The 70,699-nt window shown below is 49.7% G+C and overlaps 1 protein-coding gene and 2 long non-coding RNA genes across 5 annotated transcripts, besides 1 other annotated feature; 2 read left to right on the forward strand and 1 right to left on the reverse strand.

Annotated features, from left to right (window-relative positions):
- Positions 1–13,955: 13,955 nt before the first annotated feature.
- Positions 13,956–52,986, reverse strand: LRRC38 (leucine rich repeat containing 38). Of its 2 annotated transcripts, none has more exons than NM_001010847.2 (2): positions 51,946–52,986; positions 13,956–15,082 (listed from the first exon to the last, which is right to left on the reverse strand). In NM_001010847.2, exons 1-2 carry the CDS (start codon positions 52,574–52,576, stop codon positions 14,829–14,831), a joined length of 885 nt encoding a protein of 294 aa, NP_001010847.1. In that variant the 5' UTR covers positions 52,577–52,986; the 3' UTR covers positions 13,956–14,828. The 2 variants fall into 2 exon arrangements, with proteins under 2 accessions (NP_001010847.1, XP_047300646.1); XM_047444690.1 differs by lacking the exon at positions 13,956–15,082 and adding an exon at positions 31,314–32,710.
- Positions 26,554–31,855, forward strand: LOC102724856 (uncharacterized). Of its 2 annotated transcripts, none has more exons than XR_426659.4 (3): positions 26,554–26,855; positions 27,722–27,824; positions 31,768–31,855. It is a non-coding gene; the product is annotated as an uncharacterized LOC102724856 (long non-coding RNA). The 2 variants fall into 2 exon arrangements; XR_426658.4 differs by lacking the exon at positions 31,768–31,855 and adding an exon at positions 28,443–28,808 and having other exon boundaries at positions 26,587–26,855.
- LOC107984918 (uncharacterized) lies at positions 52,203–55,247 on the forward strand. Its single transcript, XR_001737896.2, has 3 exons — positions 52,203–52,324; positions 53,274–53,527; positions 55,153–55,247. It is a non-coding gene; the product is annotated as an uncharacterized LOC107984918 (long non-coding RNA).
- Positions 60,512–61,711: an enhancer, noted in NCBI's record as "BRD4-independent group 4 enhancer chr1:13848024-13849223 (GRCh37/hg19 assembly coordinates)". NCBI's record gives its function as "activates an origin of replication core promoter dependent on BRD2, P300/CBP, MED14 and CDK7 cofactors, and independent of BRD4, by STARR-seq in HCT116 cells {active_cell/tissue: HCT116}" and the evidence as "EXISTENCE:reporter gene assay evidence [ECO:0000049][PMID:35650434]".

Genomic DNA, 70,699 nt, shown 5'->3' on the forward strand with positions numbered 1-70,699 from the left:
AGCAGGGAGGGGTAAATGGGATGAAGGGACAAGGAGCCATGCGCCACTTCACACCCCCAGGGTGGCTGGACTCAAAAAGATGGACCATAGCCACTGGGGTTGAAGATGTGGAGAAACTGGAACCCTTGAACATTGCTGGTGACAATGGAAAATGGTGATGTCACTTTGGGAAATAGGCAGTTCCTCAAAGCATTAAACAGAGTTACCGTGTGACCCAGCAATTCCACTCCCACATATACACCCAAGATAAGCGAAAACATATGTTCATAATAACAATATGTACATAAGTGGGCCAGATGGGGTGGCTCCCACCTGTAATCCCAGCACTTTAGGAGGCTGAGGCAGGTGGATCACTTGAGGTCAGGAGTTCAAGACCAGCCTGGACAAAATGGTGAAACCCCGACTCTACCAAACATACAAAAATTAGCAGGGCATGGTGGGGCACACCTGTAATCCCAGCTATTTGGGAGGCTGAGGTGGGAGGATTGCTTGAGCCTGGGAGTTTGGAGCTGCGGTGAGCCGAGACTATGCCACTGCACTTCAGCCTGGGTGACAGAGTGAGACCCTGTCTCAAAAATAAAAATAAATGTATACAAATGTTCACAGCAGCATTATTCACAAACCAAAGAGCAGAAACAATCCAAACGCCCATCAGCTAATGAATGGGCAATCAAAATGGAGTCTATCCACACAGTGGAATATTATTCAGCCATAAGAAGGTAGTGCTGGCCGGGTGCAGTGGTTCACGCCTGTAATCCCAGCACTTTGGGAGGTCGAGGTGGGCAGATGGTTTGAGCCCAGGAGTTCAAGACCAGCCTTGGCAACACGGTGAAACCCCTTTCCTACCAAAAATGCAAAAATTAGCCAGTGTTATAACCCAGTCTCAAAGTAAATAAAAATTTAAAAATAAATTTTTGTTAAAAGGAAGTACTGATCCATGCTGCAACATGGATGAAGCTTGAAAATGTGGTGCTCAGGGAAAGACGCCAGACACCCAAGGCCATGCACTGTATGATTCCATTCATAGATGTCCAGGATAGGCAAGTCCACAGACACAGTGGTTGCCATAGATTAGTGGCTGTCAGAGGCTGGGGTAAGGGGGGAATGGAGGTGACCACTAATGGGTAGGAGTTTCTTTCTGAGGTGATGAAATGTTCTGGAATCAGACAGTGGTGATGGTTGCACAACCTTGTGAATACAAAGAACCACTGATTGTACACTTTAAAAGGACGAACTTTATGGTATGTGAATCATAACTAGATTTGGGTTTGTTTTAGTCTTCCTAGTGCTCCAAAGGAATGGTTTTTGTTTGGTTGGTTGGTTGGTTGAGACACTGTCTTGCTCCATTGCCCAGGCTGGTGTGCAGTGGCACGATCACAGTTCATTGCAGCCTCAACCTCCTGGGCTCAAGCCATCCTCCCACCTTACCCTCCCAAATAGCTGGGACTACAGGCGCATGCCACCATACCCAGCTAATTTTGGTATTTTTTGTAAAGGTGGGGTTTTGCCATGTTACCCAGGCTGGTCTCAAACTCCTGAGCTCAAGCAATCCACCCAGCTCAGCCTCCCAAAGTGCTGGGATTACGCGTGTGACACATCACACCCAGCCTAACTCTGTTTTTAAATGGGGGCTCGGGGAAGGCGTCAGCAGCACCATCGTGGAGGCTGGGACAGCCCCAAAGCAGCCCCTTAGGGAGAAGGCAGGGCAGGCTGAGAGCCAGCTGGGTAGAGCTGATTGGGAAGAGGGAAGGAGGCTGGATGGGTTGGGAGCAGCTCCATTGAGGTCAAAGACTCTTGACACCTCGGTGAGAGGCAGTCACTGGGGATAAAAAGGGCTGGGACGGCCTTGCGCCGCCAGGGTGGACCAAAGACCTCCCCCCCTTTCCGACTCCAGCCTGTCCAAGCCTCTTTTGGCTTCTCCCTTATTCTCTGCTTGGAACATTCTTGCCTGCCCTGCCTCTGTGCCTCATACTCACCCACGAAGCCGGGCTAACTCCTGCTCAGCTTTCCAGCTTCAGACATAATGCCCCTCCCACAGCACCAAAGAGAAACAAAGCCAAGTGCGAGTTAAAGCAGTGAAAACAGATGATATCCAAACAGTCGCCGAAAGGGCCGAGCTCCATCCTGATTTGTGCAGAGGGGACCGGGTGTCCTGAAGGCAGAGGGAGGGAGGGAAAGACAGGCTTAGCAGAGCCTAGAAGCAAAAAAATCACAAAAGGTTGGTTGGTGTGAATGTGACGAGACCAGTGTCTTCAGGCTTGCAATGACTAAAGTCAGGATTCTAATTCCTACAGAGTCTGGGAATTGGAGGTCCCATCCTTCCTGATTACATTTCAAGGAATGGCTGTAAGTCCTGGAGAAAGACACTTCTGAGTTGCAGGAGATACAAATGTATCTCAAAGGGACAGAAGAAGAGTTTCCTATAAGCCCCTTTCAGTAAATGCTCTAAGAAAGGGAGGCCAGGGTCCTATGTCAGTTGTTGGACTGGCAGCCCTGGGCTTTCCTAGGCAGGCATCTCAAGTGGGTGCTGGCGTCGTCATGCTAGAGTCCAGCCATCTCTGAGTGCAGGTGTTTGGACGGAATCGTTATGTGCCAAGAGTTCTGCAGTTCTTGCCAGGGACCCTTTTCCTGACCCCTGACCCTGAGATGGTCCCAGTTCTAGGCTCCCCAGGCAGCCCGTGTTTCCTATTGAAACTCATTACATTTGTTGCAAACCCTTGTTTGTTTGTCTTCTCTGAAAGAAAGCTGCTTGTGGTTAGAGACTGTGTGTCCTGTTTGCTGCTCTGTGACCACTCCCTTGCACGGGTTAATACTTAATAAATCACGAATGAATGAATGAATGAGTCTCAAGTCAGAAGCATCTAGGATAAGGAGGATTTAGTCAGGACAAACGGGGGAAATGGGGGAAAAGTGCAGACTCAAATAACATGGGTGCATATTACACCCTCCCTTGAAGCACTGGAGGGCTGGGAACAGGTACCATGGGCATCAGGTGATGGTTTGAGGGTCGATGGGAGCTGTGGGGTTTTTGTTTTGTTTTGTTTTTTTGAGACAGTCTCACTCTGTTGCCCAGGCTGGAGTACAGCGAGGCAATCTTGGCTCACTGCAATCTCCATCTCCTGGGTTCAGGCAATTCTCCTGTCTCAACCTCCCGAGCGGCACGATGGCGGCTCACTGTAGCCTCCGCCTCCTGGGTTTAAGCGATTCTCCTGCCTCAGCCTCCCAAGTAGCTGGGATTACAGGTGCCTGCCACCATGCCCAGCTAATTTTTATATTTTTAGTAGAGACAGGGTTTCACCATGTTGGCCAGGCTGGTCTCGAACTCCCAACCTCAAGTAATCCACCCGCCTCGGCCTCCCAAAGTGCTGGGATTACAGGCGTGAGCCACCGCACCTGGTAGTGGAAGCTATAGGTTTTTATGCCATGCTTGAACTTCTGCACCGTGGACTGGGTTGCTCCATGCTGGCCCTTCCTTGGATGTAAGAATCAGAGAGGGGACCCCAAAACAACAGAAGTGGTTAATTCCGCACCGCACAGCTGACATGGTGCATCCCCCTCCCTCCCTCTCCTGCTCTCACACTTGTTTCCCCCATCAGGCAATCAGTCACCAGAAGATTCAGGATTAGTGAAAGAATAAGCTCTTCGAGGGAACCCATCAGAATGACAGTCATGGCTCAGAATCTGAGACAGAACAGATCTTTGGGAAATTGAATAACCCACACCACGTACCACCTCCTTCCTCCAGGGACAGGTGGTGGACAAGGACAGATGAAGGACATCCCCTTCCCGCTGTCCCTGGGTTTTAAGCCCTTTTGGCACAGAAAGCCTGTCCAAGTAATTAACAGAAGTAATTAGAGGTCAGATGGTCACAAATGGAAATCACTCAGTGCCCAGCCACCGATGCCAAGGCTGGCAGTGCCAAGGAGGCAGGAGGGCTCAGAGAGGAGAGGGCGGCCTGACCAGACATGGTGATCCAACTGAGGGGCTTATTCTCCCGGCCTCTCACAGGAAAGGCAGGGTGTGAAGTCTGGGGGTTTGCGTCTGTAATCAGCAGCCTGAGGTACAACAGGAATAGGCAACTGCTAAGAAAGGAAACACCACAAACAGCTCCTGCTGTTACTACAGCCTTGGGTTCAGAACTGTGCCCTCAGCAAGATGAAAAAGAGGAATTTGTCTTTAATGAACTCAGTGTGAGTCTTGTAAATCCTTCCTTGGTCATATTTCTTACACATTATGTGTGGCTTTCACATCTTTGGAAAGGATAGGACATTTATGACCCACCTATCTACCCATTCACCCATCCATCTACCCACCCACTCATCCACCCACCCACCCATCCACAGCTCAGCCACCTATCCATCCATCCATTCATCCACGCACCCATCATCCACTTCACAAATATTAATCAGGCTCCTGCCAAGCTCAAGGCAGGTCTAGGCTCTGGGCATACAGGGTAAGCAAGACAGGCATGGACTTTCCTCTTGAGGTTTATAATCTAGCAGAGGAAAACAGTATACAAGCAAGCAATCAAAACCCACGAAGCCCACTCAGTTGTGAATGCTGTAAAGACAAACAGGGTGACAATGCATTAGAGGGTGTATTAGTCAGGGTTCTCCAGAGAAACAGAACCAATTGGATAGATAGGTAAATAGATGATGATGATAGATAGATAGATAGATAGATAGATAGATAGATAGATAGATGATAGATAGATAGATAATAGATGATAGACAATAGATAGATGATAGACAATAGTTAGATGATAGATAATAGATGATGGATGGATGGATACATAGATAATAGATGATGGATTGACAGATAGATAATAGATGATAGAATGATTATAGATAAATAATAGATGACTGACAGATGGGTGGATAGATAGAGAGAAAGAGAGAGAGAGATTTTTAGGAGAACTGGCTCATGGGACTAAAGAGGCTGAGGAGTCCCACAGTAGGCTGTTTTCAGGCTGGAGAGCCAGGCAAGCTGATACTGTGGCTCAGGCCAAGTTCAAAGGCCTGAGAACCTGAGGGTCGCTGGTGCAAGTCCTGGAGTCCAAAGACCAGAGACCTGGAGTTCTGATATCCAAGAGTAGGATAAGAAGGCATCCTAGCGGCCGGGCGCAGTGGCTCATGCCTGTAATCCCAGCACTTTGGGAGGCCAAGACAGGTGGATCACGAGGTCAGGAGATCGAGACCATCCTGGCTAACACGGTGAAACCCCGTCTCTACTAAAAAATACAAAAAATTAGCCGGGCGTGGTGGCGGGCGCCTGTAGTCCCAGCTACTTGGGAGGCTGAGGCAGGAGAATGGCGTGAACCCAGGAGGTAGAGCTTGCAGTGAGCCGAGATCTCGCCACTGCAGTCCAGCCTGGGCGACAGAGTGAGACTCTGTCTCAGAAAAAAAGAAAGCATCTTAGCTCCAGAAGCCAGAGGGAGGAGTGAATTTGCCTTTTCTCTGCCTTTTTGTTCTGTCCCAGCCCTCAATCGATCGGATGGTGCCTGCCCACATTGGGTGAGGGCTGATCTTCCTTACTCAGCCCACTCACTCAAATCCCAGTCTCTCTGGAAACACCCACAGGCACACCCAGAAGTAATGCTTGACCAGCTACCAGGGTATCCCTTAATCCAGCCAAGCTGACACCTAAAATTAACCATTATAGACAGTGGCAACAAATGAGGGTTTCTTTGGCTGGGATGGGCAGGGAAGGCCTCTCCGAGCCAAGACAGTGATCTGGAGGCCTAGAAGGAGCAAAGATCTCAGGGGAAAGCATCCCAGGCAAGGGGACAGCCAGGTGCAAGGACCCTCTGGCTGGAGCAAGCTAGGCCTGGGTCAGAAACCGAAGGAGGACCAAGGGGCTGAAGGACATGAGTTATGGGGACAGGGACAGGGCAGGCTGGCAAAGTCTGGGACCTCTCACGACAGCACTACAGAACCTAAGGGCCAGCTGGGTGGGCAGCGGGCCCAGCTCAGCTGCCCCCTAAATACTCAGGTAGAATGTGAATACTCTGATATTCAGTTCGAATATTTTGTTACTCTGCTATTCTAATACTTGGGTAACACTACTTCCAAATATTCTATTATAACCACTTCAATAGTTGTGGGTTTCTGAAAAGATCAACTGCAATAAACTCTAGTTTGGGCCCTAGCTTGGGCTCTGCCATGCCTCCTCAACCCACCTTGGACTTAACTTCCTTAAGGCAGGCCACACGGTATGGTCCTCTGCAGGTTAGGAGCTGCGTCCGTGTTCCTCAGTTCATGCTACAATCGAGGGTTCCTGTCTGCCAAGCCTGCATCAAGGCTTGGTATTTACTGATGAGTGACACCCATTAGTCATGACCTCATGGAGCTTACAGTCTAGGGCATCTCTGGGGACAGAGGATTCCATGGGGAGGAGGGGAGATGACCCACGGGGCCCCAGGCCCTGAATTTCTCACCGTTTCACGCAGCAGCTCCTAAGGGTGTGTGGAGTCCACGGCTTTCTGGTCACCAGCAGCAAGAACCCCGCAGCTTCCCTGGTGATCAGGAAGGAGCAGAGGTGCAGGCTCACAGCCATGTACTGTCCCACCTGAGCCTGATCTGGAGTTAGGAAGCTGGCCAGCTGCTGTGGCTTCAGGACCTTCCCTGCCCCAGGGAACCTAATTTCTTACATTAATTAACCTGAGTGGAGGAGGCCGATGAAAGGGAGGTTTTGATGTACAGATAAGAGACTGGAGAGATGGGGAAACTGGGGCGATAGGAGGAAATCTGGCCCTGAGGTTGGCCTAGGGAGTAGGTCTGACCTCGCAGAGGGGACACTGTCCCTGTTTCCAGAAGAAACACTGTGGTCCTGTGGGGTGAGTACGAGCCAAAAGGAAGCTCATTCTATGAGGGCACCTCCGGGATTGGCAGTTTGGGATTAAACACCTGGGCAGGGGCCAGGTGCAGTGGCTCACGCCTGTAATCCCAGCACTTTGGGAGGCCAAGGCAGGTGGATCACCTGAGGTCAAGAGTTTGAGAGCAGCCTGGCCAACATGGTGAAACCCTGTCTACTAAAAATATAAAACTAGCCAGGCGTAATGGTGCATGCCTGTAATCCCAGCTACTGGGGAGGCTGAGGCAGGAGAATCACTTGAACCTGGGAGGCAGAGGTTGCAGTGAGCCAAGATCATGCCTTTGCACTGCAGCCTGGGTGACAGAGCGAGACTCGGTCTCAAAAATAAATAAATAAACACCTGGACAGGGTGGACAGTTTGAGGAAGGGGACCCCAAGAGGGCTGGTGGAGGCCATACTGCCCCAGGGTAAGGGTGGGCCCTCAGCAGATACCCTGGACACTCCGTGGTCGCGAGTTAGGCTTCGCTTCAAACCCAAGAAAGCCTCCCCATCCCCAGAAGTCCTTAGTGCCCACGGGCTGGAGCACAGAGCATGGGAAGGCGCACTTTCACTGGGGTGAAATCTTGCATTCAGGTGGTGGGATGACCAGGACAGCATAATTTGGATATTCATGTGGCCTCATTTGTACGCCCAGGTGAGTGGACTCTGGGGATGTGTGGGTCACATGTGACAAGCCGCCTCTGACATTTATGCAGATTCTCAAGCACTGAAGTGCAGCTGGGTCATTAAGTCAACAGCAGGGGGGCCTGGGGACTAATTATGAAACAGTAAAAATGAGAACTAAGGTCTTCAGGCTGCCGGCTGTCCATTCTGTTATCTGACGCTGGGATTTGGGCTCTGATGCTAGGGTCCTCTTGCCACCGCATCCTCTTCCATGCACCTGTGAATTCTCAAGGAGGCACCACCAGGATTCTGAAGGAGGAGAGAAGGGAACCCACGTTTGCGGGGAAGTCCCTCTCGTTACCTCATTGTGCTCTCACTGACTGCCGAGAAGTCAGTGTGACTGTTTCCCAGAGGAGGACCTGTGGCCCTAAGAGAATCCATAGCATGTCCAAGGCCACTCGGCTATAAGGACAGAGGGGACGCTCCATTGAAGGGCTCTGTTGGAGACCAGTTAACAGGCGATTGCTTCCTGCTGTAATTATTCACAATCAGAGACTCAGATAGGGATGAGAGCTCTGTGCTGAGTGTCAAACTCTGAGAGAATGATTCTCGGAAAACCAACTCCCAGCTTGGGTTCCAATGGAACTACAGAGAGCAATGACTACTGGTCCTGAATGTGGGTATAAAGTTTTACCCTAAAAGTACCTTGTATTTTTTTCCAAGGCCAAAATATAACAACTCATTTGCACCCTGGAAAGGTATGTTTATTTAAAAAAAAAGATTGCATTTGCAAACAGTAGAGAACACTGCTCTTTTTTATTTAAAAAAATCTTTACCATGGAAAAACAATAAAGTTTGCGTGTGTGTTTATTGGTCTGGGGACTTAAAGAACAAAGATACCTTGTGGATTGCAGACAAATGAAACCCACAGAGGTTTGCTTTGGGTAGGTTTCACCATACAGGTGTTTCAATAGACCACTTTGCAAATAATAAATTACTTAACACTCAAGGCCGCTAGAGGCCACTAAAAAGGAGTTTATGGCCAAGGCACAGGGCTGGTGGCTGGCTCAGTGAGCGGTGGCAGGATATTAATGAGACTCAGAGCCTGGACGTGCTCTGGATCCAGTTAAATGTAATAGAGTTGGAAAACCACCTGCCCCCAGCCACTGACGGCACCTAGGATTCATGCCTGTAACTTTGACCATCTGAGCCTGTAGGGACATTGGGGAGGAGGGGGAGGGTGAGAGGAGGCAGTGGCAACAGCAGCATGGATGTTCCATGCAAACCCTTCTCTGTCACCAGGGAAAGCAGTCTGAGCACATGAATTTCTTAGCCTCTCTTCCAGGATGAAGCCTAGTTTGAACCAGCACTGCCAGGTTGAAGTGTTACTGCATCCTGCAGCCAGAGCCAGGGCATGTGGCCACCCCCTTGGTCCCTGCTGTGGTACCCAGAGTCACTTGGAACATGTGTGAAGCCAGGATGAGGGTGCATATACCCTCCAGATGCTGATATCTAAATATTTACAAGTCACAAATACAGAGAAACTGTTTTTTTTTTGTTATTGTTGTTGTTGTTTTGAGAAGGAGTCTCGCTCTGTCGCCCAGGCTGGAGTGCAGTAGCGTGATCTCGGCTCAAAGTTCTGCCTCCCGGGTTCACGCCATTCTCCTGCCTCAGCCTCCCAAGTAGCTGGGATTATAGGCATGCACCACCACGCCTAGCAAATTTTGTATTTTTAGTAGAGATGGGGTTTCTCCATGTTGGTCAGGCTGGTCTCAACTCCTGATCTCAGGTGATCTGCCCACCTCAGCCTCCCAAAGTGCTGGGATTACAGGTGTGAGCCACCGCACCCGGCCAACAAAAGTACCTTCTTAATGACTTCGAAGACTAGGTTTAAATGGTAAATTATTAAATTCTTGGAAATCTGCCACAGAATATGGCATTGTGGGGACAGCTGAGCTGATTGAAACCTGCTCCCTTTCTCTTCCCACTCCCAGCTCCATCCTGCACCTTAGGGGTCTATGCACACCTGTGTGGACATCCCACCCTCACATCCAACCTCTATTCACATTCCCCACCACCATCCTGTGTGGCCACTCAGCCTGCTCTAAAGCAGGGATGCTGGGAAGATGCCCACATCCAAGCTTGGAATCGTTTTTGCCAGAAATTGGGGGCCCTAAGTACCCAAAAAATGTTCTAGAAGGGGACATGTTCTGGATGGCCATGGACTCCTTGCTCCCTGGGGAAGAGCACAGCTGGAGGAGGACTGGAGCAAGGCCCCCTAAAGCACTGGACCCAAGATAATGCCCCTCTTGCCCAGGTCCAAGGGCTGTACTAGTGGTACCCGCTGTCATCACAGCATTCATTACTGATGAATTTGATTGTGAAGCTGGAATCCTCTAGTCATAAGGTCTTGAGAGCAAGACAGTAAGACATTTTGGTGGCTTTGACTCTTCACTGGGGGGAATCTGAGATGTTGGATTTGAGGCTTGGAATAAACTCATCTTGGGTGCATATGGCAACTGCAGGCTGCTTTTCCAGAAGCTCAGCATGCAGCCTCAAGAAATGTGTCCCTCCACGCTGTTCTTGCCAGGCCTGCACCTGCTGACCTAAGAAGGGAATGCAGGTGGCTAAGAGAGGCAGTGAATGCAGGGGTCAGAGCACCTGTGGCCAACTCCCGCTCCATCACTGACAGGCTGTGTCCCCCTGGCAAGTTACTCCCAGACCCAAACCAGCTCTCTCAATGGCAAAATGGAAGTGATGGAATTGTAAAGACTAGGTAATAATGGTACCTGCCTCATACAGTTTGAGTGGCTTACAGGAGGAAATCCGCATAAGGGCTTGGTCTAGCATCTCATACAGAGAATGCCTCTAATACACATGAACTATGAGCAGAACCAAGAGCACAGGCTTTAGAGTCCAATAGCCACAAGTCTTTTTGGGGTCAGTTGCTTCCTGTAATCTACCTACTTTCTCTGAGCGTCAGCTTCCTCATCTACAAAACTGGCACGATAGTGGCTCTTACCTGGAGCTGTAAGGATGCCTACATAGACCTCAGGTTTGTGGGGTAGCTAATGTGGCAAACCATTTGTTTGTTCTTTCAACCAATACCTATGCTGGCTGTGCCACTGCTATGTGCTGGGTATGGTTCTTTTTTTTTTTTTTTATTTTTTATTTTTTGAGACATAGTCTCGCTCTGTCACCTGGGCTGGAGTGCAGTGGCACGATCTCGGCTCACTGCAACCTCCACCTCCTGGGTTCAAGCAATTCTCGTGCCTCAGCCTCCTGAGTAGCTGGGATTACAGGCATGCGCCACCACACCCAGCTAATTTTTGTATTTTTAGTAGAGACGGGGTTTCACCATGTTGGCCAGGATGGTCTCAATCTCCTGACCTCATGATCTTCCTGCCTCAGCCTCCCAAAGTGCTGGGATTACAGGCATGAGCCACTGCACCCGGCTGTGCTGGGCATGGTTCTAAATGCTGGGCACATGAGCTGCCCAAGTCTCTGCCCTTGGGGAGCTCAAGTTCTAGTCCAGGAAGGTAAACAATAAACATGCAAACAAACACATAGATCAGATCATGGTATGAGCTGTGCAGAAAATAATATAGGGTGGTGTGATAAGGCTGACACTGAGGAAGTAATGTTTGAGCGGAGACCCAAATGACACCTTTGGAGATGTGGGAGACCCTAAACTGGTATGTAGCATTGTCACTATTAATAATGGCAATAACTTGAGACCCAATCAATGGCAAGTCAGAGAGCTCTAAATCATTGCCTGTTGTTTGTGCAATGTCACGTCTCAAAAGGCATTTCCTCAGTTGAGCTGTGGCTCCTAGTCAGTTTATTTTCTTGGGCCTGACTGCAGATCCTCCCCACCCCCAGGTCCCCCATGTTCTCAATGTTTTATAAAAATTTTATATCCAGGCAGTAAGGGACCATTTTAACTGAACATCTTTTAAAGCTCCTGTTCTTCCCAAGAATCATGTTCACTCCAAAACTCTTTGGTACAGCCAGCAGAAATGACTGCCCCTCCCCTGCTCACTAATTTATTCTGTGAATGAATCCTGGCCCCTGCGCCATGCAGGGCTTGTGCTTTTTTTTTTTTTTTTTTTTTTTTTTTTGAGACAGAGTCTTGCTCTGTCACCCAGGCTGGAGTGGTGCAGTGGCAGGATCTTGGCTCACTGCAAGCTCCACCTCCCGGGTTCATGCCATGCTCCTGCCTCAGCCCCCCGAGTAGCTGGGACTACAGGCGCCCGCCACCATGCCCGGCTAATTTTTTTGTATTTTTAGTAGAGACGGGGTTTCACAGTGTTAGCCAGGATGGCCTCGATCTCTTGACCTCATGATCCACCTGCCTTGGCATCCCAAAGTGCTGGGATTACAGGCGTGAGCCACCATGCCCAGCCTGGCTCATGCCTTCTAAGGAAACAACTGAACCTGCTGACCAGCATGAATCACCTGAGGCAGACAGAAGGAATAAAGCAGACTCATTAAACGGGAATTCACCCACTAGAACCTATTAGAACAAGGGTCTAGTGCTGTTTCCCCAGCTTAGGGTACCATGTCCCCAGGACTCTTGGAGGTACACATTATGACTTTGGTGGAGGCCAAAACCCAGTTGGGTTCATGCCTTTGAGTCTCAGGTAGTGGTGCTCCTGAGGTGGAGAGCGGGCCATGGCAGCAATTCCAACCCCACGTAGTTCTCAGCTGAATCTGGGGCCAGGCTGGGGAGGTGCTGACTTTAGATTGTGTTGTTTTGCACAGGGGGAGCAGTATGTGCACTGAGGGTCAGAGACCATAGATGGGGCTCTCACAGGAGCTGAGGTTGCCATGGAGTCCTGGAAGATGCCACTCACTTCTCCGCTGGCCCAGGGTCTCTGTAAGAAGGTAGCCCTCCTGAGCCAGGGGTCTCCTCCACTGGAGACTGCAATGCTGGGGAGCAGAGGGGTGACCCAGAGTCTCCTCTAGGCTGAAGGGGAGAAAAGAGTGGGAGAGTAGGAAAGAAGGGAGGAGGTCAGGAGGCGGGAGAAGGGGGAAGCAGGATTCAGCCCAAAAGCCACCCAATCAAAGGCCTTCTGCGATGTGATGGTTAATTTTGTGTCAACCTGACTGGGCCATGGGGTGCCCAGATATTTGGTTGAACTATTTCCAGGTGTGTCTGTGTGTTTTTGGATGGGATTAACATTGGAACAGGTGGACTGAGTAAAGCAGATGGCCCTCCCCAGTGTGTCGGGCCTCATCTAATCCAGTAAGGGCCTGAATACAACAAAAAGGTGGAGGAAGGAAGAATCCACTGTTTTTCTGCCTGACTGCTGAGCTGAGTCTTCTCCTGCCCTTGGCCTGGGACTACACCATCAGCTGTCCTGTCTCCAGCTCACCAACTGCAGATCATGGGACTTCTCAGCCTCCATCATCTCCTGAGCCAAATCCTTACGATAAATCTCTTTGTCTGTCTGTCTGCTGTTGGTTCTGTTTTCTCTGGAGAAACCTAACACACCCCACTACCTCCGCTGGAGTGTCTTCTCCCAGTGACTCTCTGTTAAAGGACCTCGCTTATTTCCTTCATGATACTTATCTCTGCCTGCAATGGTAGTTTTGTTTCCCTGTTTGTTTTATGTTCTACCCATAAGAATATAAAGCACAAGACAGCAGGGAACCTGTGTTTCCTATCCAAAGCATAGCCACAGTGCCTGGACCAGTACCTGGCACTCAAGCACTCAATAGCTATTTATGAGGGCAAAGATGGAAGGGAGCAATGGAGGAAAGAAACAGGAATATATGATAGGAAACAATGGAGAAACGATTCTCAAAAATATCTCGAGAGCTGGTGTGAGGCCCTCATCCAAGTCTCAGCCCCCAGCCTCATCCAATGCTGCTAGCACAAGCTATCTTGTATTAACCCACTGGGGTGTAAGACTTGTTTGTTTCATATTGTCTCTGAACCAAAGTGCTGCATTCCACATCCTGGAAAACACTTTTTTTGGTGCCTGTCATAGCCTGTGCACCAAAGCAATGTCACATACACCCTAAGGGCCACTGATGGAAGTTTTTCAGAGCCCAAGTCCCAGTGTTTTTTGTTTTGTTTTTTTGTTTTTTAAGCATTTGGTTGATCCGGTGCAACATGCTGGTTGGAATACTGGCCTCCAGGCAAGTTTACCAAAAGTTCTGGAGATAGAGAACTGTGCTGACATAGAGAGTAGCTGGGAAGGAACTCAGGAAGCGGGTGATGGAGGGGAACAACCTGTCTGTCCTTCAGAAGGAAAAATGATGCTGAGCAGAGAGACCATCACAACTGTACAAAGCAACTAATCCTTCCTCTACAAGTCGCTACCGCTTAGGATAAAGATCAGGGTTTGAGTTATGTCAAGTCAAAGTTTTCCCAACCAGCTTACCAAAATTAACAACAGACACCCTCTGACCAGTTGTTAGCTTCTTCATGGGTCCATTTCGACCACTATAACAGAATACCAGAGATTGAGTGGCTTACAAACAACAGACATTTATTTATTTCTCCCAGTTCTGGAGGCTGGAAGTCTGAGATCTGGGTGCCAGCATGGCTGGGTTCTGGTGAGGGCCTGCTTCTCGGTTCATGGGCAGCTGATTTCTTGCTGCATCCTCAAGCATTGAAGGGGTGAAGGAGCTCTCTGGGGCCACCTTTCATGAGGGCACTAATCCCATCATTTGGGCCCCATCCTCATGATATGATCTAAACCTAATCACCTCCCAAAAGCCCCACCTCCAAATACCATCACATTGGGGATTAGGTTTCAACATATAAAATCTGGGGGAACATAAACATTGAGTCTATTGCACACGAGTTTATTAGTTCCCAGTATAACATCCCAAGGTTGCTGAGGCCTATTATATAAGGATCAAAGTTCTCGTTCTTGTGGTGAATGATCCGAATTTGAATCTCCACTGTTTGAGCTGCTGTTTCTTGGGAGGAAGGCAGATGTTTCATGATCTCCCAGTACAGGTCAGAAAAAGAATGGCGTAAAATCATCTTTGCCATTGAAAGCTGCCAGTCTTCACATTTCCTGGGGGAGGCTTTTAGTCATCAGCTATGAAGCCTGACTCGGTCATCTTCTCCCCCAACACACACCTCGATCTGAGAGGCAGGTTATGCTCCAGGAATAATTCCCTCCATCCTTCCTGGGCTTCTGTGCTCTGCTGATTCTAAACTCTGAGATCAGTGGTCCCAGCAGGTGTACCCAGGGGCCAAGACACGGAACAGGCTCTGTTCAGTTCACAGATGGTGGCCAGTGCTTTTCCATTTTCAGCATTTCCCTCTCGTCTTGGAGAGAGCTTCTGGTTCGGTGCTGGAGAGTAAGAGGCAGGAGGGAGGAGGTGGCTCAGTCATCCTTGTCCTCGTCTTCATCCTCCGCATCTTTGTTGGGTGCGCACCTCTGGAGGCACTGCACCACAGTGGCCAGGAAGAAGCTGGAGATGATGGCCGCAATGGACACGGCCACACCGGAGAAAATGATGATGCAGAGGTCTGTGAGTGACAGGCTGAACCTACACTCGCTGAAGCTGGCCTCCGACAGCTCACGCAGGGATATCCTCCTGCTCTCCATGGGCAGGGAGCACTGGATTTCATCAAGGCCTGAGAAAAGGCAGGCAGAGGAGAGAGAGATTTAGACTGCAGCTCAAGGTTGCCTAAAAGTTGACAAGGCAGGTGCTTACAAAGCCAGCAATGTGCAAGCATCCTCCCAAAAATAAAAGGGGGGAAAAGGCTAATTTAAATGGAATTTAAACTTGAAAAAAAAAAAAAAGCCTTAGAGTGATCACCATGGGAAAAGTTGGAACGTGCTGGTCTTCACTGACCTATTTTCAGGTGTTTGTTTTTTGTTTTTTGTTTTTGAGACGGAGTCTCTGTTGCCTAGGCAACATGGCGTGATCTCGGCTCACTGCAGCCTCTACCTCCCGGGTTCAAGCGATTCTCCTGCCTCAGCCTCCCAAGTAGCTGGGATTACAGGTGTGCACCGCCACACCTGACTAATTTTAGTATTTTTAGTAGAGACAGGGTTTCACCATGTTGGCCAGGCTGATCTTGAACTCCTGACCTCAGGTGATCTGCTCACCTCGGCCTCTGAAAGTGCTGGGATTACAGGCGTGAGCCACTGCACCCAGCCAGGTTTATTACTCTTTTGATTTTGAATTACTCAGAGCGGGGATGGAAGGGCATCATTATCTGTTTCGGGTTTAGGACATCTGTAGACCCTAATCCAGACCCGACTAGTAGCAGGGAGTGGAGGTTGGGGCAGATGCAGTGGGATGGGTCAGTGCCAACTAGCGGACAGACCCTCCACTTGGTAGTGCCACTTTCCAACTTAGATACTATCCTCCTCTTCACTGTCCTCTGAGTGGAAATGAAAAGAGGGTTAGCATGGTCAGGAGTTCGGGACCAGCCTGGCCAACATGGTGAAATCCTGTTTCTACTAAAAATACAAAATACAAAATTAGCCGGGCATGGTGGTGTGTTCCTGTAATTCCAGCTACTCAGGAGGCTGAGGCACAAGAATCACTTGAACCCAGGAGGCAGAGGTTGCAGTGAGCTGAGATCGCCCCACTGCACTCTAGACTGGGCGACAGAGCGAGACTCCATCTCAAAAAAAAAGAATGTATTGAAGATGGATTTCGCCATGTTGCCCAGACTTGAACTTGTACTTCTCCTGGGCCAACAACCGGGTTGGTGATATACAAGGCAACTAAGTCCTCTACTCTCAGAGAGTTTAAATTCTAGTGCGAGAATATAGACATTCATTTATGCCACAGATATTTTTTAGTATTTGCCATGTACAAGGCCCTGGGGATACAGCAGGAAACAAAACAAAGCCTTTGCCTTCATTTAGCTTACATTTTAGACAATAAATGAATAGTTCAAGACATGTAAAATGTTTAGGATGAAACGTCAGGGTAGAAAGATAAAGAAAGTCTGGGACAAAGAATTGTCTTTAACAGGGGTGGTCAGGAGGTATTATTTCAGCTAAGGTCAAAAGGATGAGCTGAAACTAGCCATGAGAAGAACATTCTAGGCAGAGACAAGAAGCTGGGAAAAAGGCCGGGTGTGGTGGCTCATGTCTATAATCCCAACACCTTGGGAGGCCAAGATGAGAGACTTACTTGAGCTCAGGAGTTCGAGACCAGCCTGGGCAACATAGCAAGACCCTGTCTCTACAAAATTTTTAAAAATTAGCCAGGTGTGGTGGTACACACCTGTAGTTCAAGCTACTCAGGAGGCTGAGGCAGGAGGATCATTTGAGCCTGGGAAACTGAGGCTATGATCACGCCACTGCACTCTAGCCCAGAAAACAGAGACCCTGTGTCAAAAAGAAATGTTGGGAAAGAGCTCAGCATTCAGGGAACACAATGTAGCCAGGGGTAGCTGAGTGAACATAGGAGAATTTAGCATCAGCTTAGGTGAGAAACACACCATGTGTTGAGATAAAGTCCCTGATGGTTAAGTTCTCTGAATAAATATTATGAACAGAGCCCCATCATCCCCAACACCAGCCCTCCTTGGACATGAACCAAAGAAATAGCTTATGTGGTACAGAGCTGCTAAAGACTGTTTGTTACCAAGCATAATCATCCTGACTGATACACAATACGAGCTATGTGCAAATTCAAATGACGACCATGATTTTACAAACCTCAGTTATAAGAGAATGAATGGTATTAGAATGCATAAAGAGCTCAGATCTTTTGTTTCTGATCTGGAAGAGAAGAGAAAAATAAATAAAGTAGTAACTAACAGTCATGTTGCACTTACTATGTGCAGATCTTGTTCTAATCACTACACACGTTTTTACTCATAACAATCTTATGAGGTAAGTACTGTTATTATGCCCATTTCATGGATGAGAAAACTGAGAGCATGTGCATAGCTTGCCTTTGGCAATGCAGCTTCACAGTGATGAAGCCAGGATTTGAACCCAGCCATTTGGCTATGGAAGCTTACTCTTATCCTTTGATTAACAAGGTGCCCTTTTCCCAGTGAGAATAGCCAGAGAGATGCAAGGACACCATTTTGACATGAAGCTCAACTGCCTTCAGCCTCTGCTTGCCTCTGGCTTCCTTCAACTCTCAGGAAAACCTTCACCTCCTCTCTTTTTTGGTGCTTCCAGGTTTCAAAAGGCTGACCCTTAACCCATTTCCAGCATTATGTGAAAGTTGAAATGATTTCTTCACACCTCGCTAATTAGCAGGCTTCTGTCCTGGAAAAAGCAGCCCTGCTAATTACACAGCAACCCTGCAACCACCCTGGGGGGGTTTGTGTGTCTTTTTTTCTCCATCTCAGAAACAGGAGATGGAGGAATAGTATCTGAGCATCCTCCTTCCTTCTGTCCTGCCCCATCTTTTATGTAGTCTACAGCCAACCCATCGATGCTTCTGTCCCATGGGAACCATTGCCTAGCAACCAGACTCTGCATTCCCTCCTCTCCCAGAATCAGTGTCTGCTTTATATACCCAAGGAATTAGCTGGACCAGAGCTCTGCAGGCCTCCCCAATTTATACTTGATTACTGTTTTTGACTGTTTCTTTTTCTTAAAGAGGCCAAACTTCTGAGAATTTTAAATGCATTTGAATAAAACAGGAGAGCTTTATCTTTTAAAAAATAAAAATAAAAATAGGAGCACTTTAAAACAAAGTTATACTGGGCTTTTTTTTTTGCAGACACTCATGTCTTCAATGAAAAAATGGAAAAACATCAATCAACCTGCCTCCTAACAGCCTACCCCGGCCAAAAACGTTATGAAAATAAGTAAGATGGACACCAACAGACTGTGTGAAGCACAGACAGTTTCTAAAGCCAGCAGATTATTTGCAGCCTCCAAACTAGTGACAGATCATTATTTAGCTGGAGAAATTTTCTAGAAATCCTCATCTTCAGGAAGCGGTATCAACCGGAAAACCACCACAACCCAACAACATAAGCCCACGGCACCTGCCGTTTAAATCCAACCTTTGCAAGCCACCACTTCCCAAGTCAGTTCTGATTTCCACAATGTTCTTTGTGCCTTGAGACTCATCTTGGCATTTTTACAAAGTGACAATTTTAGAAAATGTCATCTCACATTTCTCCGTGGCTAGAAGAAATGGGCTTGTTTGAAAAACGGTGCACACAAGCCCACCAGGGGCGGGGACTTTAGAACGGCAGTGCTTAGTGGGGCTTTCATGATAAGATCCACTGACTTGATGAGCTTTCATAGCTCACAAAGGGCAGAGAAAGAAGAAGAGTTGGACGAAGAGAGTCTGCCAGGCAGACAGGGCCCAGCACAAGGCTGAGGGTATTGCTACAAAAGCTGGCTACAAAGGCTGTGAAGCCAACAGCACAACTCTAGACTTGGCATAGGCAGACTCCAGGGTCCCCTCTTCTCTCCTGGTAGACCCTTGTTTAAACCAGGGTTTCTCAACTTGGCCATCACTGACATTTGGGACAGGAACATTTTTTTGACATAGGGGCCGTCCTGTGTCCTGTAGGATGTTCAGCAGCATCCCTGGCCTCCACCTACCAGATGCCAGCAACACCTCCCACCCAGTGTGACAATCAAAACTGTCTCCAGTCCGGGAGTGGTGGCTCATGCCTGTAATCCCAGCACTTTGGGAGGCCGAGGCGGGTGGATTACCTGAGGTCAGGAGCTCCAGACCAACCTCGCCAATATGGCGAAACCCCACCTGTACTAAAAGTACAAAAATTAGCTGGGCATGGTGGCGCATGCCTGTAATCCCAGCTACTTGGGAGGCTGAGGCAAGAGAATTGCTTGAACCCCGGAGGTAGAGGCTGCAGTGAGCCGAGACCACGCCATTGCACTCCAGCCTGGGTAATAAGAGCGAAACTCTGTCTAAAAAATAAACAAACTGTCTCCAGACATTGCTACGTGTCCCCTGGGTGGGGAGGACAAAGTCACCTCAGTTGAGGATCACTGCTTTAGAGTGAAATGCTCTACTAAGTATATAGCTATTATGTAGACTTTTAAATTTTTTTGTAAAGACAGGGTCTCGCTCTGTTGCCCAGTGATATGGTTTGGCTGTGTCCTCACCCAAATCTCACCTTGAATTGTAATAATCCCCAGCTGTTAAGGTGGAGATAATTGAATCACGGGGTTGGTAGGTTTCCCCCATACTGTTCTCCTGGTTGTGAATAAGTCTCACTACCATGATGTTTTTAGAAATGGGAGTTCACCTCTACATGCGCTCTTGCCTGCCACCGTGTAAGACGTGAGTTTGCTCCTCCTTCACCTTCCACCATGATTGTGAGGCCTCCCCAGCCATGTGGAACTGTGAGTCCATTAAACCTCTTTCCTTTATAAATTACCCAGTTTCAGGTATGTCTTTATTAGCAGCACGAGAACAGACTAATACACCCAGGCTGGTCTGGAACTGCTGTCCTCAAGCAATCCTCCCACCTCAGCTTCACAAAGCTCTGAGATTAAAGGCGTGAGCCACCAGGCCCAGCCATTAGGTGGCTATTATGGACTAAACATTTAGATCCCCAGAATGTATATGTGGAAGCCCTAGCCCCCAGTGTGATGGTATCTGGAGGTGAGGCCTCTGGGAGGCAGTTAGGGTTAGATGAGATTAGGTAACTAGGGTGTGGCTGTCCTGATGGGATTAGTGTTCTTCCTCCCCACCCCCTCCAACAAGATGGAGTCTCACTCTGGAGGGCAGTGGCGCGATCTCGACTCACCACAACCTCTGCTTCCTGGGTTCAAGCGATTCTCCTGCCTCAGCCTTCCAAGTAGCTGGGATTACAGGTGTGTACCACAATGTCCAGTTAATTTTTTTGTATTTTTAGTAGAGATCTACCTTGGCCTCCCAAAGTGCTGGGACTTCAGATGTGAGACACAGCATCTGGCCAGGGATTAGTGTTCTTATGTTTTTTTTATTTTTTTTTTTTTGTTCTTTTTTTGAGATGGAGTCTCGCTCTGTCGCCCAGGCTGGAGTGCACTGGCATGATCTCGGCTCACTGCAAGCTCTGCCTCCTGGGTTCACGCCATTCTCCTTCCTCAGCCTCCAGAGTAGCTGGGACTACAGGCACCCACCACCACGCCCGGCTAATTTTTTTTGTATTTTTTTAGTAGAGACGGGGTTTCACCGTGTTAGCCAGGATTGTCTCCACCTCCTGACCTTGTGATCCGCCCGCCTTGGCCTCCCAAAGTACTGGGATTACAGGCATGAGTCACCGTGCCCGGCCAATGTGTTCTTAGAAGAAGAGACACCAGAGAGCTCTCCCAATCTGTCTCTGCCTCTCACTTTCTTTCCCTCTCTCTCCCTCTCTCCCTCTCTCCCTCTCTCTCTCTCTCTCTCTCTCTCTCTCTCTCTCTCTGCCATGTGAGGACCCAGAAAGAAGGCGACCATCTGCAAGCCAGGAAGAGAGCCCTCTCCAGAACCCAGCCCTGCTGGCACCCTGATCTCAGACTTCCACCCTCCAGAACTGTGAGGAAATAAATGCCTGCTTGTTAAGCCACCAATCTATGGTGTTTTCTTATGGCAGCCTGAGAAGACTAAGATAGTAACCTTCTAAGACAGGCCTATTTTTAGTCAATAAATAGACATTTAGTTATTAAATGGCTTCCTTTAATTCATGCATTAAGCAAAACAGGTGAGGCTTCATGCTACATGCCATGCAGGATACAAAAGGAAGGAAGGGAAGATGGAAGGAAGGCAGGGAGAGTGGGAGGAAGAGAGAGAGACAGAGAGAGGTGGCCCTGGCCTCTTGGAGCTTAGGTCTTACAGGAGAGGCATAGGGACACAGGCACAAAAGAGGACACTTAAAGGACAAAGTGCAAAGCCTGGCCAGGCACGGTGGCTCACACCTGTAACCCCAGCACTTTGGGAGGCTGAGGCGGGTGGATCGCCTGAATGCAGGAGTTCAAGACCACCCCAGGCAACATGGTGAAACCCTGTCTCTACTAAAAATAACAAAAAAACTAACCAGGTGTGGTGGCGCACGCCTCTACTCCCAGCTACTTGGGAGGCTGAGACAGGAAAATTTCTTGAGCCCCAGAGGCAAACGCTGCAGTGAGCCAAGATTACGCCACTGCAATCCAGCTTGCGCTACCGAATAAGACTCCATCTCGGAAAAAAAAAAAAAAAAGAAAGTGCAACGCCCCACAAGACAGGTCAAGGGCAAGCTCACAGAGGGGGCTTTGGGGGCTGGATCAGCAGGACAGTGGAAGGATGGGCTGGCATGCGGCACATGGAGGTGACCATGGGATCCCTGCAATGTTCCTACCTGACCTTGGAATGTTCTCCTTTTCCTGACCTATCCCGTCAGCTGTCTAAGTTAAGAATAGTGAAGGAAAGCCAATACTTCACAGCACCTGGTGTGTGCCTAGCACACTTCAAGCTTCACAAAACATACTAGCCTTGTTTATTCCTCAGGCCAACCTGATCAGAAGGCCACTCTAAGTATCCCCATCTTATAGCTGACCAAACTGAAGCACAGAGAGGGCAAGTGACTTGCCCGGGGCCATGTAGCAGGGAAATGCCAGAGCTGGGCCTGACCCCAGCTGGTCTGGCTCTGGAGCTTGGCCACTGCATCGTGCCTCCCACTCTCCCAGGCACGAGACCTAGGGCTGCACCAGCCTGGCCCAGCCCCTCCCAACAAGCTCCCTCGAGGCACAGTGTCTTTTTTTTTTAATTTTATTAATTTATTTATTTAATTTTGAGACAGAGTCTTGCTCTGTAGCCCAGGCTGGAGTGCAGTTGTGTGATCTCGGCTCACTGGAACCTCTGCCTCCCAGGCTCAAGCAATTCTCCTGCCTCAGCCTCCCGAGTAACTGGGATTACAGGCACATGCCACCACCCCCAGCTAATTTTTGTATTTTTAGTAGAGATGGGGTTTCACTTTGGCCAGGTTGGTCTCAAACTCCAGACCTCAGGTGATCCACCTGCCTCGGCCTCCCGAAGTGCTGGGATTACAGGCGTGAGCCACCACACCCAGCCCAGGCAGAGTGTCTTCTAAAGAGATGGCCTAGAACTCTCCAGCCACCCTCCTGATCCCACCATGAGCTGGAAAGGCTGGGAAGATGAAGCCACTGGGCATCCAGGGAGCACAGCTTCTGGACACCCTTGTCAGAAGGGCTCCCTGGATGCCCTGAAATACAGAATGAAGAGATGCTGCCCACGTTAGGGTTAGGACGGACCCCAGGCTGGGCCACTTCACCACCTGGTGCCTGTGTGACCCTGGGCCAGGCCCAGCCACCTTGAGTGCCTCCTCGAGATGATACTGTGAACATGAAATAAGGGAATATCTGAAAAGCTCTCACCACAGTACCTGGCCACGTACGTGCTCGAGAATCCCGTGGTTAGCATTGTTCAGATTTTTGAAGTTTCAGACTGAGCCTGCGTTTGACTCCAGATATATGAGAAGGGTGCCCATATTAGGGTGTTCCAGAGAAACAGAACCAACAGAGAGGAGAGGAGTGGGGAGGGGAGGAGCGGGGAGGGGAGGGGAGAGGAGAGGGAGCGAGTACGCATGTGTGTGTGGAGAGAGATTTATTACAACTACTTCTAGTCATTCCTCTGCTCAACATCCCTCCAGTGGCTCCCCATCTCTCTTAAAATGAAATCCACAGCCCGCATCACCCCTGCTAAACCCCTCCACTCCGCCTTGCTTGCCGTTCCTCAAACGCCCCGCGCAGGCCACCGTCAGGGCCTCTGCACCTGCCTGCTCTGCCTGGCTCGCTCCTTCCTTTTCGTCAGGTGACTAGGCAGTCACCTTCTCAAAGAGGCCTCCCTGCCTCCATTCAAAGCAGCCGCTCTCCCCACCCCATCATCCTCCATCTCCCCCTTCCCTCTTTGTTTTTCTCTGAGCAGGTATTTATTTTCTGTCCCCCTGCTCCTCCCCCACTCCCATGTCGGCTATGTGAGGTCCAGCGTTTTGTTTTGTTACCTGCTGTATTCCTAGTACTAGAACCTGTAAGTGATATTTTTGAATCAACATGTGAATAAAGACAGGATCAGAGAACGTGGCTTAGACCTGTGGCCACAAAGGGGTTCTGAAACCAGCTCCCCTATCAGACAGATGGATCCCCAGAGGCCGATGGTGCTGGACCGGCACAGGCCCCTGCCTTCTAGGACAAAAGTTCTTTCCCCCAAATTCACCAGCAGGTAACTTGCAACTCTCTGGAGTAGAGAGAAGCTGTGTATGTTTTCATGCTTTCCTCTCTTGGGAGGTGGAAACTCTCATTGATCTTTGGAAACAGACAGAGTGGAGATGCATCAGCCAACCTCTCTTGCAGCCTCACCATATGCCAGATATTCTTCTAAGCACTCTGCATTGCCTGCACTCCTTTAATCTACAAAACAAACTCTGCAGCTGGTACTGGGATGATCCTGGTTCGCAGATAAGCAAACTGAACAATTATGTTACCTGCTTGAGGTTATCCAGCTAAGAATGGAAGAGCCGGGATCTAGAATCAGGTGGTCTCACCCTAGTGCCTATGCAGTTAGACAATACCCTTCCCTGTTGCCTTAAGAATGCTTGCACAGGCCAGGCACGGTGGCTCACGCCTGTAATCCCAGCACTTTGGGAGGCTGAGGCAGGGGGATCGCCTGAGGTCAGGAGTTCAAGACCATCCTGACCAACATGGAGAAACCCCGTCTCTACCAAAAATACAAAATTAGCTAGGCGTGATGGCGCATGCCTGTAATCCCACCTACTCAGGAGGCTGAAGCAGGAGAATCGCTTGAACCCGGGAGGCGGAGGTTGTGATGAGCCAAGATCGCGCCATTGTACTCCAGCCTAGGCAACAAGAGCAAAACCCCACCTTAAAAAAAAAAAAAAAAACGGCCAGGCACAGTGGCTCACGCCTGTAATCCCAGCACTTTGGGAGGCCGAGGCGGACAGATCATGAGGTCAGGAGATTGAGACCATCCTGGCTAACACGGTGAAACCCTGTCTCTACTAAAATACAAAAAATTAGCATGGTGGCGGGCGACTGTCCCATCTATTCGGGAGGCTGAGGAAGGAGAATGGCATGAACTCGGGAGGCGATGTTTGCAGTGAGCCAAGATTGTGCCGCTGTACTTCAGCCTGGGCGAGAGCGAGACTCCATCTCAAAAAAAAAAAAGAAGAAGAAGAATGCTTGCACAAGTTATTGCCGGGACACTAAGACCCAGAGGGTCCTACGATTATGCCAAAGCTGCACAATGTCTTGTCAATCTGGTTTGGGGCCCATGCTACCTCCATTGGTGGCCTGAGCCTGGAGTACTCAGGGCAAAGAGCACTAAAATGTCATTCAAGGGGGTTGCATGCTGTGTTTGTTTTTTGGGCTGCTGTTACAAATTACCACAAACCGAGGGGCTTAAAACAAATTTATCCTCTCATAGTTTGGGAGGCCAGAATTCTGAAATTAAGGTGTCAGCCAGGCTGGGCTCCCTCCAAAGGTTCTGGGGAGAATCCCTCCTGGACTCCTCCAGCTTCTGGTGGTTCTTTCTTTTTTTGAGACGGAGTCTCGCTCTGTCACCCTCACCCAGGCTGGAGTGCAGTGGTGTAATCTCGGCTCACTGCAACCTCTGCCTCCCGGGTTCAAGCGATTCTCCTGTCTCAGCCTCCCGAATAGCTGGGATTACAGGCGCCCACCACCACGCCCGGCTAATTTTTGTAATTTTAGTAGAGATGGGGTTTCGCCATATTGGCCAGGCTGGTCTCGAACTCTTCTGGTAGTTCTTCACATCCTTTGGCTTATGGCCGCCTCCCTCCAGCCTCTCCCTCTGTCTCCATACGGCCTCTGCTCTGTGTCTCCGTCTTGCAAGTCTCCCTCTGCCCTTCCCTTACAAGGACATCTGCCATTGGATTTAGGACAGTCCTACCCTCAGTCCAGGATGATCTCATCTCCAGATCCTTCATTTAATTACATTTGCAAAGACCCTTTTTCCAAATAAGGTCACATTCATAGGTGCCAAGGCTTAGGACCTGGACACGCCTTTTCGGGGGATACAATTCAACCCACTATAGGAATCACATATTTCATACCCACCTGTTGCCCTCTGGCTTCTCCCCCTTCATCTCTCCTGAGGCAACTCCCCAGCTTCCTTTTGGAGCAATCATCTCTCACCCATTAAATATGTCTTGGTGTACCTTTTTTTTTTTTTTTTTTTTGAGACAAGGTCTCACTCTATCACCCAGGCTGGAGTGCAGTGGCACGGTCTTGGCTCACTGAAGCCTCCACCTCCTGGGTTCAACCGATCTTCCCACCTCAGCCTCTCAAGTAACTGGGGTTACAGGCACACACCACCACGCCCAGCTAATTTTTGTATTTTTAGTAGAGACGAGATTTCGCCATGTTGCCCAGGCTGGTCTCGAACTCCCAGACTCAAGCGATCCACCTGCCTCAACTTCCTAAAGTGCTGGGATTACAGGCGTGTGCCACTGCACCTACCCTAACTTTCTTAAAATGTGTGGCCCTCTCCTGACATAGAGGTCGGTACCCAACCCACACTGAGCCACAGTCTGTCTCTCCCAGGACACTGAATCTTGGGTGGATTGACTAAATAGATGGCTGGAACCCGTTCAGTCCAGCCAGCAGCCCCACCCTGCAGAAACTGTCCATTGGTTCTGCGTTCTCCACCTGCAGACCTGCCCCATTCTCTTCTGAGCCTGCTTCTCCAGGCTTCTCTTCAATTCTGTGAACTATCTGACATCCCTGCAACAAATTCCTTCCCTGCCTACATTAGTCAGAGTTGGCTTCTGTTGTTTACGCTCAAGATACCCAACCGATGGATTCTAGGACAACGGAATTCAAGAACGAATTGGGCTCCTGTCCTAACTGTCAGCCTTTGTCCCACAGCCACAAATCATTTAACTGGGTCCTGTTGTTCTATAAAACCATGTGCTTGGTGGCATGAGGGCTTTGGGAGGCAGCGGGAGTGATGCAGCTCACCTCCCCACAATAGGCAGGCTCAACTGGTGGGAAGTCAACTTCCCACCTTTCGTCTTGCGATGGGTCTACCTCCAACCCACTGAAACCAAAGTGGGCTCCGTCTCATTCTGGCCTAGGCAGAACAGGGCCCACAGCGCCCTCCCCTTATAACCACGACTTCCTTCTCTTCCAGGGCACATTCAGAAGAGACAGGCATCTCCCTTGTGCAGGGCGGCTCCGTGGCCTGCCCGTCACCACCTGTCTGGGCTCCCTCCCCTTGAGTGATGACTTCTCCCCAGCAGCTGACACCTGAGCTGGAGAGGGTGAAGAGCTGCCATTCTCCAGAAATAGACAGTGACACAGCGGATGTTAGATTGAGATTAATCTCTTGCACCGGACCGGCCCCTTGCCAACAAACAGGCCTGCAGCCAGAGGATCTCTCAGGCCCTTTCCCCTGATCTGGCCTCCTGGGAACTGCGTAACTCAGATTAACAACAGGCTCTGGTAAGCGCTTTTTGTCATTAAAAATATTTTTTTGTTTTCTTATCTCCACATATTAGGCAAAGCTCACATATATACTGAGACAATAAAAATAATCAAAAACAAGGGAGAATTAAAAAAAAAGTTAACACTTGGCTTATACCTTTTCTAGATTGTGTGTGTTTGTGTGTGTGTGTGTGTGTGTGTGTGTGTGTACATAAATCTACCAAGCAGAAATGCACTCCACCACTCTGTCGGATAACCATACTGGGAACATCTTTCCATTCAACAAATATATCATTTTCAATGGCTGCAAGGCATTTTATTGTGTAGATGAGCCATGATTTACTTACCCAACCCCAGGATCTTTCCAGTTTTCTCTCTTAGAACTAATGCTGCTATGAACAGCCTTGCACACTTTTTTTTTTTTTTTTGTCTGAGACAGAGTCCTGCTCTGTCGCCCAGGCTGGAGTATAGTGGTGGTGGGATCTCGGCTCACTGCAACCTCCGCCTCCTGGGTTCAAGCAATTCTCCCGCCTCAGCCTCCTGAGCAGCTGGAATTACAGGCACTTGCCACCATGCCTGGCTAATTTTTGTATTTTTAGTAGAGATGGGGTTTCACCATGTTGGCCAGGCTGGTCTTGAACTCCTGACCTCATGATCCACCCACCTCGGCCTCCGAAAGTGCTGGGATTTCAGGCCTGAGCCACCGTGACTGGCTGAACACATTCTTAATTATTTCCCTAAGATACATTCCCACAAGTTGAAGGTTGTGGGTGAGTCCTTGAACTTGCGCCAACACTGGATTTTGTCACTCTTTCATCTTTATCAATCTGATAAGCCATGAAAGGGTATATTGTTGATTTAGTTTGCATTTATCTGATTATTAGGAGAGCTGAACATTGTATTACGTGCTCACTGGAAATTTGGATGTGTCCTTCTGTGAACTGCCTGCCCAGGAGCTATGACATGAGCTTTGCAAGTCTTCCCAAGGTGAGAGGCCGTCGTGCGAAGGGGGGATTGGAGAGAAGTATGGTCGATCCAGCCCACCCAACCTCATCCATTTCCACAACCTTCAACTTGTGGGAATATGTCTTAGGGAAATCATGAAGAATGTGGGCAAGGCTGTTCACAGCAGCATTGCTTCTAGGAGAGAAAACTGGAAACCTCCCGGGCTGAGTGGGGCTGAGTAAGTAAATCGTGGCTCATCTACACAGTAAAATACCCTGCAGCCATTACTGCAGCTACAACTTCCAGAGAAGGCAGATTCTTCCTCCCATGGCCTAGAGGAAGGACAAACATGGAAGGTTCTCCAGGGACCACTGGGCATTGGTCCCTCTGCTCCTGGCAAGAGCTTACTACTCCCCATCACTCTCTTCTGCCTTCCCCTCCCTGGCTAAGAGAGCCCAGCCTATGCTGGTAGAACAGCTTCCCCTGCCCTCCTTGCCAGCCTCCAGGAACTCCAAACCCAAAGGCCCAAGAAATAACAGTAGCTTTTTGGCCTTTCACGCCCACAGCCAGCCTTGGTTTCACAGCATCATAGAAGATCTGAAGTCACCTTTGATATCTCTCATTTCCCCTCCCTCCCCACCCCTCTCCTTTATTTTACAGATGAGAGGCCCAGAGAACTTGGGCAATTTGTCTAAGGCCACTTGGAGTCTGGACTGGAACCCAGGTCTCCTGACTCCCTGTGTAGTGCTCTTCCCAGGCACCAGGTCCTTAATTCACCCTGAGCATCTGGGGAAGCTGCACGTGCTACAGTCGCTGCTGCAGCCGCTTCAAGCCGCAGAGAAATGTTCTTCGTAAGGAGGCAGCCGAGAAGGGACTGCAGGGCTTGCTTCTCTCCTGGGGACAGGGGTGCCAGGAACACCAGCTTTAATTTCTGATAGTGCTGACCTGTGTTCTCCACCACCACTTTCATTAAATATCGACAGTTGCATACAGGGAAAATTCCCAATTAAACTCCCGTCTCGTCTCCACCGCAGACACTTCGTCTGATTGAGTAATAAGCTGATTTTGCTAAGAGGAAGCTACATCTGCAGCTTCGGGTCAAGGGCTCACCCTGGCTTGTCCTGGCTCCACAGAGTGTGTCCTGTAGAAGGGGCAGTGCAGTAAAAGGGACCCTGCACCAGGGGTGTGACCTGTGTCTGAATCCCACATGCTAGCCTGAGTCCCACCCCTCATCTTAAAACACTGACATAAGTCGCACACATAAGCGAGGAAAACCGACTGACTGTTCATGTGATTTTTGTAATCTGTCCTTCCCCTGGTAAGAAAGGAGCAGAGAATGATCATAGTGTTTTTTTTGTTTTTTGTTTTTTGTTTTTAGACAGAGTCTCACTCTGTCGCCCAGGCTGGAGTACAGTGGCGTGACCGGCTGGCTCACTGTAACCTCCGCCTCTCGGGTTCAAGCGATTCTCCTGCCTCAGCCTCCCGAGTAGCTGGAATTACAGGCAGTTGCCACCATGCCTGGCTAATTTTTGTATTTTTAGTAGAGATGGGGTTTCACCATGTTAGCCAGGCTGGTCTTGAACTCCTGACCTCAAGTGATCCGCCTGCCTCAGCCTCCCAAAGTGCTGGGATTACAGGCGTGAGCCACTGCGCCCAGCCTTATAGAAAATTATACTCTTGGGAAAAAAGCATGAGTTTCCACTATCCCCACTGATGTCACCATCACCCCTGTCATCTCAACCATCACTGCCACTGCTGCTCCCACCACCTCCCCATGTCCACCTCCACCCCCACCCGCTCCATCATCCAAAATAAACACTTCCTATGAGTTGAGCCCCAGGCTGAGTACTAGGGATACTAACCTGTGTCTGGTGACTATGGGTGATTTGGTTAGAGAGAACCTTCTGGTTAGGCAGTGTGAGGAAATCTAGGAATGGTCCATGAGTCTGGTACCTCCCATAGCCTGTCATGGTGCTCAGAGCTCCACACGGCCTCTGGATGGTCAGGCACCCACTGTGGCTCCCTCCCAGGCCTGCCATTCTAAAGCACCCACTGTCCCAAGTTCATCTGTAATGGTGGGCTCGCCGGCACGCTAGAAAAAGAGATGTGCTGTGTGTCTCAGGATACGCAGGGGTGTGTGTGTCCCCTCCCATGACACTGTCAAGCAGGCATCCTATTGGGAAGTAATATTTCTAGAAACTCCTGCTATTTATCAGGAACTACGATGAGTACTTCCCGGTTACCATTTAACGTAACCCTCTTGCCCAACAACCCTTCAGGGCAATGGTTCTCCGCTGGGGGTAATCTTGCCCATCGGGGGATTTGTCGATGTCTGAAGACATTTTTGGTTGTCACACTGGGTGGAGCGCCAGTAGCATCTGGAAGGTGGAAGACAAGGATGCCATGGAACGTCCCACACTGCACAAGACAGCACCCACAACACAGAAGTAGCCAGCCTCACTCACGCAGCAGCCGTGCTGAGCATCAGATGCCCTGCCTTGGGGTATTTTTTAAATCCAGTTCAAAATTTTTTATTTTTTATTTTTTAGACAGGGTCTTACTCTGTCACCCAGGCTGGAGTACAGTGGCGTGATCTCAGCCACTGCAGCCTCGACCTCTTGGGCTCAGGCGATCCTCCCACCTCAGTCTCCCGAGTGACTGGGATGACAGTCATGTGTGACCCCACTCCTGGCTAATTTTTTGTATTTATTTGTAGAGATAGGGTTTAGCCATGTTGCCCAGGCTGGCCAAAAATATTTTTAATTGTGGTAAAATTTATAACACAACAATGTGAAGGTAGCTTCATGCTAGAGAAACAAACTGTCCACTTGAAAATGGCTAAGATGATATATTTAAATCTCAGCCATTTTCTTTTCTCTCTTTTTTTTTTGTTTGAGACGGAGTCTCCCTCTGTCACTCAGGCTGGAGTGCAGTGGCGACATCTCGGCTCACTGCAACCTCTGCCTCCCAGGTTCAAGTGATTCTCCTGCCTCAGCCTCCAGAGTAGCTGGGATTACAGGCATGTGCCACCACGCCCAGCTAATTTTTGTATTTTTAGCACAGACAGGGTTTCATCATGCTGGCCAGGCTGGTCTCGAACTCCTGACCCCAGGTGATTCACCTGCCTCGGCCTCCTAAAGTGCTGGGATTACAGGTGTGAGCCCCAGCGCCCGGCCAAATCTTAGCCATTTTCAGGTGGAAAGTTTCTCTAGCGTTGTTACATTCACACCGTTATGCAACCATCACCACCATCCACCTCCAGAACTCCTTCCATCTTCCCAAACTGAAACTCTGTCCGCATTAAATACTAACTCCCCATTCCCCCTCCTCCCAGGCACAGGCAAATATTATTCTACTTTCTCTTCTGTGAGTTTGACTACTCTACGTACTGCGTACAAGTGAAATCATACAATATTTGTCCTTTGTGATTAATTTCACAAAGTAGAATAATGTCCTCAAGGTTCATCCGCGTTGTAATGCATGTCAGAATTCCCTTGCTTTTTAAGGCTGCATAATAATCCATTTCATGGATAGACAACGTGTTGTTGTTACATTTATTTGGAGGAAAAATATAATGCAAAAAATAGAGAAAATTTTCATTCTTAAAAAAAGGATTTTTGGCCGGGTGCGGTGGCTTACGCTTGTAATCCCAGCACTTTGGGAGGCCGAGGTGGGTGGATCACCTAAGGTCAGGAGCTCGAGACCAGCCTGGCCAACATGGCACAACCCCCATGTCTACTAAAAATACAAAAATTAGCCGGGCCTGGTGGCGGGTGCCTGCAATCCCAGCTGCTCAGGAGGCTAAGGTACAAGAATCACTTGAATCTGGGAGATGGAGGTTACAGTGAGCTGAGATCGCACCAGTGCACTCCAGCCTGGGTGACAGAGTGAGACTCCACCTCAAAAAAGAAAAAAAAAAGGACTTTTTGAAAACATACCATTACCCAGCCCTGACACTCTATGAATTCTTCTCTTACTCATCCAGGACCTGTTTGACTGGCACCTCTGTGGACCCAGCAGATCTCAAAGTGCAGACAAGCCAACATAACACAGCATTCACGATTCTATTATAAAAGATGTGACGCATCTCTGCTCTGCCGCTCCCCTCTCCCCCCTGACCCAGGCCTAACCTCCGACCACGTGAGTCCCGTCGCTCTTGGGAGTTCCCTGGGGGCCACGCTATCCCTGGAATGGGGACTCCCCTTCTGTCTCTGTGCTGTGTGCGACAGTCATTCCAGGGATATCTTCCCGTGAGTGCAGGCATCTCACCCTCGGCTCACGAAGTGCTCTCTATGCTTCAAATAGCTTCAAAATAATTTACCAATACAAGCAATTCTGATTTTCCTGGCAAGTCAGAAATCAAGTTGCTTTTTTTTTGTATTTATAATTTTTCCAGCAGCAGGGGCCAGGGAAGACCCAGGTTCCCAGCACCAGATATCTGCACCTGGTGGCCTTCAGCGGGGCTCGGTGCTGCAGCAACTGCTGTCACCAGGGCCAGGGTTGTGGTACGGGGAAGTGACCTCGGGGTGGGGCCTTTGGGGTGGGCAAGGAGAGGTTTCATGAGAAATGAGCCTACACAGGTGGAGAAGACCTCGCCATTATCTGACCTTCTACTGTCACAGGTGGGGACACAGAAGTGAGGTTACTTCCCTGGAGGAGATCCAGGCCGACCCCCTAAATCGTCCACATGCTAATCCTCAGAATCTGTGAATATGCTGCCTTGTAAGGCAGAAGGGGCTTTGCCGATGTGATTAGATAAAGGTTCTTGGGATGGGGGGATTATCCTGGATTTGCAGGCAGTCCTGATATAATCACAAGGGTCCTTATAAAAGGGAGGCAGGCAGGTCAGAGCAGGAGAAAGAGATATGCCGATGCAGAGAGGTCATGGGGACGTGCCTGAGAGCCGAGGAGTGCTGGAAGCCTCTAACCTGGAAAGGCAAAAGGACACAGATGTCGTGATTTTAGCCTCTAAGACACACTTTGGGCTGGGCATGGTGGCTCACACCTGTAATCCCAGCACTTTGGGAGGCTGAGGTGAGTAGACCACAAGGTCAGGAGTTTGAGACCAACCTGCCCAATATGGTGAAACCCCATCTCTACTAAAAATACCAAAATTAGCTGGGTGTGCTGGCGTGCACCTGTAATCTCAGCTACTCGGGAAGCTGAGGCAGGAGAATCACTTGAACCCAGGAGGCGGAGGTTGCGGTGAGCCAAGATCGCACCACTGCACTCCAGCCTGGGCAAGAGAGGGAGACTCTGTCTCAAAAACAAAAGAAGCATTTTGGATGTCTGACCTCCAGAACTGGAAGATAACAGATTTGTGTCATTTTAAGCCCCTACAACATGATAGTTTGTTCCAGCAGTAATAAGAAACTCACACATACCCCTAGGTTGCACAATGAGTCAGTGACAGAGCCGAGCCCGGGAGCCAGGTGTCCGCACCCTCAGTTCCACCCACGTTCAGCAGTTCCTCATTGAGACACATTTGTAGCTCAGCGTGAGCCTCAGGAACTGAGTCCTTTGAGTGTTAACACTGATTGACTGCAGTGACAATAACAGTGGCATTGACATGCTGTGTGTGCCAGGCACTGTGCTAGACTTTTTTTTTTTTTTTTTTTTCCATTTCTTCCTTGCTATATAATGTGGTAGGCTTTTTACAGGGACTCTCTCTCTGGCCCTCATGATAGACTTGTGAATATTTTTGTCCACGTTTTATACATAAGAAAACTGAAGCACATAGCAGTGAAGCAGTTTGCCCAGGCTCACACAGCTGGTAAATAAAGGCACTGAATTTAAACCATGGTGGATCGAAATCAAAAGCCTGTGTTCTTAGCCACTGTGATGTATCTATCCCCTTCTAAGGAGTGTCATGCAATATGAGGGGAGCAGTGCTGAACCAGGAACTGGGGGGCTTGGCTCTTGCCTCAGCTTCTCACTAGTTCGCTGTGCGGCTTTGTGCAAGTCACTTGGTCTCTCTGAGCTGTGCTTTCCTACCTGAAAATGAAGAAAGGCAGGTTACATGACCCTACAGTCTAAGCCATTTGTCTTCTGGAATGTTGGCTCCAGGAGGGCAGAGCCATGGTCAGCCTCGCTGTCCCAGGCAGCTGGACTTGAATTTGCTTTCGGCAGGTGTTTGGTCTGCTCTGGTTTCTGCTAACATGTTCAGGTCACCTTTGGTTTAGCCCCTACGAGGCCAGGTTCTGAAGCGGGGAAGCTAAGTTTGGCTCAGCCTAAAGCAGGAGCCATGGACACAAGGGGGTGGGGATAGATATGATATGAGATCTGAGACCACAGAAGGGTCAGGGACAAAGATCCTGGAGCCAGTCTCTCTGGAGCACAGAGCAGAAGCACGACAAATATTCACGAAGGAAAGAATGAGGATGAGCTGGTGACATACACGGTGGGACAGCCCCAGTGTGTCTGGGAGCCCAGGCTGCACAGGCCCACAGGAAGAGCTGTAGAAGGTCAGTGTTCTGGCTCAAGGGGAGCTGAACATAAACTAGATGTACGTGATACATATTTAGAAGCCGATTCTGGTTGCTGGTGGGTGATCCAGTTTCTGACAAGGATCCGTTGTGAGCAGAATGAGACCTGAGACGTGCAAGAGGCTGGGAGCTTTGCATGTCCTCTGCTGCAGGCTTAAGGGCTCCGTCTATTTAGGTTCAGAAAGGAACATGGTGGGGAGGGGGAGGGAGGGAAGAGGAGTGACTGCTCTGGGTATCAAAGCAGGTGCAGTCACTGGTTTTTAAGCACCCTGGACCCTCCTTCAAGACCTACTCCTTCGGCCAGCAGAACCAGGATAGGAACGCCAGAAAGAATCACAGGACTCAAGCACCCTGGGCAGAAATCCCACCCAACACCTGATGCTCCTTGCAGCACCACTAAAAAGTGGTCATTTGGACTCTGCTTGAATGCCCCTGGTGATGGCAACCTCATTACCTCCCAAAGGCAGCTCATTTTCAGAGCCCTAATGCGGTTAGACAGTTCTCATTATGGTACATCGAATTCCGTTTCCTTGTAATTCTCAATCATGGGCCCATCTTCTGAGGTCAGAACAAGTCCCCTGTGTTCAGTGACAGCCCCTCAGGTGCCTGCAGACAGGCACTATGTTCTTCCAAGTCTCTACTTTTGAGAGTTGAACATCAATTTTCCTATATCAGCACAGTCTTACTCTCCGAATACAAAGAGTGTCTGACATTTTCTAATGAACAGGAAACCCAGGTAACGGCTTACAAATTGTGATTAGAAGGGGTCTGGGGGCCTCAACCTTCCTACTCTCTGAACACCCCCATCCAAGCATCACCATGTCTGAGATTCTATACAAATTCATGCCTCAATGATCAGCAGCGCTGATCAAATATATATATATATTACGGAGAGAGAGAGATAGAGTGTCTCGTTCTGTCACCCAGGCTGGGGTGCAGCAGCAAGATCCTAGCTCACTGTAACTTCAAACAATCCTGGCCTCAAGTGATCCTCTTGCCTCAGCGTCCCAAGTAGCTGGGACTACAGGTGTGTGCCACCAAACCTAGCTATTTATTTTTTATTTTTTTTGTAGAGACAGGGTTTCACTATGTTTCCCAGGCTGGTCTCAAACTCCTGGGCTCAAGCAATCTTCCCGCCTCAGCCTCCCAAGTGCTGGGATTACAGGCTGAGCCACCTTGCTCAGCCCCCTTCTGTCTTTACTGCATTTATCTCTGGTTAAGCCTCAAGTTGCTAACACTCCAACAAGAACCAGTTTACCATACTGGCTTCTCTCAGCAAGGGGACAGTTCTGGAGGCCTCTTCCTCTCCATTTTTCCTCCCTTTGCCTTGGCTCAGCATCCACCCACCGAGTCATTCATCCCTTCAACACATACGTATGGAGCACCTATTACCTGCGAGCACAGTCCTAGCACTGTGGCTAAAACACTGAACAGAACAGACGAGGCCCTGCTCTTGTGGCTACAACTGAGTGAAACAGACAATGAGTAAATGAGTAAAATGTATAACATGACCCATAGGGACTGGTACAAGAGGACGAAGAGGAGCAGGGGGACAGGGAAGGAGAGCCAGAGGTGGTGGGGTGCAGGGTTCAATGGGGCTGCGGCCCAGGGAGAAGGTGGCATTTGAGAAAGGGTCTGACGGGAGGGAGGGGCCAAGTCATGCTGAGACCCAGAGGGAGGTCATCCTGGCAGAGGAAGTAGCAGGTGCAAAGGCCCTGAGGTAAGAAGGTACCTGATGAACTCAAGGAATGACAAGGAATCTGGGGTGCCCAGGCCAGCGTGAATGAAGGGAGAAGAGCAAGAAATTCGGTCAGAAAGGAACTAGGAGGAGGACAGATCACAGGAGGCCTTGTGAGCCTCTGGAAGGACTTTTACTTCTGCTCTTCATGATACGGGAGCCCCTGGAGAGCTCTGAGCCGAGGTGGAACATGACTTGATACCTGACAAGCAGGGAGGGGCCGCTGCTCCAGACAAAGCTCTCATAGCAGAAGAAGGTAGGAGTCAAATTTGTTTTTAACAAGTGTTTAATGCACCCTGGTTTCCACTAATATGGTCAGGTCACCTTGGATTTACCTCCCTCCGAGTCAAGGTTCTGACTCAGGAAGACACTACTTTTGGGTTCTCAGCCTGAAGCAAGCGTGGGAGCTTGTGGCTGAGAGACTCTAGTTTCTGATGTGAGATTTGAGGGGCCACAAAATGTTCAGCAACAAAGATCCTGGAGTCACACCTCACCTCTGCCACTTCTTGGCTGGTGACCAACTTACATTAACCTGTTGGCACCTTGGCTTCCTCTCTGGGGGAATCACTCCATATAAACTGGAGCGATTCTGAAAACTTCATATGCAAAAAAAAAGGAAAAATAGCTCATGATTAATTTTTCCGTTGATTACACGCTGAAATGACATTTTGGGCCAAGCACGGTGGCTCATGCCTATAATCCTAGCACTTTGGGAGGCCGAGGAGGGCAGATCACCTGAGACCAGCCTGACCAACATGGAGAAACCCCGTCTCTACCAAAACTACAAAATTAGCTGGGTGTAGTTGTGTACGCCTGCAATCCCAGCTACTCAGGAGATGAGGCAGGAGAATCGCTTGAACCCTGGAGGCCGAGGTTGCCGTGAGCCGAGATTGCACCATTGCACTTCAGCCTGGGCAACAAGAGTGAAAAACTCCATCACAAAAAAAAAAAAAAAAAAAAGAAACGACATTTTGGATATGCTGGATTAAAAAAATATCCAAGTTCATCTCATCTGCTCATTTTTCTGTTTTAAATATGGCTGCTGGAACATCTGAAATTATCTCTGCAGCTTGCATTCTATTTCTATCAGGACGCGCAGCCCAAGCGTTTTCAGCTCAGCGCCTGGAATCGAGCAGATAATTGACAAAATGAAGTCAGGGGAGAGGAGCCTGCTCTGGGGCAGGAAGCAGAGACGACCCCCAACCAAAAAACAAAACAAAACAAAACAAAAAAAAAAAGAGCCCAGTTTGTGTTTTAGCGCTTATTTCCCCACACGCAAACCAAGGAAAGCAATGTATTTGGATATTATAAAATCTGAAGGCTGAGAGGCCAGGCACAGTGGCTCACACTTGTAATCTCAGCACTTTGGGAGGCTGAGGCAGGGGGAATCACAAGGTCAGGAGTTCAAGACCAGCCTGAGCAACATGGTGAAACCACATCTCTACTAAAAATACAAAAATTACCCAGGCGTGGTGGTGCATGCCTGTAGTCCCAGCTACTCAGGAGGCTGAGGCAGGAGAATCGCTTGAACCTGGGAGGCGGAGGTTGCAGTAAGCCAAAATTGCGCCACTGCACTCCAGCCTGAGTGACAGAGCGAGACTCTGTCTCAAAAAACAAAACAAAATAAAAACCAAATAAACAAAAAAACCTAAGGGCTGGACCCATTCTAGAGGCTGTAACCCACTCCCTGCCTCTGGCAAGTGAGCTGTTGGCATTATCCCCTGCAGGTGTTTCCTGGGGTGGCTGCAACACAATACCACCAACTGGGTGGCTTATACAACGGAAATGCTTGTCTCAGAATTCTGCAGGCTGAACATCTGAGATCAAGGCATCGGCAGCGCTGGTTCTCTCCAGGGGCTGTAGGAAGAATGTGTTCCAGGCCTCCCCACTGGCTCCGGTGGTTTGCTGGGAATCTCTGGCTTTCCTTAGTTTGTAGGTACAGCACCTTTACCTCTGCCTTCATCTTCACGTGGCCTTCTCCCGGTGTGCGTGTCTGTCCAAATTCCCCCTTTTTATAAGGACACCAGTCATACTGAGTTCAGGCTAACATCTACAATGATGATCCCACTGCATTTTTTTTGTTTGTTTTTTTGAGACAGAGTCTTACTCTATCACCCAGGCTGGAGTACAGTGGCATGATCTCGGCTCACTATGCAACTTCCGCCTCCCAGGTTCAAGCAATTCTCCTGCCTCCATCTCCCGAGTAGCTGGGATTACAGGTGCCCGCCACCAAACCCAGCTAATTTTTGTACTTTTAGTAGAGACGGGGTTTCACCATGTTGGCCAGGCTGGACTCAAACACCTGACCTCAAGTGATCCACCCGCCCCGGCCTCCCAAAGTGTTGGGATTACAGGCATGAGCCACCGCACCTGGCCAGATGATCCTATTTCTAAACAAGGTCACATTCTGAAGTATTTAGAGTTAAGACTTCCATGTGTGAACTTGGGGGTAACAGGGAGACACAATTCAACCCATAGCATCCTTTTCCATTGCTCCTTGCTCAATTCCTTGCAGGAATTTGCTTCCTTTGTCAGGATCCCAGCATGGCCCACTCAAACAGGGTTATTTGAAGTGAGTCTAACAAAGGGGCTGGTTACAAAAGTGTGTACTGGATTTAGGAAGTCAACAGGGATAGTGCGGTACCCCAGGGCTCAGGCCAGTGGGAGGGGTGGTCTCACGGCCCCAGCCTGAAAAGATAAGGGGAGCAGGCAGTTAGTTACATGAGGCAGAGAGGCAGCAGGACTGGAGCTGTGTGCAGGCTTCCAGACCACAGTGCGACCCACGGGAGGTTGCTCGCAGTAGGTATGCACGCTTTCCGTATGTGTATTGTGAAAGGAAAATAAATCTCACCCAAATCACTAAGCCAAAGGGAAAAGTCAAGCTGGGAACTGTACAGGGCGAACCTGCCTCCCATTCTATTCCTAAATAAGATAGCTACAAAGATTGGCTGGGCTTGGTCTCTCATGCCTGTAATCCCAGCACTTTGGGAGGCCGAGGCAGGCAGATCACCTGAGGGCAGGAGTTGGAGATCAGCCTGGCCAGCATGGAGAAACCCCGTCTCTACTAAAACTACAAAAATTAGCCGGGCTGGGTAGCATGTGCGCGCCTATAATCCCAGCTACTTGGGAGGCTGAGGCAGGAGAATCACTTGAACCCGGGAGGCAGAGATTGCAGTGAGCCGAGATCATGCCACTGCACTCCAGCCCGGGCGACAGAGTGAGACTCTGTCTCAAAAAAAAAAAAAAAGCTGCAAGATTTAAAAAAGAAAAGAAAAAAGCTACATACCTCCCTCACAATTTGCCCACAAGGAAATTCTCTGTGGACAAAGCGCAGGAAGAACTCAAAGTCATCTCTCTGCTCATATGAGATGAATGCCCATCTGAATGCTTCCTTTGCCCTACTGTTTCACTAAGCCACACTGTGGCATAAGTGACTATTCCTGTAAATGGTGCATTCAGCAACAGGCTAATCAGAAACTTAAAAGAATGAAACTGTCTCTTATTTACCTATGACCTGGAGGCCCCCTCCCCACTTCAAGTTGTCCCACCTTTCCGGACCGAACCAAGGTACATCTAACATATATTGACTGATGTCTCATGTCTTCCTAAAATGTATAAAACCAAGCTGTGCCCCGACCACCTTAGGCCCATGTCTTCAGGACCTCCTGAGGCTATGTCATACACGCATTCTGAACCTTGCTAAAATAAACTTTCTAAACTGATTGAGACCTGTCTCAGATACCTTTTGGTTTACAGTGTTATACTAAAATAAAAGGTTATAAAGTGAACGCCAGAAAGCATACGAAAGAGAAATTTTAAATGATACGACGTTCTGGAAAAGGCAAAGCTAGAGGCAGCGAAAAGATCAGTGGTCATGAGGGGTTGAGGAGGGAGGGGAGAGGAATGAATGAGCGGGGCACAAAGATTTTGAGGGTCAGTAAAACTATTCTGCGTGATTCTATGATCGTGAAGGATTACATGACGTAATCCCTTTGTCAAAACCCATGGAACATGCAACACAGAATGAACCCTCATGTAAACTTGCTGTGGGCTTTAGTGAATAATCACAGTGACACTGGTTCATCATATTGGTTTATGCAATATATGGTACTGATGTGGCATACTAATATAGATATATATACGCATATATATTAGTATATACTAAATAGTATGTGGCATGCTAATATATATGAATATATACAGCATATAAATACACTATATATACTATATATAGTACATATGTATTTATGGCACAGATGTGACATACTAATGCAAGATGTTAAAAGAGGGGAAACTGTGCAGGGTAAGGGGTAAAGGGAAATCTTTACTGTCTGCTTAATTTTCCATAAACCTCAAATTGCTCTTAACAAAGTCTATTAATTATTTTATTTATTTATTTATTTTGAGACGGAATCTCACTCTGTTGCCCAGGCTGGGGTGCAGTAGAGTGATCTCAGCTCACTCCAACTTCCAACTCCTGGGTTCAAGCAATTCTCCTGCCTCAGCCTCCCTAGCAGCTGGGATTACAGGTGCACGCCACCATGCCCGACTAATTTTTGTGGAGTTTTTTGTTTTTTGTTTGTTTGTTTGAGATAGAGTCTCACTCTGTTGCCCAGGCTGGAGTGCAGTGGCACGATCTTGGCTCACTGCAACTTCCAACTCCCAGGTTCAAGCAATTCTCCTGCCTCAGCCTCCCTAGCAGCTGGGATTACAGGTGCGCGCCACCATGCCCGGCTCATTTTTGTTTTTGTTTGTTTGTTTGTTTGTTTTTTGAGATAGAGTCTCGCTGTGTTGCCCAGGCTGGAGTGCAGTGGCACGATCTGCACCATTCCTGGGTTCACACCATTCTCCTGCCTCAGCCTCCCGAGTAGCTGGGACTACAGGCACCTGCCGCCACACCTGGCTAATTTTTTTTTTTGGTGGGGGATGGAGTCTTGCTCTGTCACCCAGGCTGGAATGCAGTGGCATGATCTTGGCTCACTGCAAGCCCCACCTCCTGGGTTCATGCCATTCTGCTGCCTCAGCCTCCCCAGCAGTGGGGACTACAGGGGCACGCTGCCACGCCCAGCCAATTTTTTTTTTTTTTTTTTGTATTTTTAGTAGAGACGGGGTTTCACCATGTTAGCCAGGCTGGTCTCAATCTCCTGACCTCAGGTAATCTGCCCGCCTCGGCCTCCCAAAGGGCTGGGATTACAAGTGTGAGCCACCGCACCCGGCCAAAGTCTATTGATTATTTAATAAAATAAAATAAAATAAAGCCACCTTCTCACCCAGACAAAATCACTATTGACACTAGGCTGTCTATCCTTCTGGTCACTTTTCCAGGGAACTTGCTTCTTTCCCCTGACCTCGGGGCTCCCATACCTGCCCCCACTTGCTTCCCCAGCCTTGCTGCTCCCAGGCACTGGCTGGGAGGGTTCCTCACCCGCTCACCACCTCCTCCCTCTGACTCCTGCACACACAAATGAACTCTGGAGCCGGGGTTTCCCATCAGCAAGCAGTTCTTGTGGCCTGGACCGTCACCCTCTCTCCTTGTCTGGCTGCCCTGTTGCTATTCTGTGGCTTGCCATGTGACTTGGAAGGGGAGATGAGGAATGGTCTATAAACCACTGTCATTTTACTGGGCTAACACAAGCCCTCCTCATTTGCAAACATTCCTCCATTCTCTTCTAAAGATCTTTCACATCTGTGTTTCCTCGATCCTCTCGACAAACCTCAGGATGACGGGCAAGGGAACAAAACCCCAGGGAAGTTAGGTGACCTGTCAAGTGAAGGAGGTCCTGACCTTCGGCTCTAAGCTCCTTGCCCCACTCCAGGTGACCACCTTCAACTTTCACTTCTGATGTAGATGATCATTTCTGATGTAGATGATCTAAAAGCACACATCATCTCATTGGGGTCTTACGAAAAAGCAATGCTATTCTTTCCAATAACTCAAGGAGGGAAGTATTCTTTTCAAATGAAGACAGGAACATACTCTTGCACCTCCTGATTTGAAAGGGAGCTCCTGGGGTGGTGGGACATTTGCCACAGGGACCCACCCAGGGGACCTTTGCTGGGAGCCTCAGACTCTTTCATCTGCCCTGGAGGAGGCTGACACAAGAGGTCCCAGCATCAGCTTACATCAGAATGAAAAGGGGCCCTCTTGGTCACCTAGAGCAGGGATCTACCACTGGTGGCCAGTGGGAGGAACATGTTTTGGAGTTCAGCCAGCACTCTAAATTGTTTATTTATTTATTTTGTTTTTATTTATTTATTTATTTTGAGACAGTCTCACTCTGTCACCCAGGCTGGAGTGCAGTGTGGCACGATCTCGGCTCACTGCAAGCTCCGCCTCCTGGGTTCATGCCATTCTCCTGCCTCAGCCTCCCGAGTAGCTGGGACTACAGGCATGCTCCACCATGCCTGGCTAATTTTTGGATTTTTAGTAGAGACGGGGTTTCACCATGTTAGCCAGGCTGGTCTCGATCTGCTGACCTCAGGTGATCTGCCCGCCTCAGCCTCCCAAAGTGCTGGGATTACAGGCGTGAGCCACCACGCCCAGCCCATTCTAAATTGTTTATATACCTATATTCTCTGCTGACTCCAACTGGCTGCTTCTGCTAACCTCACCCAGCTGACCCTGGGGGCATCTGGGGTCTCATTCCTGCACTCCTTACCTGGGAAAATCCACTCTCTGAGAGATGAGAAGGCTGAAGCCGAGAAAAGCACGTGACTCGGAGGACCCACTGGGAGCTAATGTTGGAGCCCGGATTGGGACCACGATCCTTGGCTGTTCGGTTTCTGTTGGCCTTTGAGAAGCTGCCCCTTCATCTTCAATGGCCCATAGCTCCCTCAAGGTCCTGACTCCCTGACCTTGACATTTACCACGTATCCAGCTGGGAGGATGGAGAAGATGGGACACCAGAGGACTCTTAATTGGCAGCCTCCGACGTGCAAGAGCCGGCCAAGAGCCGCTGGGAGGATGCGCTGTCTCAGATACTGCTGTCTGCGTGGGTTGTCACACGTTTGGGATTTGACAGGCAATTCCTTAGTTCATTGGGTTTCATATATCTGTATACGTATCTGGTCTGTTTGGCCACATTTCTGTGCTTTAAACGAAGACAAAATAATAACAGCTTCTATACGTGGTGATGGAGGAAATTGCTCAAAAGCTTCTTTATATGACTATCACTTGAGGTCAAAGGAGAGATGCTATCACCTACATTTGACCGGGGACACTGAGGACCAGGAACATCAGGGGACTTATCTGCCATCGGACAGCTCATTGGAAGCACAGACAGTCATGGATGCCGGGGGTGGCCTGCCCAGCCCTGCCCCAGACCCATGGTAACCACGGTACATATTTTCTGCCACACAGATAGGAAAACAGAAAGCCCATCAATACACAGAGAGAAAAATAAGAAATCAGCATGAGGCTGGGCACAGTGGCTCACGCCTGTAATCCCGGCACTTTGGGAGGCTAAGGTGGGTGGTTTACTTGAGGCCAGGAGTTCGAGACCAGCCTGGCCAATGTGGCAAAACCCCGTCTCTACTAAAAATACAAAAAATAGCTGGGTGTGGTAGTGTACACACCTGTAATCCCAGCTACTCAGGAGGCTGAGACATGAGAATAGCTTGAACCCGAGAGGCAGAGGTTACAGTGAGCCGAGATTGCGCCACTGCACTCCAGCCTCGGTGACAGAGTGAGACTGTGTTGAAGGGGGGAGGGGAGGGGAAGGGAGGGGAGGGGAGGGGAGGGGAAGGGAGGGAAGGGGAGAGGGAAAGAAAGAAGAGACAGAGAGAAAGAAAGAGAAAAGAAGAAAAGAGAAAGAAGAAAGAAAGAAAAGAAAAGAAAAAAGAAAAAGAGAAAGAAAAGAGAAACAAAGAAAGAAAAAACAAACAGTATGAGAAGCGGAGACAAGCATATGAGCGAGGAAAAGGGGTGCTGTTTCCTGTGCCCCAGTTCTGCTCCCACGACTTCCTGGGGCTTGACTGTTCAGGACCAAGTGTTCCTGGACACACCTGCATCCTTAAGAGTAACCCTCCTATTTGCTTACTCCAGATGACATTGGTTTGTTTCTGTGAATTGATAAGCAAAGCTGTCCGATTCAGCTGGAGTTAAACTGAGACCTGTGGCCTCGGCATCCTGAACTCTGTCCATCAGCCACTCCCGCTGTGCTTAGCAGAGGAGGGAAGAACATTCCAGCAGCCTCTCCAGGGCTCCTCTCCTCTTCCAGCACCACTCCCGCAGCTGGGGGCAGAGTAGCCGCTCCCTCCCTCCTGCATAGCAGGAGCTGCGGCTCAGGGGGCTACCGGGGATTTGACCAAGATCACAACAACCCAACCTAGGAAAGAAACCCTGAGAACATGCATTCTGGGCCCTGCCTTGGCTGAAGGCAATCCGGATATGCTTTGCTGACCCAAAGCCACCGAGGGGTATTTGCTGAAAACAAAAACAAAGGCCAGTGATTTGGGCCCGTCCCTGGATGACCCCTAGGAGTGTGCATTCCTTGGCTCACTCACTCCCACAGCCTCACTGAGACCCTCCTAGTCTCCTACGCAGGGTGCGGCTGACAGCAGCAGGCGTGCTGGCCTCTTGGAGCCTGCATTTCTAGTGGGACAAAATGTATGAATTTGATAATGTCAACCTCAGTGAATGTTACGACGTAACTACAACAAGAAGATGTGACCAAGAGTGATGGGGTAGGGGTGGGATGGTCAGGGAAGGCCTCTCGGAGGAGGTGATGCTTGATGGAAGACCTGGTGATGAGGAAGATCGGGGTCGGGGGAGGTGTCCTTCCAGGCAGACAGCAGCAAGTTCAGGGGCTCCGGCTGGATACTGGCACTTGGGCGTGTTCCGGGGACAGAACAAGGCTGGTGTGGCCTGGGTGGGGAAGGGGCAGGGAGGGAGGAGAAGTGATAAGGAGGGGCCCGTCTGGGCTGTGGGAGGGAGCTCGGTTGATTCTAAATGCAATGGGAGCCACTGGAAGGTTTCCAAATATGCCCTGTGTTGTACGAGCCTCTGGGGATTCAAGGAAGAACAAGACACATGTTGCCTCCTCAAAAAGGGTCAGACGTGACCTGTAACGTCAGGCAGTGGTCACAGGATAAGCACAGCATCCCACGAGATCGCACAGGATGGGCTCCCAACCCAGCCTCAGGAGCCCAGGGAAGAGGTGGAGCATGGAAGGTTAAGTGGGAACCAGAAGGGTAAAGAAGTCAAGGCAGGGAATGGGGAGGAAGAAAGAACCCCAGGACAGGTAACAGCACAGGCATGGACCTGCGGCATCACAGCCCATGATGTTTCCCGGGACCGAAAGGGATGCACTCGGCTGGGATCTTACTGTGGCCGTGCTCAGGATATGAGTTGACTCAGAACCACCAATGCTCCTGACCCAGGGACTCACCACAACTCCCAGCACATGGAGGTCCTGATGCATTTCTTTTTCTATTTTCTTTTTTCTTTTTTTTGAGACAGAGTCTCGCTCAGTCGCCCAGGCTGGAGTGCAGTGGCATGATCTCGGCTCACTGCAACCTCCACCTCCCAGGTTCAAGCGATTCTCCTGCCTCAGCCTCCCAAGTAGCTGGGATTACAGGTGCACGCCACCGTGCCCAGCTAGTTTTTAGTATTTTTAGTAGAGATGGGGTTTCACCATCTTGGCCAGGCTGGTCCTGAACTCCTGACTTCAGGTGATTCGCCCGCCTTGGCCTCCCAAAGTGCTGGGATTACAGGCCTGAGCCACCACGCCTGGCCCTGATGCATTTTTACAGCCCGCACCAGCCCGAAGGCTGATAAGGCCGGCCAAGCACCTCATCCCTGCAAACCATGTTCCAGACCACAAGATGCTAGGACAGCAGGAACTGTGCAGCCACTTGGCTTAAAGGGCTTAACCCTTTGGGTAACTGAGCCGGCTGGAACTTGCCTGATGTACCTACTGGCGATACTGTCCTCTCCAAACCAAATCCCCTCCTGGGTTCCCCTGGGGCTATCTGTCCACTGTCTTATGTTGTTCAGCAAAAAGCGTTCCCTTTGAGTTCACTGGTAGAGTAACTGGATGAGTTGAACATTTTTAGAAAGATCTGGTTTTTGGGGCCAGAGTAGGATGACCCTGTGGGGGCTCTCCAGGCAGCAACCAAGGCAGACCCCTCGGTGAGGTTACCTTAGGTCAAGCTTGCAGTTGGCTTGGCACCAGAAGGCCAGACCACAGTGCCCACAAGAGCTGGCACCTGGTTCCTGGACACTGGTAATGGTGAGAAAGGTGACACCCCAGTGACTCAACTCTAAGGGACAAGTTAAAGGTGCAGTGGACTGTGGCACACAGGACATGCACCGACTCATCAACAGCAGGACAGAGGTCACTTGCATGAAAACCGAGACTTCAGTAAGCCTCTGCCCAGGAACACAGCTCTCTCAGGTATAAACACACACAAAATGTTCACTCGACCAGTGAGCAAATAATGCAAATTAAAGCAATAAGGAGATGTTGTTGTCTTGCCCATCAAATTGAAAAACATTTTTAAAAAATGAGAATAAAAAACACTGGGGGCCAGGCGCAGTGGCTCACGCCTGTAATCCCAGCACTTTGCCAGGCCGAGGTGAGTGGATCACCTGAGGTCAGGAGTTTGAGACAAGCCTGGCCAACATGGTGAAACCCCATCTCTACTAAAAATACAAAAATTAGCTGGGTGTGGTGGCAGGCGCCTATAATCCCAGCTACTTGGGAGGCTGAGGCAGGAGAATCACTTGAACCTGGGAGGTGGAGGTTGCAGTGAGTCGAGATCACACCACTGCACTCCAGCCTGGGTGACAGACCAAAACTCCATCTCAAAACAAACAAACAAACAAAAACAATGGGAAAGGTGTGGCTACACCTGTACTCTCTGCTAATGGTGCCAGGCAGCTGGCACCATTAATGCATTCAGGGGTTTAAAAAAAAAGCATAGACTTGTCTGGGCTCAGTGGCTCACGCCTGTAATACCAGCACACTTTGGGAGGCCAAGGCAGGTAGATCACCTGAAGTCAGGAGTTCGAGATCAGCTTTGCCAATATGGTAAAACCCCGTCTCTACTAAAAATGCAAAAATTAGCCTGGCATGGTGGCAGGTGCCTGTAATCCCAGCTACTGGGGAGGCTGAGGCAGTAGAAGAGCTTGAACCTGGGAGGCGGAGGTTGCAGTGAGCTGAGATCATGCCACTGCACTCCAGCCTGGGTGGCAGAGCAAGACCCCATCTCAAAACAACAAAAAAAAGCATAGACTTTCACCCTGTGTTTCCACCCCAAATAAAATAACCAGAGGTTTCCACAGACTTTCCATGTGTAAGGATATTCGGCTCAGCACTGCCTACATACAAAAAATAAAAGGAAACAACCCACACTTCTAACAACAGGGGATGGGTCCAATTAATAAATCAATAAAATGACCTATTCTCAAGGCCATTTCAAGTTAAATCCTCCGACAACTGTAATGACAGGAAATGCTCCCAATTCAGTAACAGAAAAAAATCATTTTGCGAATGTACAGTATAATATCAATCTGTTTACATATATGTAAGAATAAAACTAGAATAAAATATAGCAAAACTTTCATAGCAATGGGATTCTGGGTACCTTTTATTTTCTTCATGATACTTTCGGCATTTCCCCAGTCTAATAACAGGAGCCTGTATTTTTATCATCAGGAACATAAAGCTGCTTTTATTTTCTCAAAGAAGAAAAAGAAATAGAGTCACCTGGGAGAAAGGACCAGTGTGACCTTCAGGCAAGCGCCGGGTTTGTCCCTTAGGCTGAAATACCATTTATGTTGTCAGTATAACAAGAACTCCTCATTCCTCTGACCAAACCAGGCCCTCACAGTGTCTGACATCAGAAAACGGAAGTGGAGCTTCGGGGAAATGGGGAGAGGCTCCCCCAGCAAGCCCCAGGTCAGATCTGGTAATCTGATGGGGTTAAACGACATGACCTGCCTGCCATGATGCCCTTCCTAGACAGGATGTTATCTTCAGGGTCTGCCCCATGGGGTACCCAAGCCCCCGAATGCTCAGATGCTCCAGACGCTCTTTAGTGGATCTTTTCTGGGAAGCTGTCTCCACCCAGGAGACAGGGTTCACAGACCCAAGGCATGACATGTGGTTCTGTTTAATTCCGCCCCAGTCCATCCTTCCTCCCAGCCTTGCCCTCCCTACACCTCCATGCGTCAAGGTTGTAGAGCGAGAGAATCAGCTCGAATCTCTTTCCTAGTGCTGTAAGCTGTGACCTTCAGGCCACACGTGGCTGCAGCTAGAAAGGGAGGTGCAAGAGGGTGCCTGGGTGAATGCAGCCTCCCACCTTGACAGCTGCAAGTGCCCCTCCTGTGATACACTCCCAGGCATGTTCTGGGCTGTGTCAGATGCTCTGTGCCCCTCCAAAGCCAAGCCCAGAGTCCAGTGACCCCTACCAAGCCTCATGCCCACTGGCCTCGGTTTCTCAAACCCAGCGGCATATTCTCCCTATGGCCCAGGACCAGGGCTAGGGACAGCAAGTGTAAAGTCCTTCCACACTGTGACAGCATCTCAGGCCCATGAGCCCAGAGCCCCAGTGTACCCAAGAGCTCTGCCCTCCCTAATGCCCAGAGACTACAGCCCCCTGAATTCCAGCAGAGGGGTCTTTGGAGGTCACGTGCCTCCCCAGGCCTTGACTTCCCAACTTTTAAAACCAAGTCAATGTCCCCTTCCCTAAAACTGTAGAACTTTAGACTTAGAAGGAGACTTACGGTCCTCCTACCTACACTCTTTGTTTATAAGAGAAAAATTGAAGGCACAGAGGACAGGCAACTTATACACAGTCCCACCATGAGTGAGTTACTGCACCACAGAGCCAGCGAAAAGCCCCATGCACAGGAATCCCCTGGAGGTGTGGAGCTTGCTAAAATGCAGATCCCCAGGCCTCAGCCCCCTACCCCCAGGCCCTCATTCAGTCGTAGATCTGGGGTCCTGTGAATCTGCACTTCACACAAGCTCCCCTGGCGATTCTCATGCAGGTGGTTCTCAGGTGACGCTTTGAGAAACACCACGGTGCTCCCCACTTTTGTGTCTTTATCTCCTCCCCACTTCGCTGGGCTCTGTCTTGCTTCTCTGGGGGACAAGGGGGCAGGGAGGCAAGGGAAAGCAAGGGTAGGATCCTCTTTGCTCCTTCCTTCAATTTCCTCCCCCGGAAGAGGCAGAAGGCCTGCCTAGAAAGCCCTGGACCTTGTACCCTCATGGAGCCTGGTTTTCTCCGGCAGGAAGTAGGTGGTCCTCACGGAGGAGGTACTGGGAGCTAGGAGATCCTGGTGCACCCCCAGCTCTGGGTTTAACTCTCTGTGTGATCTAAGGCAAGTTACATCGCTTCTCTAGTCAAAACAGGATAATAACAACAGCGCCAATTAAAACACTTACATAGTATATACTGTGAGCCAGGCACTGTTCTCGGTCCTTTATAAATAATGCCCTTTTAATCCTCCTAACAAGCCTAGAAGGTGGATACTGTATCAGCCCCATTTTACAGATGAGGAAACGGGTACAAAAAGATCACACAATCAGTAAGAAGTAGAGGCAGGATTTGAAGGCAAGCAGCTTGGTGCCAGTCTGGGCTCTGAGCTGTCTCTGTGAAAAGTAGAAAAAGCACAAATGCAGGAGGAGGAGGGAGGGGGCGGGGAACACCTGTTGAGCACCTACCACACGCCAAGCAAGACGGTGTTCTTTACAGAGATAATCTCATTTAAATCTCACAGCAAGCACGGCAGAGGACACCATTACCACATTCTGAATCCAGATGCAAAGAAACTGAGGCTTGGAGAGGTCAGGGACTTGCCTAAGATTATAAACCTGAGTCCAAACCTGAATGCGGGTCTCACTTCAAGGTAACTGCTGGAACCTCCACCACCCACCCTGCATGTGGCTTACAGTTTAGGAGATACTCTCGGGCCACACAGCATGGACAGTGGCAGTGAGACCAGAGCTGCTCATGGCACTGCACCCTGTGAGGTGCCCTGGAGCTGTGTCCGTCCTCTCCCTACTGGCTGAGACAAAGCCATACCCCCAAACCCTGTTCCCAGGGCTCTGGACATGGCTCCTTGCTCTGAACCTGTCCATCCTTCCTCCCGTCTTTCCTATCTGAGTCCAGTTTCTTCCCCACATCACAGACAGCAGGAGGAGGAACATTTCACTTCCATTGCTCGTTACTTTCACTCACATCACCTTGTTTGGATCTCGACAACCACTGGGTGGGATGGACTATGCAGCATTACCCATGTCTTGATTTCACTCAAGGGAAAGGTGAAGCTTAAAAAACTGGAGTGACCCACCCAGAGTCCCCCAGATTTTAGGCCAGGACTTAAATCCATGTCTTCAGATTCCAAATCCAGGGCTCTTTGGAGATCTCAGAGGTCAACGCAAGAATTCTAGAGATGAGGAAACTGAGGCCCAAATGGGACAAGTGGCCTGTTCAAGGTCACAGTCACCATGGCAGAACTGAGACAAACCCACAGCTCCTGACTTCATAAAACCTTGCCTTCACCTGGAAGACAACTGGAGCCAATAAACCAACCCAACCAACAACAGGGGTGAATGGTGCCAACCCCACTGAAAAGGAAAGGCAGAAGCAAGCAGAACCGAGGTGTACCCCATCCCACCATGAGCTTTTCATCCGGTCACTCCTGTCTCCAGGACCGAGTCTACTGGTGGGCAGGGTCTGGGAAACCAGACAAGTGGATGAGGACAAAGTTTAAAGGTGGGGACTCTGCACCCTGCAGGCCAGATCGTTTTAGGAATTTCAGCCAGCCTGGGCTGAAAGTGATGGCTCAGGGGCCTGCATTTGCTGAAGAGTGAGCACCCCGAAGCATGGGGTGTGTTTGATGACAGTTGGGAATGAAGATATGAATGCAGGAGTTCAGCACACAGATGAACAGCATCCTTGATTTCTCCGTAAATGGAAAAAAAAATATTCTGAAGCTAAATCTGCATGTATGTCACCTTTGATGATGTGCGCCTTGCAGCTGTGGTCCCAATTCTGCTGAAATCTTGGGAGCAAGGCAGGAGGCAGAGTTCAGCTCTGAGAGGTCACTGCGGGCACTGGTGCTCACAGGGTCACAAGTGGGAGGCTGGAATCCACTTGGGGGAAGGACACCCACCTGCCACCTGCCTCCTCACTCTGGGTGCTCATCCCTGTGGATGCTGGGGTCCCCTCCTTCTCAGCTCCACCCGTGCTCCCTTCCTGCGGGCCTTAATGGAGCCCCTTAACTCCCTCCGCCCTGGTGTTCCCATCTGCCAAGTGAGTTTTTATGCCCACGCCGCCATTGGAAGCGTGCACCAGGAAAGCAAAGGGGGCACCAGCCCTCTACATTTTGGTTCAGCTTTTTCACATCTGGCTGAAAAGCCACAGAGAACTACAAATCATTACTGCATCATTGGCTCTTAATGGGCTGCCATTATTCCACATCAGAAATCTTCCTCACCCATATTAGACAGAAGAGCAAACTGGAGCTGAGAAGCTGAGAGGCCAGGTTAGGCTCGGGAAGCTGCTGGAGAGCCCTTGGAACTGGCTGACTCCCCGTGCACGGTACTGAGAATACGGCCGTTTCCCATAGAGTAGGCTGCATTCCGCTTACCAGGGACGCATAAGTAATCCACACCCGCCAGTCCTAGGACCCAAAGCCCAGGGAGATGATCCTGGGCATCCCGAGAAGGGGAAGGTCCCTAACTTGGTAAAGTGAGTTACTGGAGAAACAGGGGAAGAAGTACAGCCTCAGGGTTCAGAAACTCCAAAGAATTCCAGATGCGTCCCTCTCCACCCACTTCCCCAGCAGAGACCCAGGAAAAGTTCAGGATCCCCCAAGCCTCCTCTTCCAAACTCAACCCACGGCTCCTCCCACCCAGACTGGGGTCTGGGGTGGCCTCTCCCTGCCCCCCTCCCTCCCTCCCCCAGCCTAGCCGGCTCGGCTCACCTTTGGGCAGTTTGGATGCGTTCTCCTGGATCCAGGAGAAGAGGTGGGCGAAGTCACAGTCGCACAGCCAGGGGTTCCCGTCCAGACGCAGGGAGCGCAGCGCGGGCAGCGCGGCCAGGGCGGCCACGCTGAGGCTGCGCAGGTTGTTGTCGTTGAGCTCCAGCACCTGCAGCGACTCCAGGGTCTCGAAGGCGTCCTCGTGCACGCCCACCAGGTTGTTGTTAGCCAGGCTAAGCTTCACCAGCCTCCCGGCCGAGCGGAAGGCGCCGGCGCCCAGCTGGGTCAAGTTGTTGTAGCTGAGGTCGAGGAACACGAGCTTGGCCGAGCCGCTGAACGTGCCCTCCTCCAGCGAGCGCAGCGAGTTGTTCCTGAAGTCCAGGTAGACCAGGTCGCCGTAGAAGATGAAGAAGTCCTCGGGGATCCGCTGGATGCGGTTGCCGGCCACCAGCAGCTTGCGCACGTCCAGGGGGAAAGGGTCTGGCACGCTGGGCAGCCCGCGGTCGCGGCAGTCCACGGTGTGCGGGTCGGTGCAGGCGCAGCCCGCGGGGCACGCGTGCCCGGGCGCGAGCAGCAGCAGAAGGCTGCAGAGCCCGAGCGCCGCGGCGGCGCAGGCTGGGGCTCGGGGGCGCATGGCCGGGGGGCCCGCGCCGGCCGCGGCGAGAAGGAAGCGGCTCTCGGAGCGAGCCCTGGCGCGGGACGGCGCGGTGAGGCACTGGCTGCCGGGCGCGGGGAGCCAGAGGGCGGCCCGGGCGGGGAGGGCGTGCGCCCGGGCGTGCGGGGGCGATGGAGCGCGGCGCGGACGGACTGGGGAGCCGGGACAGCAGGGATGGAGAGGGGAGGGGCGGGGAGGGAGGGGCGAGGGACTCACCAAAGGGTTTACCCGGACAGGAAATTAACCCGCTAGAAAAATCTCTTGGGAGAGGCGGGAGCGGCAGGGGTGGCCGAGTGGCCGTCGCCAAAACGCGGCCCCACCCTGGCAGCTGATTTCCGAGATCTGGCAGTAAGACGCCGCGCGCACCGGGCGGGCTGCACTCGACGTCTAAGTTCAGCTACCAAGCCCAGGAGCGGTTTCCCTAAGGCGTGTCCCGGGCGTGCGCCCTGCCCCCTCGCGCCCGCCTGGTGCCAAAGCACGCTCCCTGCACGCCACCCTATGTCGCCAAAGGGAGTGGGACCTGGGTCACTCTGACTCTGCTCCGGGGGCAATCCCTGCAGGTTCTCGGGTGCCGCGCCAGGGTCTGCTGGTCTGAATTTGGGCGGGGTTCCAAGGGGAGAGAGTGAGTGACTGGTCTTCCCTCTTCCCTCCCCCACCTGCACTTGAACCATCTTAGGCTGGAGGGTGAGCGAGGCAAGTGGCTGCCAGGGCCCCCGCTGTGGCCTGCAGGGCCAGTCAGCACTTTCCATGCCGGCCCCGAACTTCTGGATGGAACTGGCATCCATGCAAGGATCAGCTGCTGGTCTGAGAGGTCCAGCTGCTGAGGCTCTGAGGCCTGGAGTCACCAGGCCTGGCTTCCAAGCTGTGTGGCCTCAGACCAGTACCTCTGCCTCTGTGGACCTGGTAGCTCCATTTGTGAAATGGAAAAAGGTAATATATATCTCATCAGCTTTGGGGGAGGACCAAGAAGTCAAGAACAAAGTTCAAAAATTATCTTTTCCTCTCTCCCCCTCAAAACCCCACCTTGGATAGCCTAGGGAGGCAGTCAGGAACGTGCCAAGGCTGAGATGAAAGGACAGTGAGGAAATGCTGATGTCAGCCTCTGACACTGGCAGGAAAATTCCCTCTTCACCACCCCGATGCCAAACTCCTTTCTTTCTGTCCCACCTCATTCTAGAAACTTCTATATGGGGAGGGGTCCCCACAGAGCTACCAAGAGATTGTCCCGCTGTTGGCTATTTTGGTCCAAATGCCCTAGAATTGACAGACTCCCACTAGACCAAAATAACCCAGGGAACAGCTGTTGGGCAGCAGGCTCCCAGAGACCCTTCCCTGGCCCCTGGCCATGCTGGGGATTGGTGGAGCCTCGGATTCTGAAGCCATAAAGCTAAGCCCTCGGCCTTCTTCCAAAGGTACAGGCCGACTTGATGCCTCTGAGCCATGGGATGAAAAAACTGATCCCCTGGGATGGAGCCAAGGGCTCAACAGATGAGCATATTTGCAGGAGCCCTGGGGAAGAGGCGGGGGAGACCCAGGGGGAAGCTTTGAGGCACCTGGAGTCCTGCAGCTTTTCCCCTACTTACATTCCAGGCCACTAAGCCAGACCTCCCTCAGTTCTCCGTCTCTGTCTCCACTCTCCCAGGGTGCCCAATTTGCCATTGCCATCCCCAACTTCAAGGGCTCAGCTTCCCCACCCCAGTCTCATGCTCTTGAAGAGGCAGGTGTCGGGAGGAGTGGTCTGAATGCTCCCAGAGTGGATGAAAATGCTTCTGCCTACATAAATGATGTATAAATTATTGAAGAGTCACACAAAGTGCAGGCAGGTGGCAGAATAAACACATCTCCCACCCTTGCAACTCTGCAAAAGCAGCCTGAACCGAACTGTTGCACTCTGCCAATCTCAGGCTTGGTTCTGCCTGCTCCCTCCTGTACTGAGGGGAACCTATTACTGGTTTGAGCCCTTAGCATCATGGTTTCATGACACCCGCATTTGGTTGGGCTGCCATCTTGCACGTGCATGCCCGCGTGTCTGTATGTCTGGGTGTGTACACAAGCCCTCCCTGCCAAGTGGTCTGGTTGGCTGGAGCACTGACCTATATGAATCAAGACCCTGGGTCTGGTCCTGGCCCCACCACTAGCCACAGAATCTTTCACAAGCCACTTGATCTCTCTGGGGACTTCTTAGCCTGGGTCCCCAGATACTATGAAGAGGAGGTCTTTTCAAAATTTAAAAAAGTCTGGTGAAAATTAGGCCTTTATCTTTGAGGAGGTCTCCCGGATTAAATACTGCAATTCTTGCCAGTGAACTTAATGGTAGCACTAGTCCTTTTGTGCAGAACCGGCATTCATAGGTGACTTTAAGAAAAACAGAGATGAATTTCTACTGAATAAATGCAAGTATTTAGTTGACAAGGACTTGCAAAACAGGGGAATGCATGGTACTAAAATATTAAGAGGGGCTCTTGGTAACAAACCTATTGAGAAATACCACTCCTAGCCTTGATTTCCTCATCCTGAAACTAATGAAAAAATACCTTTCTTCTTCCTTTCCACAGACAACGTGAGGGCCGCATGGGGAAGTATTTGTATGGGAACATGATTTGAAAGGTCTTTGGAGAAATATTGCCAATAAAAGTGGCCACAAATCTTGCGATGGCAGGAACAATTTGTTTCCTCGAGTGTCCCCCAAAGTTCCTTGGATCCAAATGTAAGCATTCTTTTCATTAATATCAGCAGAACTAGACATGGTTGGGCTTTGTAGGGAGCAGGGAGGTATCTCAGATTCCAGAGCTCCCATCCCTTGGGGGAAATACAAGCTTTGCCACCTCTAAATTTTTCCCCCAACAAATAAAACAGAGCCATGACCTCAGCAAGGTCACAATATGAGTCAGTGATAGGCGCTAGAAATAGAACACAGGCATTCTGAGTCCCCACCTGCACCATTCACCAATTCACCCACTCACCCCCTCTCCAGGAAGGGAATCTCTTACCCTTGAGGGCAAACATTGCAGGTAACAAACATTGCAGGTAACAGGGAGGAACGTTGAGAGATTCCACTTGTCAGCTCTGTCTCCGTATGTATTCTCAGAGTCTGCACACTTTGTAATTCCTATTCAAAAGGCTCAAAGCAGGAGCGTGGCAAATACCCAAGGTATCCCTATGATTTAAACACCTGACGTCATGCCTTCCCCATCCCCCACCCCCAGCGGAATCCTCACTCCTCCCTGTGTTCTCCGAACTACAGAGCACGTCATGTCTCACTCTCCATCCCTGTCCAATTTCCCATGAGGTTGGGCCTTGGGAAGCTATGTGCAAGGCGGTCCCCAGGAAACCCACCACGCGATGCCAGGTTGCTGTAAGCAAGAAAAATTCAATAAGAAGAATATCCCCCTTTGTTCACCAGACTGACATCTAAATTAGCCAAAATCCTATGCCTTAAGTCGTAAACAAGATGCTGCCAGTATTTTATGTGCAGAAGTTGAATTTAGGTGCAAATGCTAGGTTTGAATAAGAGTATGGCTGGTGTCTGGTGATGTCATTTGCGTTACTGGCGTATTTCACCTCTGATCAGCACCTGACTGGCCTGGCCAGGGAGCGTGAGGACATCTCATGGGCCCCAGGAAAGGAGACACTCTCTAGCCTTTTACTTGGGGCAGCCTGCCTCGATGGAACAGGCTCCCTGCTCCACAGACACAATTGCGACTTTGTCACCAGCCCGTTAACTGGCTGCAACAGCAGCTCCATGTTCCCGTCCCACGGCCGCTGCCCTTTTTAGCTACCACCGCTAGGGAGCACCACCTGCGGCTCGCACTGCTCAAAACTGAGCGCTTCTCTCAACGCAGTTTACTCTCTGGAGCAAGGCTGGACCCCACGTTTTAGAAGAAAAACTCCCGCCCCTAGTTTTGCCTCTGGAAGCAGGAAATGAATCTTTCACCAGCCTAAATGGGAGCCAGGGTGGTGGTAGCCGTTGGGAATGTGGGTTTGAAGTTAAACAGATCTTGGGCAAGTTGTTTAACTTTTCTAAGCCTCAGTTTTCCCATCTAGGAAATGGGATAATAGTAATGTCTATTTCACGGGGTTGTTACGAGGATGAAATGAGGTGTCTGTTGAGGGCTTAGCAGTGAGACCTACACGTAGTGGAAACACAATACATGGTAACTGCATGATGATCTATTTCTCTCTCTTTCCACATGGAGCAAATAAAGGTTTCGTGTAGACAGATATTCCTCAGATAAAGAGCTGACGTGTTTGTTTCTCTGGAATATACTGACTAGTGATGCCCTAACATTCTAGGGTCAGCTGTAGTAACTCTCCCTGCCCTGAACCACTCCCTTCTCCACGTGTAGCCCATCTGAGACAGACACAGACACACATACCCCTGAGCCCTCTCCAGCTCTGGTTGACTTTGTGATCACAGTTATGGGGGCGCGGCTTCCCTCCCTCTGGCCCGCTAGCTTGGTTGGTCTGAGCGTGGGCAGGCTAATGAGACTGAGGACACAGGGTCAGTCTCTCAGCCTGGTACAAGGAGACATCTGCTCTCTGCTCACAGCCGGGGCTCCTAATGCTGGCCAGCCATCCAGCAAGTGTGCGACCTTGGGTAGGGTTGGAGGAGGGTGGAGAGAGTTTCACCCTGTCTGTCTCAGGAGGAGAAAAACGAGAATCCAAAGCGCCATCCTCCCATAGGTACAAGTTGCAAGCCCTGGGAAACCTGGGAGTCATCCCCAGTTCCTCGTTGTGTGACCCTCTCTGGATCCACTGGCAAGCCCCCCTTGCCTCTACTCTGCATCTCCACCACTACCTCCTGAACCCAAACCAGCATCGTCTTTTACAGCAGCCGCTGGCTGGCCAGCTGGCTCCCACTCTTGCCCATCCCCCACCCACACAATACTTAAGGAAGCCAAAGTGACCCTTTGAAAATACACGTCAGATCAAGTCACCTCCCTGCTTAGACACCTCCAGTGACTTCCTGTGAGTGGCAGGCAGCCTTCTAAGATGACCCCCAATGATCCCCACCTCCAGGTATTCCTTGAGTGGAGGTGGGACCCTGACTTGCTTCTAACAAATAGAATATGGCAGAGGCAATGAAGGTCAATTCTGTGTTCAGGTTCTGTCTTGTGGGTAGACTGTGTCATCTCCCTGAACGATTTGTCTCCTGCACAATTTGATGAGGAAAGCTATTCTGTTGGAGAGACCCTCATGGTGAGGAACAGGGTTGGGGGTGCTCAGATCAATAGCCCCCTGAGGAGCTGAATCCTGCCAACAACCACGGGAGCTTGAAGTGGGGCCTTCCCCAGTTGAACCCAGAGAGACTACAGCCCAGCCAACACCTTGACTGCAACCTGTGACACTCCCTGAAGCAGAAGACCCAGAGAAAGCCTTCCCAGACTCCTGACCTGCAGAAACTGTGAGCTTTGAAATGTGTTTTGTTTAAAACTGCTAAAAGGGGGTAATTTGTTACACAGCAATAGCTAACTGATACACTAAGGAACTTGGAACAAGAGCCCACCAGATCCTGCATGGCCTGGCTCCGTGTTCCTTCCCCCACCCCCCTAATTTGGGACCCCTCTTCTCTTGGTTCACCACACTCTAGTCTTTTCATACATGCAATTCCTCATGTTTGTTTCCACCACCAGAGCTTTGCCCTTTGCTGTGCCCTCCACTGGAAGTACTTCCTTCCCAGCTCCTGGCATGGTTGGTGCCATTTGGTCATTTGGGCTTTCTCAGCCCATATGTCACCTCCCCAAACTGGCATTCACTGACCTCATATCTTTCTCCAGTCAATCTCCCTTGTCTTCCTAAGTTGCTTCCCTTCTTTTCCTGGCTTCAACTTGTTTATTATTACCCCCTGGCATTTCTCAGCTTGCTGGTTTGTTTACTTATTCACGCTACTTTCCACCACTAAAATGGAACCTCTATAAGGGCCAATCTTTTTATTCATTCATTCTTTCTTATTTATTTATTTAGAGATAGGTTCTTACTCTGTCACGCAGGCTGAAGTCCAGTGGGGCAATCATGGCTCACTGCAGTCCCAACCTCCCAGGCTCAAGAGCTCCTCCCACCTCAGCCTCCCAAGTAGCTGGCACTACAGGCACATGCTACCACACCTGGCTAATTTTTTTTTTTTTTTTTTTTTTTTTTTTTTACTTTTTGCAGTGATTGGGGGTCTCACTATGTTGCCCAGGCTGGTCTCAAACTCCTGGGCTCAAGTTATCCTCCTGCCTCAGTCTCCCAAAGTACTGAGATTACAGACGTGAGCCACTGTGCCAAGTCAGGCTCGATACTTTATTCCAGTTCCTAGAATCAGCCCCAGAACACTCAAGAATTGATTAACTAATTGTCACCTGTAAATGATGCCTGTCAACTAGGCTACCAGTTTCTCAGCAGTATCTCACCTGGAGAAACTCATTCATCGTTTCTGGTAGAGCAAGGAACTTCATCCCTCCAAAGACAGCCTTGGCTCTATTTCCCAGGAAGGAATGAGATTTACATGGAGAGCACAAAGCACTCCAACTGTACCCCTGAAGTAGCCTGGGAGTTTGGGGCTCCCCCAAACACATATCTAGTTCCTCTTCATCAAAAGCATGTGGCACCCCATAAATGATGTCATCATGTCCACCTTTGCGCCTTTATTCATACCCTCTTCCTGGCTTGCCTCCCACCATGTTCCCAGTTTGCTTAATGAAATTTGGCCTCCTCCAAGAAGTCCTTCTAGAATTACCCTGAACAATTCCCTGGTCCCCTTTATTCTCCATTCCAGGAGACTAAGTGCTGTGCTAGGTATGGAGCATAAAGAGGGCGCGGGTGTAGCCTCATGCTCAAGGAGCTCAGGGCTCAAGAGACAGCCACAAGAAGAAATAACCACTGTTTCATTAGAGTTGGGACTTATGTGTTGGTCTCTAAAACTCGAATTCATATAGTGTTATTAAGTATACCAAAATAGAAGCTGTACATTTGGGTAGAGTCAGAGCTAAAACCCTTGGCCCTTGAGCCAGTTAGCCCATATTCAGATCCCGGCTCCATCCCTTCTAAGCTGCTGTTCTGCAAGTGAAGTCATCGCCATAAGCTTCGGTTGTTTCATCTGTAAAATGGAGACCCGCCGTATCTACCTCATAGGGTTACTGTGAAGATTCAATGAGATAATATACAAATTAGCATTCGGCACAGCACCTGTGGGATTCTCAATACATAGTAGCATCTGAAGGTGGGAACATTCTCATCCATTTGGACACCTCCAGCAAAAAACTTTTCTTGCCTGCTTAATATTCTAAAGGAAGGCATTGAACTGGGTCCCGGGGAGACCAAGACAGAGTAGACAGCCTCAGTTCTCAGGTGACTCACAACCTCCTTGAAGAGACAGGCCACCCGCAGCAAGGACTTGTCCTGTACAGTAACTGCCAAACAAGTACTGTGGGTTAATAAATGTCGCAGGCATTTGGAGGAGTCAGGGATGTCTGGGCCAGGATGATTGGAGAAAGCCACATCTTGACACAGCGGACCGTATTTTCCAAATCAGCTCTCGGAGCATACGGCCATGTGGCTTCACGCTTCTCTACCCCAGCGCACAGGCTTCCCTGCCAGTCCACTTGGCAGGCCCCTGCTCACTCTCAAAAATGACATGCGTTCCTCCGTAAGCCTTCGGCCTCCCCACGTACAGCCAAATTATTTTCTCCCTGGTATCTTTCCTCCGTTGTGTTACTGTCCCTTGCATGCAGTGTGGTATTTATTGATAACATGTTTCTCTCCTTTCCTGGATTATTACTTGGCTCTAGTGTGAGAAAGAACAGGTCCTCCTGAGCAAAGACCGTGTCTTCTCCGTGTTTATATCCTGGAACCCAGCATAGGACCCCACACAGGGCAGGTGCCCAAGGTATCTTTGCCAAATGAACGAATGAGCGCATGCGTGACAAGCAAATGCTTCTGCCGTGTGGAATGATTGGCAGACCAAGCATTTGAGGTCAGGATTGCTTTGGAAGGCTCTAAAGGTGTGGGTCTCTATGATGCTGCTGCTGTACTATCTGTTTAACCCCGCAAATACTGCAGAAGGCGGCCTCAGGACTTCCCCTCCTTCCTCATGATCTCCTCTCCTGATAATAATGATAGTGACCTGTGCGCTCTCACACCCATATGCAACACTGCAAAGACCCCTTACTCCCATGCTCTCAAGTGAGCCTCACAGCAGCTGTGTCGGGGGCCCACGTCTTTGTGCCCATTTTACAAAAACCTCTGGTGGGTGGCTGATTACTCACCCTTTCACAGCTGAGTAGCCCTAAGGATACTTGACATTTCAAACCCAAAGACAAGTTTCCTGAGCTCCTTTTGCAGCCCTTGTGGAAATCTACAGCGCAGGGTTATCTAATGATGGGAGGTCATTAGTGGCTGTTGATCGCATGGACTGACTGATTAGAGGTAGGGCCTCAGAGCCTGGAGTTTTACATTTTATTTTGGATCAATAAAATAAAAATTTAACAGCTGAAACACTGCTCAGCAAACATATCTGATTGCTGAGCAGTATTTCCGCTGTCATGACTGGCTGCTGAGCAGTATTTCCGCTGTCATGACTGGCTGCTGAGCAGTATTTCCGCTGTCATGACTGGCTGCTGAGCAGTATTTCCGCTGTCATGACTGGCTGCTGAGCAGTATTTCTGCTGTCATGACTGGCTGCTGAGCAGTATTTCCGCTGTCATGACTGGCCTCCTCTGCCCTCCCCCGGCCCATCCTGCAGACGTGAGCACACACTCATGTGCACGCACCTCCCTCCTTCCAGGTAAGTCTTTCTGAAACAGCGGAATACAAAATGGCATAACCCAAAGGTAGAATTGTATAAAGCCACCAGAATTCTTTCTAGTACATGCGGAGGCACACACAAGGCTGTTTTCTATAAATTTGTGTGCAATTTGCATACATTTGCATATGCTCCCAAAGCTATCTCATTGAGTTCTTGAAACAGGTAACAGGTAAAGCCACTCCACCTATGCCAGCCAATGGCAGAAGTAGAGACACATTTGCCATCCAGGCAGCCGTGGCTTCTTCTACCCTGTAAGTTATTCTAAATTAGCATAAAATCATTGTTAAGTATTAATATTACTGAAGACCCCAAAGGCTGGAGAAAACATGACATGGATGCAATCATAATAATAGTGCTGCCCGGCACAGGGGCTCACACCTGTAATCTCAGCACTTTGGGAGGCTGAGGCGGGTGGATCATGAGGTCAGGAGATCAAGACCATCCTCGCTAACACAGTGAAACCCTGTCTCTACTAAAAATACCAAAAAAAAAAAACAATTAGCTGGGCGTGGTGGCATGTGCCTGTGGTCCCAACTACTTGGGAGGCTGAGGCAGGAGAATCTCTCGAACCCAGGAGGCAGAGGTTGCGGTGAGCCAACATCGCGCCACTTCACTCCAGCCGGGGTGACAGAGCAAGACTCCGTCTCAAAATAATAATAATAATAGTGGTAATAATAATCTCTAATACTGAGCACATATATGTCAGGCATTTCTCTATGAGCTGTGAATATATTATCTTAATCTCCTCAATAATCCAAAAGGTAGGTCCAATTATTACCATTTTACTGGTGAGGAAGCTGAGATCCACAAGGTTGAGGCCACATGGCTTGTCAGTGATTCAAACACAGGCATTCTGACTCCATTCATTTATGGGCCAGTATTAGTTTAAGCACCTACTATGAGCCAGATATTATTCTAGGCACTAGGAACACTGCAGTGAAGGAAAAAGACCAAGTCTCAGTTGTCACAAAGCATTAGTATGTGTAAGTTAGGGTAAGGTTGGGTGGGAACAAATAGACTCCAAAATTTATTAAAGAACAAAGAAGTGAATTTCTTTTTTCTTTTCTTTCTTTTTTTTTGAGACAAAGTCTCACTCCGTGGCCCAGGCTGGAATGCAATGACACCATCTCAGCTCACTGCAACCTCCGCCTTCCAGGCTCAAGTGATTCTCTTGCCTCAGTCTCCCGAGTAGCCGGAATTACAGGTGAGCACCACGACGCCTGGCTACTTTTTGTATTTTCTGTAGAGACAGGCTTCCGCCATGTTGGTCAAGCTGGTCTCGAGCTCCTGACCTCAAGTGATCTGCCCGCCTTGGCCTCCTAAAGTGCTGTGATAACAGGCGTGAGCCCCAGCATCCGGCCTGAATTTCTTTCTTGAGTAGTAATTCAAGGCATATGTCCCAGACTGATGGACAATCTTGCCCTAGCCACATGGTCATGTGGAAAACCCTGGTCCCTTGCACATCATTGCTCTTCTAAGCACCTAGGACACTGTCTTCACCTGCTTAGGTGAGGCTGGGCTGCTGCCACATCCTTGTGTAGCCACGGGAAGGTGGAAGGGAATTCGGAGAGGCCACGCCTACCATGCTCAAGCCCGGGCCTGGGAGGGGCAGCATTTGTTTCTGTTTCCTTTCTGTAAGTGAGAACCTAGGCCTGTGGACCCATCCTGCTTCAAAAAGGGTTAAGGAATGGGGTTTAATCAAGAGCCAGGGAAAAAGGGAGAATGGATTTGGTTGGGCAACCAGCAGCCTTTGCCATGAAATGACAGTCACAAGGCAAATACATTTGTTGGATGATGTCACAGAGCAATAAAGGCAACGAAGATAAAGCAGAGGAAGGGCTGGGGAAGGATGGGGTCACATTTTTAGACACAGTCATCAGCTCTTAATCACCATCCTTAACTGACCCCTCATTCCACCCATCCTCACAGTGACAATGACGAAGGCTTAGGAGAGCCTCAAGCACTTCCTGAACCAAATAAGGTCAACTTATGTCCAGCCGAGTAGCCAGGTACCCTGGCCAAGCAAGAGTTTACTAGACTAGACTTGACCTTCGTAGAGTCTCTCATGCCTTTTGTCAAGGAATTTTTATTTATTAGTCATTTTATTTTCATTAAAAAAAACTTTTAGAGTAGCTAAGGAATGTATTGTCATCTCCCTTTGATGAAAGGAGAACTTAAGGCTTGAAAATGTTCAGATAAAAAACAAACAATTAGTCCAGGTGCAGTGGCTCACGCCTGTAATCCCAGCACTTTGGGAGGCCGAGGCAGGTGGATCACGAGGTCAGGAGTTCAAGACCAGCCTGGCCAATATGGTGAAACCCTGTCTCTACTAAAAATACAAAAATTAGCTGGGCATGATGGTGCACTCCTGTAGTCCCAGCTACTCAGGAGGCTGAGGCAGGAGAATCACCTGAACCCGGGAGGTGGAGGTTGCAGTGAGCCGAGATCGTGCCACTGCACTCCAGCCTGGGCTACAGAGTGAGACTCCACCTCAAAAACAAAAGCAAAACAAAACTATTGAGCTCCTATATCTGTATCCCAAAGCTCCAGTGCCTTGTGATACAAAGGCAAATGGGAAGTAGTTCCCTAGAAAACTTGACGTGTAGTGTGGTATGCAGACGTAGAAGCAAATAATTTTTCAAAATATACAATAATAAAAGTGTGTACAAAATACAGCAGTACAGAGGAGGAAGGGAATAATAATTCTACTTGGGTGGAAAGGATCAAGAGAAGGTATTACAGTAGAGGTGATGGCTGACCAGGGTTTTGAAGGATGAATATGAGTTCTCTAAGCAGATGGGGAATCTGTTCTAGGTAAGGAAAATATGTTCCAGAGAGAGAAAACTGCATACATAAAGGCATAGAGGTCTAACAGTATGAAATGTTTCATGAATTTGGCTATGAACATTTGAGAAGGGCTCACTAAACCTTTACAGTGGGTGCTAGAAAATAACCCAGGTCTCCCAATTCCTAGTCCATATTAGTTTCTGACCTTTTTTGGCAGCCATCCCAGGGTCTGATGGCTATGCACAAGCATTTCACACTTAACCTTTGCCAAAGGGCCAAGAAGCAGTATGTACAAGCATTTTAAAAGCTGTGATCACAAATCTGCAATTTCCACTCATTCATCCAACGATGCCTACAAAGTGCTTTCTAAGTGGATTCCAACATATGGACTCACCCATTGGGGATACAATGGCACACCTGGGTAAGCCTGATACCCAAGATGAGAGATGGGGCAGAAGAGGAGCTGCGGAGGGGCTGGAGAGGGGCTGAGCTGCACTGGGAAAACCAGTATATTTTGCAGGGTCGGGAATCTGGACTTTGTTCTGAGCTCCTGAAAGGCTTTAATCTGGGAAGAGACATAACCAGGTGTGCGTTTTTGTTGTTGTTTTTTTTTGTTTGTTTGTTTTTTTTTTTTGGAGACGGAGTCTCTCTCTGTCGCCCAGGCTAGAGTGCAGTGGCGCGATCTCTGCTTACTGCAAGCTCCGCCTCCCGGGTTCACGCCGTTCTCCTGCCTCAGCCTCCCGGTAGCTGGGACTACAGGCGCCCGCCATCACGCCTGGCTAATTTTTTTGTATTTTTAGTAGAGACGCAATTTCACAGTGTTAGCCAGGATGGTCTCGATCTCATGACCTTGCGATCCACCCAAAGTGCTGGGATTACAGGCGTGAGCCACCGCGCCTGGCCCGGGTGTGCATTTTAGGGAGCTGACACTGGACGCAGTATAGGGGTTGAACTGGAAGGAGAGCCAGTTTTGGAAGATGCTTTCAGAAATTCAAGGTAGGAATAACCTCACCCTGCCCTCCTAGTAATCTGCCCAAGAGAAAAGAAAACGTAAGCTCACCCGTGACACCCAGGCTAATGCTCCCAGCAGCACAATTCATAATAGCCAGAAACTGGAAACAGCCCAAACAGTCTTTAGCTGATGAATGGATAAAACAAAATGTGGCATATCCATTCAGTGGAATACTCTGCAGCAATAAAAAAGAGCAAACTACTAGTGCATGTCACAACATGGATGGACCTCAAAAACGTGGTGTTAAGAAGCCCAGACGAGGAAGACTACATACTGTATGATTCCATGTCTGTGAAATGCTCAGAAAAGGCAAATATGCAGAGACAGACAGCAGACCTGTCTGGGGCATGGAGTGGGGATTAACTGTACTCAAGCACAAGAAAACTTTCCAGGGTGATAAAAATGTTCCAAAACTGAGGCTGGGCACAGTGGTTCATGCTTGTAATCCCAGCACTTTGGGAGGCCAAAGTGGGCAGATCACTTGAGGTCAGGAGTTCGAGACCATCCTGGCCAACATGGTGAAACCCCGTGTCTACCAAAAATACAAAAATATACAAAAATTAGCTGGACATGGTTGTGCATGCCTGTAGCCCCACTACTCAGGAGGCTGAGGCAGGAGAATCGCTTGAACCCAGGAGGTGGAGGTTCTGAGCTGAGATTGCACTACTGCAACCTCCGCCTCCTGGGTTCAAGTGATTCTCCTGCCTCAGCCTCCCAAGTAGCTGGGACTGCAGGCACACGCCACCACACGCAGCTAATTTTTTGTATTTTTAGTAAAGACAGGGTTTCACCATGTTGGCCAGGATGGTCTTGATCTCTTGACCTCATGATCCACCTGCTTCAGCTCCCAGAGTGCTGGGATTACAGGCGTCAGCCACTGCACTCAGCCAGAAATCCTGTTGGTTATATTATTTTATAGCTGGGTGTGGTGGCTCCCCGCACTTTGGGAGGCCAAGGCGGGAGAATCAGTTGAGCCCAGGAGTTCGAGATCAGCCTGGACAACATGGTGAACCCCCGTCTCTACTAAAAATACAAAAATTAGCCAGGTGTGGTGGTGTACTCCTTTAGTCCTAGCTACTCGGGAGGCTGAAGTGGGAGGATCACTTGAGCCTGGGGAGGTCAAGGCAATAATGAGCTGTGATCATTCCACTGTATTCTAGCCTAGGTGACAGAGTGAGACCCCGTCTCAAAAATTTAAAGAAAAAAAAAGGGGGCCGGGCGCAGTGGCTCACGCCTGTAATCCCAGCACTTTGGGAGGCTGAGGCGGGCGGATCGCGAGGTCAGGAGGTCGAGACAATCCTGGCTAACACGGTGAAACCCCGTCTCTACTAAAAATACAAAAAAATTAGCCGGGCGTGGTGGCAGGCGCCTGTAGTCCCAGCCACTGGGGAGGCTGAGGCAGGAGAATGGCGTGAACCCGGGAGGCGGAGCTTGCAGTGAGGCGAGATCGTGCCACTGCACTCCAGCCTGGGCAACAGAGCGAGACTCCGTCTCAAAGAAAAAAAAATGATAGTTTTAGAAGACTATTTAATGATATAAAAAGTCATACAATTAAGTGAAAATCAACGGTTTACAAAACCTTACGTGGGGTGTAGTTCTAATTTTGTTTTATAGACACACACAGAGACAAAATAGAATAAATATTAACCGAGCATATCTCTAAGTGGAATCTGATAATCCAGAAAAAGATACTCAAACCAAAGAAAAAACTTCTCCTGACTCACCTTCACCTTTAAAGTGAGTCCAAACACTGATCAAAGATTTCAGTGTCCAGATGTGACCTCATGAGGACAGGGTCTTTCCACCTTCATCTCCGGCCCCCCTCTCTCCTGCTTACCAACGTGCTCGTCATTCTTCCCTCTGTGCCTTCACCGTGCTATTATTCTAACCCCTCTTGCCTGCCTGGGATAGAACAGGACAGGAAAGGACAGAAAAGGTGTGTGGGGTGAGACTTCAGAGCGTGTGGAGAGTGAAAGGGTTGGAGCCTGCGAACAGCTGTGCAGAATTAAGCAAATTGGAGAGAAGAGAACCAGAAAGAGAGAGGAGAGAGAAACTGAATGTGCCTAACCCAGCCTCTTTTCTCTTCCTTTGGAGGCTTGTTCTCCTCCCACCTGGGGGTTTGCAGAGGTGGCTCCACCTTAGGAGTGGGGAGGCCCACGCTGGCCCCACTCTGCCTATATCCAGGCAGGTACATCTGTGTGTTTCCATTGCAGAATATGCGCTTGCTTTCAGATTTAAACAACTTCTTCTCCACTGTCACCTATCTGTGTTCCCGTAGTGCTTGGTACTGACCTCTAATGCACCTCTAGCCTCACTGAGCTACAGAGATTTGTTTATGTGTCCGTCTCCTGAACAAAATCATGAGCCCTGTCAGGGCAGACTGCAGAGACTGTGACTCGCTCTTCTCATCATACCCTGTCCCAGCATCTGGCCCATTACAGGTGCTCAGAAAAGACCAGACCTGTTCTTGTTGTTGTTGTTGTTGTTGTTTGTTGTTGTTTGAGACAGAGTCTCGCTTTGTTGCCAGGCTGGAGTGCAGTGGCGTAATCTCAGCTCACTGCAACCTCCGCCTCCCGGTTTCAAGTGATTCTCCTACCTCAGCCTCCGGAGCAGCTAGGACGCAAGCCACCATGCTGGGCTAATTTTTGTATTTTTAGTAGAGATGGGGTTTCACTATATTGGCCAGGCTGGTCTCAAACTCCTGACCTCAGGTGATCCACCTGCCTCGGCCTCCCAAAGTGCTGGGATTGTAGGAATGAACCACCACGCCCGGCCTGCTGTTTTAGTATTTTGGATAATCCAGTTATAAGCCAGGAATACATGCAAAGAATCTCTATGGTGTCAAATTCAAAGAAATGCCATCGCCATCTTGCAAACTAAAGTAGCTAAAATATAAATTCAATCTTTGCTGGCACTTCTTGAATAACATTAAGGAGTCTCCGAGTAATAAGCCTCAGCAACTCTTCAAAAATCTCTCCTCTCTCTCTCTCGCTCGCTCTCTCTTTCTCTCTGGTTCTCTTCTCTCCAATTTGCTTAAATCTGCACAGCTGTTTCAAAGCTCCAAGTCTCACTCTCCACGCTGTCTGATGTCTAAGCCCACTCACCTTTTCTGTCCTTTCCTGTCCTGTTTTCTGATTTTCTTTACTCATTGTCCCCATTTGGTATCTCAAAAGCCCAGAAACCAGGCTAGAAAAAGCAGAAGTCAGGCCGGGCATGGTGGCTCACGCCTATAATCCCAGCACTTTGGGAGGCCGACGCAAGCAGATCACCTGAGGTTGGGAGTTCAAGACCAGCCTGACCAACATGGAGAAACCCCGTCTCTACTAAAAATACAAAATTAGCTGGGCATGGTGGCACATGCCTGTAATCCCAGCTACTCGGGAGGCTGAGGCAGGAGAATCACTTGAACCCGGGAGGTGGAGGTTGTTGGGGTGAGCCTAGATCGCGCCACTGCACTCCAGCCTGGGCAACAAGAGCAAAACTCCGTCTCAAAGGAAAAAAAAAAATGAAAAGGCAGAAGGCTCCGAAGGAGGTGAAGGAGAAGGCAAAGCCACAATCGCTGCTCAGCCCTGGGGCTGCTGGCATGAAAGGGGACTTGTTTCTTTCTAGTTCCTGTTTATGAGATTGCACATCGTGCTGTGCTGAGTTAGACACAAAATACAGGGCTGGTTTAGAAACGGGCTGTGCAGCCCACTCCCCCCCAACCCCCCCACCAAGGCCATGCCAGCCAAAACCCCCAAAGAGCTGATGTTTCTGTTGGGGGGTGATGTTTCCTGCTAGTGAGGGAGCCGCTCTTGGCCTTGGCACCCATTCCTCCTGTGGGAAGAAGGGCAGCTTGGAGAAACTGAATGTGCCTAGCCCAGCCCCTCCTCTCTCTCTCTCTAACTTTTGGGGCTTGTTCTCCCACCTGGGGGTTTACAGAGGCAGCTCCACCTTAGGAGTGGGGAGGCCCACGCTGGCCCCACTCTGCCTATACCTGGGCAGGCACAGCTGTTTCCATTTTGCAGAATGTGCACTCGCTTTCAGATTTAAATGACATCTTGTTCATGGTCAGCTTTCTTCGTAATAAAAACAACGTGGCTGGGCGCGGTGGCTCACGCCTGTAATCCCAGCACTTTGGGAGGCCCAGGCAGGCGGATCACGAGATCAGGAGATCGAGACCATCCTGGCTAACACAGTGAAACTCCGTCTCTGTTAAAAATACAAAAAAATTAGCCAGGCGTGGTAGCAGGCGCCTGTAGTCCCAGCTACTCAGGAGGCTGGGGCAGGAGAATGGCATGAACCCGGGAGGCGGAGCTTGCAGTGAGCCGAGATCGCGCCACTGCACTCCAGCCTGGGCGACAGAGCGAGACTTCATCTCAAAAAAAAAAAAAAAAAAAGAATGCTTCAGTCCTCTGTCCACTAACAGTTCTGTTATTTCTCCATTGATCTGAGCCCTGGTGGGGACGAGGGATGGTATTAATCAGGTCTCCCCAGCACCTCCCTGCTCGTGCCTCCCTCCCTCTACCTGTCTACCAGTTACCAGGAAACCTGATGTATGCAGCCTACGCTTTCTTACTTCCTTTTCTAGCTATGCAGTTGTTACTAATAGCTGTAACCGTTCCTCCCTGAAGGGACTCTTTTCATCTCCGGGCATCGTGATTATTAGAAACTTGTAAGTGCAGACCGGGCGCGGTGGCTCACGCCTGTAATCCCAGCACTTTGGGAGGCCGAGGCAGGCAGATCATGAGGTCAGGAGATCAAGACCATCCTGGCCAACATGGTGAAACCCCGTCTCTACTGAAAAATACAAAAAAAAAAAAAAAAAAAATAGCCGGGCTTGGTGGCAGGGGCCCGTAGTCCCAGCTACTTGGGAGGCTGAGGCAGGAGAATGGCGTGAACCCGGGAGGCGGAGCTTGCAGTGAGCCGAGATCGCGCCACTGCACTCCAGCCTGGGCGACAGAGCGAGACTCCGTCTCAAAAAAAAAAGTTGTAAGTGCAACTCCTTCTCCCTTTTATCAGTTGGGCCTTGCTTGTCTTCTGGCTGGAATTCAAATCTGACTCCTCCTGAAGTTATATGAAGAGAGATGAAACAGCCTCTCCCTCCAAGCCCCCGTTTCCTCACCCCATGTAGAATATTCCAACAGCACCCTTTTCTCAACTTTGCTGCAAGGCTTAGATTGGATAATCTGCAGAGCTCCTGGGAAATTCTAAAATGCTTTGCAAATACAAGGCCCGTTTTCTCCTGTGCCTCTGAAGGCTATGACACATTCATCCTTCGCTCAGATATATAAGAGCAGAAGAGTTCAACACACCTGATTTATTTTAAAAAGAAAACTTTTTTCTTTTTTTTAGAGATGGGGGTCGCCTGTTGCCCAGGCTAGTCCCGAACTCCTGGCCTCAAGCAAGCCTCCCATCTCAGCCTCCCAAAGTGCTAGGAATACAGGCGTGAGTCGCCGCACCCGCCCTGACACACCTGATTTCTACTGAGAAGTTCTCTTCCTGGGGTGGCTTGAAAAATCGGATGAGCTCTGGGGAG

This window comes from Homo sapiens, chromosome 1, assembly GCF_000001405.40.
Source record: "Homo sapiens chromosome 1, GRCh38.p14 Primary Assembly".
In the NCBI taxonomy this organism is placed as follows: domain Eukaryota; kingdom Metazoa; phylum Chordata; class Mammalia; order Primates; family Hominidae; genus Homo; species Homo sapiens.

Bases quoted from the DNA above. Each gene is read 5' to 3' on its own strand.
- LRRC38 (NM_001010847.2), bottom strand. From the start codon at position 52,576: ATGCGCCCCCGAGCCCCAGCCTGCGCCGCCGCGGCGCTCGGGCTCTGC. The intron at 15,083-51,945 runs GTGAGCCGAGCC...GCCTTTTCTCAG, and splicing joins CGCATCCAAACTGCCCAAAG to GCCTTGATGAAATCCAGTGC.